Raw genomic sequence first — 71,934 nt, 5'->3', positions numbered from 1 at the left:
ACTATATTACATGGATTTATTGTGATGGTGTAGGTAGACTATATTACATGGATTTATTGTGACGGTGTAGGTAGACTATATTACATGGATTTATTGTGACGGTGTAGACTATATTACATGGATTTATTGTGATGGTGTAGACTATATTACATGGATTTATTGTGATGGTGTAGGTAGACTATATTACATGGATTTATTGTGATGGTGTAGACTATATTACATGGATTTATTGTGATGGTGTAGACTATATTACATGGATTTATTGTGATGGTGTAGGTAGACTATATTACATGGAGTTATTGTGATGGTGTAGACTATATTACATGGATTTATTGTGATGGTGTAGGTAGACTATATTACATGGATTTATTGTGATGGTGTAGACTATATTACATGGATTTATTGTGATGGTGTAGGTAGACTATATTACATGGATTTATTGTGATGGTGTAGGTAGACTATATTACATGGATTTATTGTGATGGTGTAGACTATATTACATGGATTTATTGGACTTTTCTAAAAAAACAAAGTAGATGCTCCTAAGGTCTGCATCAGTGGCTTGTAGTCTGTGTGGAAGCCAGGAGATGCTGAATGTGTTTATGGTCATTAACGGTACATTACCGTGAGACCGACCAGTTATTTGATTGATCTTCCCCTGCTGACAACATGGCCGCCACAGCCCTAGTTTAGATCACTCTATTCTCCTGCCTGAAGTTGGGGTCAGGGGTCCCAAATGGAACCCTATGTAGTGCATCACTTTTGTTGGGCCCTGGTCAAATGTAAGGGAATAGGGTGCCATTTGGGACAAAGTTCAGAGTTAGGAACTCATCCAGGATCTGATTCTATCTGTTACAGGATTCGTCGATAAAACCAAAACAAGAGACTTCCAGGTAGAGTATCTCATCTTTGAACAAACATTTTTACAGCACATTATTACATGACTTATTATTGTACCGAACAACGATGAAGGTTGGGAGTAATGCTGTGCTCCTAAAGACCTACACCATCACTCCTAAAGACTGACTAGATGTATGTGATGTGTGTTGCAGCCTGCTGTGGTGTATCAACAAGCTCCCCTTGTTCTACTAAACTGTATGAAAGGGTGAGGGTAGGATGAGCTCCTAAAGACTGACTAGATGTATGTGATGTGTGTTGCAGCCTGCTGTGGTGCATCTACAAGGACAGGAAACCACCATTCAGGTTAAGGAAGGTAAGTGTCCATTGTAGATTAAACCTTTTGCGTGGTATTATCTACGTTCAATACTGTAGGTGTACATTTACTCCTGTTCAGAGGTGCTCTGGGTGTTTACTCTGGTTGTTTTGACTGCCTTTCCCCCACGATGATTGATTGATTGATTGATGTCTTTGTCTAGACCTGTCTGAAGGTGTTTTGACTGCCTTTCCCCCACGATGATTGATTGATGTCTTTGTCTAGACCTGTCTGAAGGTGTCTTGAGGAACTGGAAGATGGTGTCGATCCACCACCGTGTCTTCAAGATGCACTCTCGCTCCGGACAACTGGAGGTTCTACTGGACGGCATCTACTTCATATATAGTCAGGTAGAAGTGAGTAGTGACTACTACAATAATACTATTGATTTACATTACTAATACTATATACTACTACAGTCTCTACCTACTTCATATATAGTCAGGTAGAAGTGAGTAGTGACTACTACAATAATACTACGACTTTACATTACTAATACTATATACTACTACAGTCTCTACCTACTTCATATATAGTCAGGTAGAAGTGAGTAGTGACTACTACAATAATACTACAACTTTACATTACTAATACTATATACTACTACAGTCTCTACCTACTTCATATATAGTCAGGTAGAAGTGAGTAGTGACTACTACAATAATACTACGACTTTACATTACTAATACTATATACTACTACAGTCTCTACCTACTTCATATATAGTCAGGTAGAAGTGAGTAGTGACTACTACATTAAAACTATTGATTTACATTACTAATACTATATACTACTACAGTCTCTACCTACTTCATATATAGTCAGGTAGAAGTGAGTAGTGACTACTACATTAATACTATTGATTTACATTACTAATACTATATACTACTACAGTCTCTACCTACTTCATATATAGTCAGGTAGAAGTGAGTAGTGACTACTACATTAATACTTAGACTTTACATTACTAATACTATATACTACTACAGTCTCAACCTACTTCATATATAGTCAGATAGAAGTGAGTAGTGACTACTACATTAATACTATGACTTTACATTACTAATACTATATACTATTACAGTCTCTACCTACTTCATATATAGTCAGATAGAAGTGAGTAGTGACTACTACAATAATATTACAATTCTACAATAATCCTACAGTAATACTACAGCTCTACTACAATAATACTACATTACTAAGTACTACTACAGTCTCTACCTATTTTATATATAGTAATACTACAAATGTACTACAGTAATGCTACAACTGTACTATAGTAATACTACAGCTCTACTACAATAATACTACATTACTAAGTACTACTACAGTCTCTACCTATTTTATATATAGTAATACTACAAATGTACTACAGTAATACTATAGTAATGCTACAACTGTACAACAATAATACCACAACTGTACTATAGTAATACTACAACCGTAATACTACAAATACTACAGTAATACCACAACTACTACAGCTGTACTAAAGTAATACCACAACAGTACTATAGTAATACTACAGTAATACTACAACTACTATAGTAATACTACAACTACTATAGTAATACTACAAATACTACAGTAATACTACAACTACTATAGTAATACTACAACTATGCTATAGTAATACTACAACAGTACTATAGTAATACTACAACTCTACTAATACTACAATTTCATTTGTCACATGATTGGTAAACAACAGGTGTAGACTAACAGTGAAATGCTTACTTATGGGTCCTTTTCCAACAATGCAGAGTTCAAGATAAATAGTGACACAAGGAATAACTAATAACGAGTAAATATAACATGGCTATATACAGGAAGTAGAAAATAATATGGCTATATACAGGAAGTAGAAAATAACATGGCTATATACAGGAAGTAGAAAATAACACGGCTATATACAGGAAGTAGAAAATAACATGGCTATATACAGGAAGTAGAAAATAACACGGCTATATACAGGAAGTAGAAAATAACACGGCTATATACAGGAAGTAAAAAATAACATGGCTATATACAGGGAGTAGAAAATAACACGGCTATATACAGGAAGTAGAAAATAACACGACTATATACAGGAAGTAAAAAATAACATGGCTATATACAGGAAGTAGAAAATAACACGGCTATATACAGGAAGTAGAAAATAACATGGCTATATACAGGAAGTAAAAAATAACACGGCTATATACAGGAAGTACAAAATAACAAGGCTATATACAGGAAGTAGAACATAACATGGCTATATACAGGAAGTAGAAAATAACATGGCTATATACAGGAAGTAGAAAATAACATGGCTATATACAGGAAGTAAATCATAACACGACTATATACAGGAAGTAGAAAATAACACAACTATATACAGGAAGTAGAAAATAACATGGCTATATACAGGAAGTAAATCATAACACGACTATATACAGGAAGTAGAAAATAACACGACTATATACAGGAAGTAGAAAATAACACGACTATATACAGGAAGTAGAAAATAACACGACTATATACAGGAAGTAAATAATAACACAACTATATACAGGAAGTAGAAAATAACACGACTATATACAGGGAGTAGGAAATAACAAGGCTATATACAGGAAGTAAATCATAACACGACTATATACAGGAAATAGAAAATAACATGGCTATATACATTTTGTTACGTTACTGTCTTATTCTAAAATGTATTAAATAGTTTTTTCCCTCATCCACTTACACACAATACTGACATCACAATACCCCATAATGACATCACAATACTCCATAATGACATCACAATACCCCATATGACAAAGCAAAAACAAATGTTTAGAAATTTTAACTTAAAAAAAAAACGCTTGGCATTCGGGACCCTTTACTCAGCACTTTGTTGAAGCACCTTCAGCAGTGATTACAGCCTCCAGTCTTGTTGGTTGTGACGCTAAAAGCTTGGCACACCTGTATTTGGGCAGTTTCTCTCATTCTTCTCTGTAGATCCTCTCAAGCTCTGTCAGGTTGGATGGGGAGTGTTGCTGCACAGCTATTTTCAGGTCTCTCCAGAGATATTCGATCGGGTTCAAGTCTGGGCTCCGGCTGGGCCACTCAAGGACATTCAGAGACTTGTCCCAAAGCCACTCCTGCATTGTCTTGGCTGTGTTCTTCGGGTCATTGTCCTGTTGGAAGGTGAACCTTCGCTCCAGTCTGAGGTCCTGAGTGCTCTGGAGACTCTCTCTGTAAATTTGCTCTGTTCATCTTTGCCTCGATCCTGACTAGTCTCGCAGTCCCTGCCGCTGAAAAACATCCCCACAGCATGATTCTGCCACCACCATGCTTCATCGTAGGGATGGTGCCAGGTTTCCTCCAGACGTGACGCTTGGCATTCAGGTCAAAGAGTTCAATCTTGGTTTCATCAGACCAGAGAGTCATGTTTCTGTTGGTCTGAGAGTCTTCAGGTGCCTTTTGGCAAATTCCAAGCGGGCTGTCATGTGCCTTTGTCTGAGGAGTGGCTTCTGTCTGGCCACTCTACCATAAAGGCCTGATTGGTGGCGTGCTGCAGAGATGGTTGTCCTTCTGGAAGGTTCTCCCATGTCCACAGAGGAACTCTGGAGCTCTGTCAGACTGACCATTGGATTCTTGGTCACCTCCCTGACCAAGGCCCTTCTCCCCTGATTGCTCAGTTTGAACGGACGTCCAGCTCTAGGAAGAGTCTTGGTGTTACCAAACTTCTTCTATTTAGGAATGGAGGCCAAACTGGGGACCTTCAATGCTGCAGAAACGTTTTGGTGCCCTTCCCCAGATCTGTTCCTCAACACAATCCTGTCTCGGAGCCATACGGACAATTCCTTTGACCTCATGGTTTGGGTTTTGCTCTGACATGCACTGTCAACTGTGGGACCTTATATAGGCAGGTGTGTTGCCTTTCCATATCATGTCCAATCAGTTGAATTGACCGCAGGTGGACTCCAATCAAGTTGTAGAAACATCTCAAGGATGATCAATGGAAACAGGATGCACCTGAGCTGAATTTCGAGTCTCATAAGGGTCTGAGTACTTATGTAAATAAGGTCATTCTGTTTTGTATTTGTAGTAAATGTTTAAAAATGTTTGTTTTTTAAATGTTTCACTTTGTCATTATGGGGTATTGTGATGTCATTATGGGGTATTGTGATGTCATTATGGGGTATTGGGATGTCATAATGGGGTATTGGGATGTCATTATGGGGTATTGGGATGTCATTATGGGGTATTGTGATGTCATTATGGGGTATTGTGATGTCATTATGGGGTATTTGTGTGTAGACTGATGAGGATTATTTTATTTTTTAATACATTTTGGAATAAGGATTTAACGTAACAAAAAGTTGTAGAAAGTCAAGGGGTCTGAATACTTTCCGAATGCACTGTACAGAGGGAGTACCGATTCAATGTGCAGTGGTACAAGGCAATAGACTGAGCTGTAGTGTGTGTGTGTGTGTGGTGCGTACACTGAGTTTACAAAATATTAAGAACACCTTCTCTTTCCATGACATAAACTGACCAGGTGAATCCAGGTGAAAGCTATGATCCCCTATTGATGTCACTTGTTAAATCCACTTCAATCAGTGTAGATGAAGGGGGAGGAGACACGTTAAAGAAGGATGTTAAAGCCTTGAGACATTTCAGACATAGATTGTGTATGTGTTCCATTCAGAGGGTGAATGAGCAAGATGAAAGTGCCTTTGAACAGGGTATGGTAGTAGGTGCCAGGTGCACCGGTTTGAGTGTCAAGAACTGCAACGCTGCTGGGTTTTTCACACTCAACAGTTTTCCATGTGTCCACCACCCCAAAGGACATCCAGCCAACTTAACACAACTGTGGGAAGCCTTGGAGTCAACATGGGCCAGCATTCCTGTATACCTTGTAGAGTCCATGCCTGATGAATTGATGCTGTTCTGTGGGCAAAAGGGAGTTAAACACAATATTACAGTGCCTTGCGAAAGTATTCGGCCCCCTTGAACTTTGCAACCTTTTGCCACATTTCAGGCTTCAAACATAAAGATATCAAACTGTATTTTTTTGTGAAGAATCAACAACAAGTGGGACACAATCATGAAGTGGAACGACATTTATTGGATATTTCAAACCTTTTTAACAAATCAAAAACTGAAAAATTGGGTGTGCAAAATTATTCAGCCCCTTTACTTTCAGTGCAGCAAACTCTCTCCAGAAGTTCAGTGAGGATCTCTGAATGATCCAATGTTGACCTAAATGACTAATGATGATAAATACAATCCACCTGTGTGTAATCAAGTCTCCGTATAAATGCACCTGCACTGTGATAGTCTCAGAGGTCCGTTAAAAGCGCAGAGAGCATCATGAAGAACAAGGAACACACCAGGCAGGTCCGAGATACTGTTGTGAAGAAGTTTAAAGCCGGATTTGGATACAAAAAGATTTCCCAAGCTTTAAACATCCCAAGGAGCACTGTGCAAGCGATAATATTGAAATGGAAGGAGTATCAGACCACTGCAAATCTACCAAGACCTGGCCGTCCCTCTAAACTTTCAGCTCATACAAGGAGAAGACTGATCAGAGATGCAGCCAAGAGGCCCATGATCACTCTGGATGAACTGCAGAGATCTACAGCTGAGGTGGGAGACTCTGTCCATAGGACAACAATCAGTCGTATATTGCACAAATCTGGCCTTTATGGAAGAGTGGCAAGAAGAAAGCCATTTCTTAAAGATATCCATAAAAAGTGTCGTTTAAAGTTTGCCACAAGCCACCTGGGAGACACACCAAACATGTGGAAGAAGGTGCTCTGGTCAGATGAAACCAAAATTGAACTTTTTGGCAACAATGCAAGACGTTATGTTTGGCGTAAAAGCAACACAGCTGAACACACCATCCCCACTGTCAAACATGGTGGTGGCAGCATCATGGTTTGGGCCTGCTTTTCTTCAGCAGGGACAGGGAAGATGGTTAAAATTGATGGGAAGATGGATGGAGCCAAATACAGGACCATTCTGGAAGAAAACCTGATGGAGTCTGCAAAAGACCTGAGACTGGGACGGAGATTTGTCTTCCAACAAGACAATGATCCAAAACATAAAGCAAAATCTACAATGGAATGGTTCAAAAATAAACATATCCAGGTGTTAGAATGGCCAAGTCAAACTCCAGACCTGAATCCAATCGAGAATCTGTGGAAAGAACTGAAAACTGCTGTTCACAAATGCTCTCCATCCAACCTCACTGAGCTTGAGCTGTTTTGCAAGGAGGAATGGGAAAAAATGTCAGTCTCTCGATGTGCAAAACTGATAGAGACATACCCCAAGCGACTTACAGCTGTAATCGCAGCAAAAGGTGGCGCTACAAAGTATTAACTTAAGGGGGCTGAATAATTTTGCACTCCCAATTTTTCAGTTTTTGATTTGTTAAAAAAGTTTGAAATATCCAATAAATGTCGTTCCACTTCATGATTGTGTCCCACTTGTTGTTGATTCTTCACAAAAAAATACAGTTTTATATCTTTATGTTTGAAGCCTGAAATGTGGCAAAAGGTCGCAAAGTTCAAGGGGGCCGAATACTTTCGCAAGGCACTGTAATATTAGGAAGGTTTTGTGTATGTAGTGTGTGATGATGATACCTCCCCCCAGGTGTACTATCCACTTACTCTGACCCTCTTCCTCCTCTACCTGACCCTCTCTCCTCTTCCTCCTCTACCTGACCCTCTCTCGTCTTCCTCCTCTACCTGACCCTCTCTCCTCATCCTCCTCTACCTGACCCTCTCTCCTCATCCTCCTCTACCTGACCCTCTCTCCTCATCCTCCTCTACCTGACCCTCTCTCCTCTTCCTCCTCTACCTGACCCTCTCTCGTCTTCCTCCTCTACCTGACCCTCTCTCGTCTTCCTCCTCTACCTGACCCTCTCTCGTCTTCCTCCTCTACCTGACCCTCTCTCGTCTTCCTCCTCTACCTGACCCTCTCTCCTCTTCCTCCTCTACCTGACCCTCTCTCCTCTTCCTCCTCTACCTGACCCTCTCTCCTCTTCCTCCTCTACCTGACCCTCTCTCCTCTTCCTCCTCTACCTGACCCTCTCTCCTCTTCCTCCTCTACCTGACCCTCTCTCCTCTTCCTCCTCTACCTGACCCTCTCTCCTCTTCCTCCTCTACCCCTACCTCTGCCAGGTATATTCATCTTCTCTCTCTCCTTCTCCTCCATCTGTTCACCAGGTGTACTATCTCAACTTCACGGACATTGCCAGCTACGAGGTGATGGTAGACTCCACCCCCTTCCTGCGTTGTACCTGCAGCATGGAGACAGGACAGAGGAAGTTCAACACGTGCTACACGGCGGGGGTCAGCCTGCTGAGGGCGGGACAAAGGATCTCCATCAGGATGGTCTATGATGACACGCTGATCAGCATGACCAATCATACTACGTTCCTGGGGAGCGTCAGGCTGGGGGATTCCCCCTGACCATGACCAATACGGCACAACTTCCTGGGGCTCCCTGACCAATCACACCTCCTTCCTGGGACTTCCTGACCAATCATACTACGTTTCTGGGGAGCGTCAGGCTGGGGGGATTCCCCCTGACCATGACCAATACGGCACAACTTCCTGGGGCTCCCTGACCAATCACACCTCCTTCCTGGGACTTCCTGACCAATCATACTACGTTTCTGGGGAGCGTCAGGCTGGGGGATTCCCCCTGACCATGACCAATACGGCACAACTTCCTGGGGCTCCCTGACCAATCACACCTCCTTCCTGGGAATTCCTGACCAATCATACTACGTTCCTGGGGAGCGTCAGGCTGGGGGATTCCCCCTGACCATGACCAATACGGCACAACTTCCTGGGGCTCCCTGACCAATCACACCTCCTTCCTGGGACTTCCTGATCACTACGTTCCTGGGACGTGTCTGTAACGACTGTCTTCGGGTGAAAGAGAGGAGGACCAAGATGCAGGGCGATAATCCATATTTAACAGGATACTTAAACACCGAACAAAACAACAAACCGACAAAAAAGGAATGAAGACGAAACAGTCCCGTAACGTGAACACTAAACACTGTACACAGGAACAGGAACCCACAAAATACCCACAGAATAAATATGGTTCCCAATCAGAGACAACGATAAACAGCTGCCTCTAATTGAGAAACAATGTAGGCTACAATAGACGTACAAAAACACCTAGTTAGGAAAACACCCCCCATAAACATACAAAACCCCTAGACAAGACAAAAACACATACATCACCCATGTCACACCCTGACCTAACCAAAATAACAAAGAATATTAAGGTCAGGGTGTGACAGTGTCAGGCTGGGGGATTTCCCCCTGGCCAATACGGCACCACTTCCTGGTGCTCCATGACCAATCACACTACGTTCCTGGGACTTCCTGACCAATCACACTACGTTCCTGGGACTTCCTGACCAATCACACTACGTTCCTGGGACTTCCTGACCAATCACACTACGTTCCTGGGACTTCTTGACCAATCACACTACGTTCCTGGGACTTCCTGACCAATCACACCTCCTTCCTGGGACTTCCTGACCAATCACACTACGTTCCTTTTGGAGCGTCCGGCTGGGGGGATCAGCACATCACATCAGCACATCACTAAGTAGTACAATCAATCAATTATGTGAGATAATGTGAGACATTATCTCACATTTCTTTAAGACTAAAATTTAGTTTTCAACAGCGGACATTTGTATAAAACTTGTCTCTCTGACATTTGCAACATTGTTTCAATATTCAAATTGGATCTCCATCTGTCCCCTAGTAATGAATGTGTCGGGAGTCGGGATGAGACAGACAGTCAGGCAGCATTTCTCAACCAGTGGAAATCATGAGTTGGCATCATTTTTATGGATGTATATGAAGAAATGTCAATTGAAAAAAAGATCAAGTGAAATGAAGTGCAGCTAGTTTTCAGTCTTTCCAGCTTCAGTTTGTAGTGATTGTGTTGGCTGTGTTGTTGGCTGTGTTGTTGGCTGTGTTGTTGGCTGTGTTGTTGGCTGTGTTGTTGGCTGTGTTGTTGGCTAGCTCCTCTGAACAACCGTGTCCAAACGCCTCACTATCTCATTGTTATGGATGTATACAAATAAAATGCCACTAGAAATCAGCTTATGCAAATGCAGCTACTTTGTTGTTATTCTGTCTGTTTGACGTGGCTGTAAATTAGCCGTAGTTGGCTAGCTAGCAGGCAAGGGATAAGAACGCTGCCAGTCAGTATGGCAATGGAACATCTAGAACAAACGACTGTCCATTGACACAGAACAACAAGACTGAACGACTGGGCCGCGTCCATAGATACAGAACAACAAGACTGAACGACTGGGTCTCGTCCATAGATACAGAACAACAAGACTGAACGACTGGGTCTCGTCCATAGATACAGAACCACAAGACTGAACGACTGGGTCTCGTCCATAGATACAGAACAACAAGACTGAACGACTGGGTCGAGTCCATAGATACAGAACAAAAAGACTGAACGACTGGGTCGGGTCCATAGATACAGAACAACAAGACTGAACGACTGGGTCTCGTCCATAGATACAGAACCACAAGACTGAACGACTGGGTCTCGTCCATAGATACAGAACCACAAGACTGAACGACTGGGTCTCGTCCATAGATACAGAACAACAAGACTGAACGACTGGGTCTCGTCCATAGATACAGAACCACAAGACTGAACGACTGGGTCTCGTCCATAGATACAGAACAACAAGACTGAACGACTGGGTCTCGTCCATAGATACAGAACCACAAGACTGAACGACTGGGTCTCGTCCATAGATACAAAACAACAAGACTGAACGACTGGGTCTCGTCCATAGATACAGAACAACAAGACTGAACGACTGGGTCGGGTCCATAGATACAGAACAACAAGACTGAACGACTGGGTCGGGTCCATAGATACAGAACATAAAGACTGAACGGCTGGGTCGGGTCCATAGATACAGAACAACAAGACTGAACGACTGGGTCGGGTCCATAGATACAGAACAACAAGACTGAACGACTGGGTCGGGTCCATAGATACAGAACAACAAGACTGAACGACTGGGTCTCGTCCATAGATACAGAACAACAAGACTGAACGACTGGGTCGGGTCCATAGATACAGAACAACAAGACTGAACGACTGGGTCGGGTCCATAGATACAGAACAACAAGACTGAACGACTGGGTCGAGTCCATAGATACAGAACAAAAAGACTGAACGACTGGGTCGGGTCCATAGATACAGAACAACAAGACTGAACGACTGGGTCGAGTCCATAGATACAGAACAACAAGACTGAACGACTGGGTCGAGTCCATAGATACAGAACAAAAAGACTGAACGACTGGGTCTCGTCTCTGGCAACCGAACCGATAAAACGAACGACCAGCCGGCTCGGGTAGCAACCCTAGATTTGTGTCGGGACTATATCTTATGGAAGGATGAAATAGTATGAATAAATTAATCTAACCACACCGTGTCTGTATATCCTTAAACACCGGCTTCTCAGGCCTAACAACACCGTGTCAGTATATCCTTAAACACCGGCTTCTCAGGCCTAACCACACCGTGTCAGTATATCCTTAAACACCGGCTTCTCAGGCCTAACAACACCGTGTCAGTATATCCTTAAACACCGGCTTCTCAGGCCTAACAACACCGTGTCAGTATATCCTTAAACACCGGCTTCTCAGGCCTAACCACACCGTGTCAGTATATCCTTAAACACCGGCTTCTCAGGCCTAACCACACCGTGTCAGTATATCCTTAAACACCGGCTTCTCAGGCCTAACAACACCGTGTCAGTATATCCTTAAACACCGGCTTCTCAGGCCTAACCACACCGTGTCAGTATATCCTTAAACACCGGCTTCTCAGGCCTAACAACACCGTGTCAGTATATCCTTAAACACCGGCTTCTCAGGCCTAACCACACCGTGTCAGTATATCCTTAAACACCGGCTTCTCAGGCCTAACAACACCGTGTCAGTATATCCTTAAACACCGGCTTCTCAGGCCTAACCACACCGTGTCAGTATATCCTTAAACACCGGCTTCTCATGCCTAACAACACCGTGTCAGTATATCCTTAAACACCGGCTTCTCAGGCCTAACAACACCGTGTCAGTATATCCTTAAACACCGGCTTCTCAGGCCTAACCACACCGTGTCAGTATATCCTTAAACACCGGCTTCTCAGGCCTAACAACACCGTGTCAGTATATCCTTAAACACCGGCTTCTCAGGCCTAACAACACCGTGTCAGTATATCCTTAAACACCGGCTTCTCAGGCCTAACCACACCGTGTCAGTATATCCTTAAACACCGGCTTCTCATGGCCTAACAACACCGTGTCAGTATATCCTTAAACACCGGCTTCTCAGGCCTAACAACACCATGTCAGTATATCCTTAAACACCGGCTTCTCAGGCCTAACAACACCGTGTCAGTATATCCTTAAACACCGGCTTCTCAGGCCTAACAACACCGTGTCAGTATATCCTTAAACACCGGCTTCTCAGGCCTAACAACACTGTGTCAGTATATCCTTAAACACCGGCTTCTCAGGCCTAACAACACCGTGTCAGTATATCCTTAAACACCGGCTTCTCAGGCCTAACAACACTGTGTCAGTATATCCTTAAACACCGGCTTCTCAGGCCTAACCACACCGTGTCAGTATATCCTTAAACACCGGCTTCTCATGGCCTAACAACACCGTGTCAGTATATCCTTAAACACCGGCTTCTCAGGCCTAACAACACCGTGTCAGTATATCCTTAAACACCGGCTTCTCAGGCCTAACAACACCGTGTCAGTATATCCTTAAACACCGGCTTCTCAGGCCTAACAACACCGTGTCAGTATATCCTTAAACACCGGCTTCTCAGGCCTAACCACACCGTGTCAGTATATCCTTAAACACCGGCTTCTCAGGCCTAACAACACCGTGTCAGTATATCCTTAAACACCGGCTTCTCAGGCCTAACAACACTGTGTCAGTATATCCTTAAACACCGGCTTCTCAGGCCTAACAACACCGTGTCAGTATATCCTTAAACACCGGCTTCTCAGGCCTAACCACACCGTGTCAGTATATCCTTAAACACCGGCTTCTCAGGCCTAACCACACCGTGTCAGTATATCCTTAAACACCGGCTTCTCAGGCCTAACAACACCGTGTCAGTATATCCTTAAACACCGGCTTCTCAGGCCTAACAACACCGTGTCAGTATATCCTTAAACACCGGCTTCTCAGGCCTAACAACACCGTGTCAGTATATCCTTAAACACCGGCTTCTCAGGCCTAACAACACCGTGTCAGTATATCCTTAAACACCGGCTTCTCAGGCCTAACAACACCGTGTCAGTATATCCTTAAACACCGGCTTCTCAGGCCTAACAACACCGTGTCAGTATATCCTTAAACACCGGCTTCTCAGGCCTAACAACACCGTGTCAGTATATCCTTAAACACCGGCTTCTCAGGCCTAACAACACCGTGTCAGTATATCCTTAAACACCGGCTTCTCAGGCCTAACAACACCGTGTCAGTATATCCTTAAACACCGGCTTCTCATGGCCTAACAACACCGTGTCAGTATATCCTTAAACACCGGCTTCTCAGGCCTAACAACACCGTGTCAGTATATCCTTAAACACCGGCTTCTCAGGCCTAACAACACCGTGTCAGTATATCCTTAAACACCGGCTTCTCAGGCCTAACAACACCGTGTCAGTATATCCTTAAACACCGGCTTCTCAGGCCTAACAACACCGTGTCAGTATATCCTTAAACACCGGCTTCTCAGGCCTAACCACACCGTGTCAGTATATCCTTAAACACCGGCTTCTCAGGCCTAACAACACCGTGTCAGTATATCCTTAAACACCGGCTTCTCAGGCCTAACAACACCGTGTCAGTATATCCTTAAACACCGGCTTCTCAGGCCTAACAACACCGTGTCAGTATATCCTTAAACACCGGCTTCTCAGGCCTAACCACACCGTGTCAGTATATCCTTAAACACCGGCTTCTCAGGCCTAACAACACCGTGTCAGTATATCCTTAAACACCGGCTTCTCAGGCCTAACAACACCGTGTCAGTATATCCTTAAACACCGGCTTCTCAGGCCTAACAACACCGTGTCAGTATATCCTTAAACACCGGCTTCTCAGGCCTAACAACACCGTGTCAGTATATCCTTAAACACCGGCTTCTCAGGCCTAACAACACCGTGTCAGTATATCCTTAAACACCGGCTTCTCAGGCCTAACAACACCGTGTCAGTATATCCTTAAACACCGGCTTCTCAGGCCTAACAACACCGTGTCAGTATATCCTTAAACACCGGCTTCTCAGGCCTAACAACACCGTGTCAGTATATCCTTAAACACCGGCTTCTCAGCATTATCACTTAACTATGCATCTTCGTCTCTGTTTCGGCACCAACTGGTAGGTTTAGTTTGGAGAGGCTTTACGCACAAAATATTGTTGATTTTAATAAAAACATACAGTGGTTTGATTCATCCTGAAAGTTGTCATGTTTAAGTTCAATCTAAAAAACAAATTGAACAGTAGTCCTATGAATCTACCCTGATCCTCACTAATCATGGAACTGTAATAGGGGTTAAACAGTAGTCCTGATCCTCACTAATCATGGCACTGTAATAGTCCTATAAATCTACCCTGATCCTCACTAATCATGACACTATAATAGGGGTTAAACAGTAGTCCTATAACTCTACCCTGATCCTCACTAATCATGGAACTGTAATAGGGGTTAAACAGTAGTCCTATAAATCTACCCTGATCCTCACTAATCATGGAACTGTAATAGTCCTATAAATCTACCCTGATCCTCACTAATCATGACACTATAATAGGGGTTAAACAGTAGTCCTATGAATCTACCCTGATCCTCACTAATCATGGAACTGTAATAGGGGTTGACCAGTAGTCCTATAAATCTACCCTGATCCTCACTAATCATGGAACTGTAATAGGGGTTAAACAGTAGTCCTATAAATCTACCCTGATCCTCACTAATCATGGAACTGTAATAGGGGTTAAACAGTAGTCCTATAAATCTACCCTGATCCTCACTAATCATGGAACAGTAATAGTCCTATGAATCTACCCTGATCCTCACTAATCATGGCACTATAATAGGGGTTGACCAGTAGTCCTATAAATCTACCCTGATCCTCACTAATCATGGAACTGTAACAGGGGTTACACAGTAGTCCTATAAATCTACCCTGATCCTCACTAATCATGGAACTGTAATAGGGGTTGACCAGTAGTCCTATAAATCTACCCTGATCCTCACTAATCATGGAACTGTAATAGGGGTTAAACAGTAGTCCTGTAAATCTACCCTGATCCTCACTAATCATGGAACTGTAATAGGGGTTGACCAGTAGTCCTATAAATCTACCCTGATCCTCACTAATCATGGAACTGTAATAGTCCTATAAATCTACCCTGATCCTCACTAATCATGGAACTGTAATAGGGGTTGACCAGTAGTCCTATAAATCTACCCTGATCCTCACTAATCATGGAACTGTAATAGGGGTTGACCAGTAGTCCTATAAATCTACCCTGATCCTCACTAATCATGGAACTGTAATAGGGGTTAAACAGTAGTCCTATAAATCTACCCTGATCCTCACTAATCATGGAACTGTAATAGTCCTATAAATCTACCCTGATCCTCACTAATCATGGAACTGTAATAGGGGTTAAACAGTAGTCCTATGAATCTACCCTGATCCTCACTAATCATGGCACTATAATAGTCCTATAAATCTACCCTGATCCTCACTAATCATGGAACTATAATAGGGGTTAAACAGTAGTCCTATAAATCTACCCTGATCCTCACTAATCATGGCACTATAATAGTCCTATAAATCTACCCTGATCCTCACTAATCATGGCACTATAATAGTCCTATAAATCTACCCTGATCTACCTCCACCACAACTCCATTAATACAGGGTATCTGTAGACACACCTCCATTACATTACCACAGATCGTTGTCCCCGCTCTGCTGTGAAACACCTGCTTCAATTCATACTACTACAGTACTACTACAGTACTACTACAGTACTACTACAGTACTACTACAGTACTACAGCAGATCGTTGTCCCCGCTCTGCCGTGAAACACCTGCTTCAATTCATACTACTACAGTACTACTACAGTACTACTACAGTACTACCACAGATCGTTGTCCCCGCTCTGCCGTGAAACACCTGCTTCAGATCGTCATAGTACTGAAGACCTGTTGATTACTTTCACTTTTCCCAAAATAATGCTTTCCTGAGCCCCCTGATGAAGACAGGAGGCCATTTTAGTTGAATAATGCTTTCCTGAGCCCCCTGATGAAGACAGGAGGCCATTTTAGTTGAATAATGCTTTCCTGAGCCCCCTGATGAAGACAGGAGGCCATTTTAGTTGAATAATGCTTTCCTGAGCCCCCTGATGAAGACAGGAGGCCATTTTAGTTGAATAATGCTTTCCTGAGCCCCCTGATGAAGACAGGAGGCCATTTTAGTTGAATAATGCTTTCCTGAGCCCCCTGATGAAGACAGGAGGCCATTTTAGTTGAATAATGCTTTCCTGAGCCCCCTGATGAAGACAGGAGGCCATTTTAGTTGAATAATGCTTTCCTGAGCCCCCTGATGAAGACAGGAGGCCATTTTAGTTGAATAATGCTTTCCTGAGCCCCCTGATGAAGACAGGAGGCCATTTTAGTTGAATAATGCTTTCCTGAGCCCCCTGATGAGGACAGGATGCCATTTTAGTTGAATAATGCTTTCCTGAGCCCCCTGATGAAGACAGGAGGCCATTTTAGTTGAATAATGCTTTCCTGAGCCCCCTGATGAAGACAGGAGGCCATTTTAGTTTAATAATGCTTTCCTGAGCCCCCTGATGAAGACAGGAGGCCATTTTAGTTGAATAATGCTTTCCTGAGCCCCCTGATGAAGACAGGAGGCCATTTTAGTTGAATAATGCTTTCCTGAGCCCCCTGATGAGGACAGGATGCCATTTTAGTTGAATAATGCTTTCCTGAGCCCCCTGATGAAGACAGGAGGCCATTTTAGTTGAATAATGCTTTCCTGAGCCCCCTGATGAAGACAGGAGGCCATTTTAGTTGAATAATGCTTTCCTGAGCCCCCTGATGAAGACAGGAGGCCATTTTAGTTTAATAATGCTTTCCTGAGCCCCCTGATGAAGACAGGAGGCCATTTTAGTTGAATAATGCTTTCCTGAGCCCCCTGATGAAGACAGGAGGCCATTTTAGTTGAAGGATACTGCGCTGACACATACTGTGTGTATTAACAATGTAGTTATACAGACTGTGTGTATTAACAATGGAGTTATACAGACTGTGTGTATTAACAATGTAGTTATACAGACTGTGTGTATTAACAATGTAGTTATACAGACTGTGTGTATTAACAATGGAGTTATACAGACTGTGTGTATTAACAATGTAGTTATACAGACTGTGTGTATTAACAATGGAGTTATACAGACTGTGTGTATTAACAATGTAGTTATACAGACTGTGTGTATTAACAATGGAGTTATACAGACTGTGTTTGAACAATGTAGTTATACAGACTGTGTTTGAACACAGCTGCACCATGTCTCACCTGCAGCAGAGTAACAGGCATGTCGTTCTGTTGTCATGCTGATGTAGTTCCCAGTTAACGTATGAATGGGTACACATTTGAAGTAATTCAGCTCCTATGTCTCTGTTCATACAAGTATGTATATACCGTGGGATGTGATGGATGACGTTGAAACATTTGTATTGTGTCTGAATTCTCCCGGTCTGTGGTATTGATTGATAGCGGTTAGGAACTGATGTCATATGCCACTCCGTTGGAGGGAACTCTGACGAGAACAAATGTTGTTCGAAGGAAGTCTCTATTCAGATGTGTCCTTTGCTGAATGTCAACAGTTGTGTGACGACAAACTCACTCTGCTATCTGAACTTCCTCTCGACAGGTTGTACAGGCTGTCTGCCTAATGGAACCATTTCCCTCTAAACAGGTTGTACAGGCTGTCTGCCTAATGGAACCATTTCCCTCTAAACAGGTTGTACAGGCTGTCTGCCTAATGGAACCATTTCCCTCTAAACAGGTTGTACAGGCTGTCTGCCAAATGGAACCATTTCCCTCTAAACAGGATGTACAGGCTGACTACCTAATGGAACCATTTCCCTCTAAACAGGATGTACAGGCTGTCTGCCTAATGGAACCATTTCCCTCTAAACGGGATGTACAGGCTGTCTGCCTAATGGAACCATTTCCCTCTAAACGGGATGTACAGGCTGTCTGCCTAATGGAACCATTTCCCTCTAAACGGGATGTACAGGCTGTCTGTCTAATGGAACAATTTCCCTCCAAACAGGATGTACAGGCTGTCTGCCTAATGGAACCATTTCCCTCTAAACAGGATGTACAGGCTGTCTGCCTAATGGAACCATTTCCCTCTAAACAGGTTGTACAGGCTGTCTGCCTAATGGAACCATTTCCCTCTAAACAGGTTGTACAGGCTGTCTGCCAAATGGAACCATTTCCATCTAAACAGGATGTACAGGCTGTCTGCCTAATGGAACCATTTCCCTCTAAACAGGTTGTACAGGCTGTCTGCCTAATGGAACCATTTCCCTCTAAACAGGATGTACAGGCTGTCTGCCTAATGGAACCATTTCCCTCTAAACAGGTTGTACAGGCTGTCTGCCTAATGGAACCATTTCCCTCTAAACAGGATGTACAGGCTGACTGCCTAATGGAACCATTTCCCTCTAAACAGGATGTACAGGCTGTCTGCCTAATGGAACCATTTCCCTCTAAACGGGATGTACAGGCTGTCTGCCTAATGGAACCATTTCCCTCTAAACGGGATGTACAGGCTGTCTGCCTAATGGAACCATTTCCCTCTAAACGGGATGTACAGGCTGTCTGTCTAATGGAACAATTTCCCTCCAAACAGGATGTACAGGCTGTCTGCCTAATGGAACCATTTCCCTCTAAACAGGATGTACAGGCTGTCTGCCTAATGGAACCATTTCCCTCTAAACAGGTTGTACAGGCTGTCTGCCTAATGGAACCATTTCCCTCTAAACAGGTTGTACAGGCTGTCTGCCTAATGGAACCATTTCCCTCTAAACAGGATGTACAGGCTGACTGCCTAATGGAACCATTTCCCTCTAAACAGGATGTACAGGCTGTCTGCCTAATGGAACCATTTCCCTCTAAACAGAATGTACAGGCTGTCTGCCTAATGGAACCATTTCCCTCTAAACAGGATGTACAGGCTGTCTGCCTAATGGAACCATTTCCCTCTAAACAGGTTGTACAGGCTGTCTGCCTAATGGAACCATTTCCCTCTAAACAGGATGTACAGGCTGACTGCCTAATGGAACCATTTCCCTCTAAACAGGATGTACAGGCTGTCTGCCTAATGGAACCATTTCCCTCTAAACGGGATGTACAGGCTGTCTGCCTAATGGAACCATTTCCCTCTAAACGGGATGTACAGGCTGTCTGCCTAATGGAACCATTTCCCTCTAAACAGGATGTACAGGCTGTCTGCCTAATGAAACCATTTCCCTCTAAACAGGATGTACAGGCTGTCTGCCTAATGGAACCATTTCCCTCTAAACAGGATGTACAGGCTGTCTGCCTAATGGAACCATTTCCCCCTAAACAGGTTGTACAGGCTGTCTGTCTAATGGAACCATTTCCCTCTAAACAGGACGTACAGGCTGTCTGCCTAATGGAACCATTTCCCTCCAAACAGGATGTACTGGCTGTCTGCCTAATGGAACCCTTTCCCTCTAAACAGGATGTACAGGCTGTCTGCCTAATGGAACCCTTTCCCTCTAAACGGGATGTACAGGCTGTCTGCCTAATGGAACCATTTCCCTCTAAACGGGATGTACTGGCTGTCTGCCTAATGGAACCCTTTCCCTCTAAACAGGATGTACAGGCTGTCTGCCTAATGGAACCCTTTCCCTCTAAACAGGATGTACAGGCTGTCTGCCTAATGGAACCATTTCTCTCAAAATAATATGAGAGAGAATAGTCCTAATGATAAGTCCTCCTGTGTTTCCTCCTGAAACATCAAGACTAGGAGATGTCTAGATCTCCAAGACAACGGGATCAAAACACTCCATCAGAACCCCTTTGGTGTCTTTCAACCTGGCCAGTAATGCACAGTAGATACAATCGTGGACAGTTGCGCTCTAGTATGGAGCGCCGTTTGGGTCTTTGCGTGTCAACAAAGATACACGTCAAATAACACTATGTGACCAATCGGGACCTGCATATGGCTGCAAGTCTCATAATAATTTAACGCGTTCATACATTTTTTTTTTACAAAGTTATTTAACATAGTGTAATCAATCACTCGTATTTCATATGTCACAACGATTCATCGATATGTATGTTATGATGCTGGTAATGTTGTCTCACGCACCCACACTGCTGGTCATAAAAACAGCTAGCTAGCTCATGGATGCAATCAATGTTCTTCCCCAAAAACATAGCAAAACGACATAATCTGTTTCAGTAGCTATAGTTAGCTAACTAACTATATAGTTAGGTGTCATCATGTATAAGACAATGTATAAGACAGATCTTATTTGAATAATGGTGGTCGGACCCATCTATGTGAAGCTAGCCACAATAAGGATTAGCCACGATCGTGGACTTTGCGGTTAGCCTTCAAAATAAAGGTTTGTCATTGACAACGATGCAAATGAATACCAATAGTATAATTATGCCATAATGGAATATATCAGGCTAAACGAGGTTGGAATGTTATATAAAATCAACAAAACACAATAATTTGTTAATTTACCAAAAAATCTGTTCAAATTACACTGGATGTATTAGACTTTTTAGAATTGCATTGGGGGCATCCTTATTTCAATGTACAGCCTTACCTATGGATAGTGGATCAATGACACGGGGCATCAGTCTACTCAGTGACCCCCTAGAGAACATTAGCATCTTAGCTCTTATTGTGGGACTCTGAAACAACTGTGAATCGAGCCTCATTTATTGTCTGTGTGTATTGAACACTGTTCCAGAGGAAAAACAATACTGTGTGGATGTTTTGGAGTCTGATAACTCTGAGGACGTTGGGAAAAAATACATTGGGTATTGGGTAGACTGATACCCCATTTATCCCCAATCCTGTACAGTGCAATATGAATTTCAATACACACAGTAGGCTGACTGGGGAGGTGATGTCACAGTCCCACAATACAACGCTAATATTTGGGTGAACTCTCCCCAGTTGTGTTCTGTGGGTGCCACTGAGTAGACTGATAACCCATTTCATTGCTTCACATTCCAACCTTGTTTAACATTATCTAGTGTAAATATGACATGATTCCAACAATGTATTGTTCACCACACATAACCCGGTCCCGGTCCGGTCAAGCCTCATGAAGCTGGCTGCTTATAACGTTAGCTTTAGACAACAGGGTTATGTAGCTGGATAGCTATTTATTTTCATGAACTGAAGTTCAATTAATTTATTTATTTTACCTTTATTCAACTTGGCAAGTCATTTAAGAACAAATTCTTATTTTCAATGACGGCCTAGTCACAACCTTCAGGGGCAGAACGACAGATTTGTACCTTGTCAGCTCGGGGGTTTGAACTTGCAACCTTCCGGTTACTAGTCCAACGCTCTAACCACTAGGCTACCCTGCCGCCACAAATGTCAATGTCAATAGGCGAACAAAACAAGTGTCTACCTAGCTAATACTTACAAGGATTCCTAAATCATTGTTTTAAGGATAATGAAAATGACCGCAGTTTCTACAGGTCGTTGTTTTCAGGCTGGTTGTATCGGTGCTAACTAGGTACCAAGCTAAAGCTGGCTACCCCAGTAGTTGCGGTCCAACACAAACTGGTATTTGACGTGTTGTTTTTGACCCGCAAATACCCAAACTGCGTATCATTCTCTAGAAGGGTTGCAGCGTAGTCTCCAGTCTCTGAATATCAAGGGTAATAACACGACGTCCTCTTGCCTTCTCTGAAAGCATCGAGACGACTCGACATATCGAACCTCAACGGAGACGTCCTCCTGAGAATCATCAGCTGTTCTCCTTTGACCGAGTTTGACGTGCGAGATAAAGGTCTAACGTCTTTGAATGAATCTTTGGTTGAACGTTTGTCTCTATATCTGCTGTGACACCAAATATCTCAAAGCCCTAAACAGAGAGAAAGTGAAGATTCCAGGACCTTCACCATGCTGTGTGGCTCAAAGCCCTAAACAGAGAAAAAGTGAAGATTCCAGGACCTTCACCATGCTGTGTGGCTCAAAGCCCTAAACAGAGAGAAAGTGAAGATTCCAGGACCTTCACCATGCTGTGTGGCTCAGTGTCAATGGTACTATGTTGGCTGGCTTTCTGCGTAACCATTCACTGTGCTGTTCATTAGAACGTAGCCTAAAGATACTAACACTGGACCTTGGGAAAATAATAATCAATTTGTGTCGACAGTATTGATGACATTAGTTGTATTTGTGAAGGTTTGTTGCAACACAACACAGGGTTATTCATTGTGTAATGACTTTGCATGTAAAACCCAGGTGTGGGTCAGCAGCTGTTTTGTTGTTGGAGGCTACCTGCAGCTATTAGACTTACTGTCAGGCTTACTGTCAGACTTACTATTAGACTTACTATTAGACTTACTGTCAGGCTTACTGTCAGGCTTACTGTCAGGCTTACTGTCAGGCTTACTATCAGGCTTACTGTAGGACTTACTATCAGGCTTACTATTAGACTTACTGTCAGGCTTACTGTCAGGCTTACTGTCAGACTTACTATTAGACTTACTATTAGACTTACTGTCAGGCTTACTGTCAGGCTTACTGTCAGGCTTACTATTAGACTTACTATTAGACTTACTGTCAGGCTTACTGTCAGGCTTACTATCAGGCTTACTGTCAGGCTTACTGTCAGGCTTACTGTTAGACTTACTATTAGACTTACTATTAGACTTACTGTCAGGCTTACTGTTAGACTTACTATTAGACTTACTATTAGACTTACTATTAGACTTACTGTCAGGCTTACTGTCAGGCTTACTATCAGGCTTACTGTCAGGCTTACTATCAGGCTTACTGTAGGACTTACTATCAGGCTTACTATTAGACTTACTGTCAGGCTTACTATCAGGCTTACTATTAGACTTACTATTAGACTTACTGTCAGACTTACTGTCAGACTTACTGTCAGACTTACTGTCAGACTTACTATCAGGCTTACTATTAGACTTACTGTCAGGCTTACTGTAGGACTTACTGTCAGCCTTACTATCAGGCTTACTATTAGACTTACTGTCAGACTTACTGTAGGACTTACTATCAGGCTTACTCCATGTTATTACATCAATATATTAAACTAATGCCCACATTCCAGAGGTTGTTGTGTCTAAATATGCTACACCAACATGTGTCCACTGATAGCAAAGGCCTACATTCTGATCCATAGTCACCATACTTCCTGAATGTCAGGGGAAAGTCTCTGGTTCGACTAAGGTGAACAATCTGTCTGTGCCCTGAGCAAGGCCCTGGTTCCTCCTGGAAGTCTCTGGATAAGAGCGTCTTCAGCCCATGGGCCTCGAGGTGAGAGAGACATCTTGTAGACCAGGTCACTAACAGTCTTCAGCCCATGGGGCTCCATGTCAGTGAGACATCTGGTAGACCAGGTCACTAACAGTCTTCAGCCCATGGGGCTCCATGTCAGAGAGACATCTGGTAGACCAGGTCACTAACAGTCTTCAGCCCATGGGCCTCGAGGTGAGAGAGACATCTGGTAGACCAGGTCACTAACAGTCTTCAGACCATGGGCCTCGAGGTGAGATAGACATCTGGTAGACCAGGTCACTAACAGTCTTCAGCCCATGGGCCTCCATGTCAGAGAGACATCTGGTAGACCAGGTCACTAACAGTCTTCAGCCCATGGGCCTCCATGTCAGAGAGACATCTGGTAGACCAGGTCACTAACATTCTTCAGCCCATGGGCCTCCATGTCAGAGAGACATCTGGTAGACCAGGTCACTAACAGTCTTCAGACCATGGGCCTCCATGTCAGAGAGACATCTGGTAGACCAGGTCACTAACAGTCTTCAGCCCATGGGCCTCCATGTCAGAGAGACATCTGGTAGACCAGGTCACTAACAGTCTTCAGCCCATGGGCCTCCATGTCAGAGAGACATCTGGTAGACCAGGTCACTAACAGTCTTCAGCCCATGGGCCTCCATGTCAGAGAGACATCTGGTAGACCAGGTCACTAACAGTCTTCAGCCCATGGGCCTCCATGTCAGAGAGACATCTGGTAGACCAGGTCACTAACAGTCTTCAGCCCATGGGGCTCCATGATGTTCCATTCTTCACAAAATGTGGATACATCCATGAACTCGGTTAGTTGTTTATCTCTCTCCACGTGAATAAAATGAGCGCTTCATGAAAATGTTTTTGTTTTTGTGTGAGTTATTGATTATATTAATATAGTTATTGATTATATTAATATAGTTATTGATTATATTATTATGTTGATACAATCTAATATTTCCCCGTCGGCTGAACCTGCTGCCGGAAAGACTAGAGTAGAGAGCTTCCTGTTTCCTGGGATAAGTCGGCATCTGGCAACAGGAGTTTTCCTTTCAGCGTTTAATTACGCACTTGTCTTGTATATGTGTGGAGTTTATTGCTGAGTGAGCAGTTGTCTTGTATATGTGTGGTGTTTATTGCTGAGTGAGCACTTGTCTTGTATAAATGTGGAGTTTATTGCTGAGTGAGCACTTGTCTTGTATAAATGTGGAGTTTATTGCTGAGTGAGCACTTGTCTTGTATAAATGTGGAGTTTATTGCCGAGTGAGCACTTGTCTTGTATAAATGTGGAGTTTATTGCCGAGTGAGCACTTGTCTTGTATAAATGTGGAGTTTATTGCTGAGTGAGCACTTGTCTTGTATATGTGTGGAGTTTATTGCTGAGTGAGCACTTGTCTTGTATATGTGTGGAGTTTATTGCTGAGTGAGCACTTGTCTTGTATAAATGTGGAGTTTATTGCTGAGTGAGCACTTGTCTTGTATAAATGTGGAGTTTATTGCTGAGTGAGCACTTGTCTTGTATAAATGTGGAGTTTATTGCTGAGTGAGCACTTGTCTTGTATAAATGTGGAGTTTATTGCTGAGTGAGCACTTGTCTTGTATATGTGTGGAGTCTATTGCTGAGTGAGCACTTGTCTTGTATAAATGTGGAGTTTATTGCTGAGTGAGCACTTGTCTTGTATAAATGTGGAGTTTATTGCTGAGTGAGCACTTGTCTTGTATAAATGTGGAGTTTATTGCTGAGTGAGCACTTGTCTTGTATAAATGTGGAGTTTATTGCTGAGTGAGCACTTGTCTTGTATAAATGTGGAGTTTATTGCTGAGTGAGCACTTGTCTTGTATAAATGTGGAGTTTATTGCTGAGTGAGCACTTGTCTTGTATATGTGTGGAGTTTATTGCTGAGTGAGCACTTGTCTTGTATAAATGTGGAGTTTATTGCTGAGTGAGCACTTGTCTTGTATAAATGTGGAGTTTATTGCTGAGTGAGCACTTGTCTTGTATAAATGTGGAGTTTATTGCTGAGTGAGCACTTGTCTTGTATATGTGTGGAGTTTATTGCTGAGTGAGCACTTGTCTTGTATAAATGTGGAGTTTATTGCTGAGTGAGCACTTGTCTTGTATAAATGTGGAGTTTATTGCTGAGTGAGCACTTGTCTTGTATAAATGTGGAGTTTATTGCTGAGTGAGCACTTGTCTTGTATAAATGTGGAGTTTATTGCTGAGTGAGCACTTGTCTTGTATAAATGTGGAGTTTATTGCCGAGTGAGCACTTGTCTTGTATAAATGTGGAGTTTATTGCTGAGTGAGCACTTGTCTTGTATAAATGTGGAGTTTATTGCTGAGTGAGCACTTGTCTTTTATAAATGTGGAGTTTATTGCTGAGTGAGCAGTGCAGAAAGTGGAAGATGAGAAGCTGAAGTTCCACATGCTGGGAAGACCTTTTCGATGTGCCTTTCTCCTCTCCTGTCTGTTGGTTTTTAGTGATGAGACCCCAAAATGTCACAAAAAATCATCCATTGATTTGCTCAAGGACTGGTGGATTCTGAAAAAGGTGGACGTTTTCGAGCAGGAGCTGCTGGTGACAAAATCAAATCAAATCAAATGTATTTATATAGCCCTTCGTACATCAGCTGATATCTCAAAGTGCTGTACAGAAACCCAGCCTAAAACCCCAAACAGTAAGCAATGCAGGTGTAGAAGCACGGTGGCTAGGAAAAACTCCCTAGAAAGGCCAAAACCTAGGAAGAAACCTAGAGAGGAACCAGGCTATGTGGGGTGGCCAGTCCTCTTCTGGCTGTGCCGGGTGGAGATTATAACAGAACATGGTCAAGATGTTCAAATGTTCATAAATGACCAGCATGGTCGAATAATAATAAGGCAGAACAGTTGAAACTGGAGCAGCAGCACAGTCAGGTGGACTGGGGACAGCAAGGAGTCATCATGTCAGGTATTCCTGGGGCATGGTCCTAGGGCTCAGGTCGGCTGAACAGTTGAAACTGGAGCAGCAGCACAGCCAGGTGGACTGGGGACAGCAAGGAGTCATCATGTCAGGTAGTCCTGGGGCATGGTCCTAGGGCTCAGGTCCTCCGAGAGAGAGAAAGAGAGAAGGAGAGAATTAGAGAACGCACACTTAGATTCACACAGGACACAGGACACTGACCCTAGCCCCCGACACATAAACTACTGCAGCATAAATACTGGAGGCTGAGACAGGAGGGGTCAGGAGACAAAAGCAGCCCATCATAAAATGTCACATCGAAGCTGAAGAAGGAGCAAAACGGCATTTTGAAAAATAGTGACTGCACCACTAAATACACCATTTTTTATTATTTTATTTTGCAAAAAGCATTCTCTGAATTTGAGGCACACCACCATTCCAGAAAAATAAGAAAATCAAGTCAAAATGTGCACATTGGTGTTTTTTCACCAAACGGATTTGTTGCTGATTCAAATTAATGGGGGATGACGCAACATGTACTTTTTTTCGCTTAAGTTTTCATGCACCGAATAATTTCTAATGTATTAAATGTTCAATGTGTTTCCATCGCCTTTTTCAATTCTAACAATAGTTTTGTCACAAAAAGTGTTTCGTTAAAGCAAATGTGCCTAAACTGGCCTTGGCGTGTGTCTCGTCAACTGCTCCCAGATACAGGGTGAACTACAGATCACATAAATGATGATGAGCTTCCCAGGGTGGTGAACGGGCACCGTGATCTTGATGCTCCTTTCCAATAAATAGGGAGGGTCTTATTCTGGGGACACGATGATCGATGCTTGACTGCTGTTTGACAATTCAAAAATAATCTCACTCTTTTTGTCATACTAATCTCATGGTGTAGTAGGCTATACCTGCAGTGTATCTGCAAGCTGTAGGTCAGAGCGCAGCTGCCAATACCAGACTGGGCACATTTGCTATGTAACATAATTTTTGTTGTTGTGACAAAACCATCAGTTGAGTTGAAAATGCGATGGAAACCAAATCTATTTGTTTTTATCTGATACATGGGAATTTCATCGCAAAAGTTATTTTTCTGCATTACGTAATCACGCACAACCTTTTAACCGCAACAAGTCAATCTGATGGAAACACGCATATTGTTTTTTGTTGTTGCAGATTTTAGAATATTAGCATTAAAATCTGTTCGCCAATTGGATAGAAACCTAGTGAATTGTCTTACTGAAAGATCCACATACGGCCAGTCTAGCAGAGGCAACCAGGTGTTTGGCTAAAATGCCCTGGTAGAGTTGATGATTTCATTGACCCTAACAAGGGCCCCAGGACCAATGAAAGCAAAACAACTCCATAACATATTCACCTGCCATATTTTACAGGTATGAGCTTCAAGCAACTGTAGGTCATTCATGCTGTGGGTTACAAATAACCATTCAGGTCTTTTATTTAATTTGAAAGATAATGTCATGATCAAAACATTACAAAGCATTATGGGAAATCAGCAGGTCTGCTGTTCACATCATTAGAAACAGGAATGATGAATAGTGCTGTTTTGGAATGTCTCTCAGGGTAATAAGAGACGGACTGATGTCTCTGATAGACTAGAACATCATCAAATGTCTCCATCAATTTGTACAAGAATATATACTGAACCAAAATAGAAACGCCTACATATAACACATTTATTGATTTTACTGAGTTATAGTTCATATGGAGGAAATCAGTCAATTGAAATAAATTCATTAGGTCCTAATCTATAGATTGGTGCACCTGTGTAATGATCATGCTGTTTAATCAGCTTCTTGATTTGCCACACGTGTCAGTGGATGGATTATCTTGGCAAAGGAGAAACGCTCACTAACAGAAATGTAAACACATTTGTGAACACACTTTACATGTCAATATTTTTTTATTTAACCAGGCAAATTCTTATTTACAATAACGGCCTACCCCGACCAAACCCGGACGACGCTGGGCCAATTGTGCACCTCCCAATAGGACTCCCAATCACGGCCTTATGAGGGACTGCAGTGGCTGCATTCTCTGGTTTTAGTGCATGCTGTCACGTCAGTCCCAAGCCGCTGCAGATGTCAGGAGTCGCCTGTGTTATAATTTGTTGTCTATCAATTCAGTTAATTCAATACATGATCATCCTAGATCACACTGTTTCTTTCCTCACATCGTAGTCATTTATTTATGTTATGAACTGGTGGGTCTGACTGTCCGTTATAGTAACACCCCATCCACCTGGGAGCGCTGTGGTCTGTTGATGGGCTCGCCAGCCCTTAACGCGTCAAACAGAAGAAGGAAGCTACGGAGTGAAACTGAGTTTAGTTTCCCGTGTGTTCGTTCAGGTCAGTGCTTGTTTGTTTTTCTTTACGAGATTTATCTCGGATTTGCTTATTTAGCTAGTAAGCTAGAGTCTATCACGTGTAGTTAACCAGGCCAGCTAACTAGCTAGTTGTGCTGATCATACGTGGAACGGTGTTTGTGCACGTGTGAACAAATGTTTTTAAACGTGTGCGCATGGGCTGCAGAATTGGTTCTGAAAATGCAAGAAACTACATTTAAAATACGTAAAAATATATGTTTATCATAACCATTACAGTCCTAATTGCTAATATATATTATTCCGTCAAAAGCTACCATTTAATATTGATCTATTGGAACCTTATTATCGACCTGATAAAGGCAGTAACCTCAGCCATGTGGAGCTTGTTTGTAGAAGTTTATGTGCAATGATAAAGCCCTGGTTTGTTCATTTAGCAGACACGCTCTTATTTCCAGAGCCCATCTCTCAGTCAAGACACCTATTCTGTAGTAAAACCCATGATGTAATATAACAGACACCTATTCTATAGTAAAACCCATGATGTAATATAACAGACACCTATTCTATAGTAAAACCCATGATGTAATATAACAGACACCTATTCTATAGTAAAACCCATGATGTAATATAACAGACACCTATTCTATAGTAAAACCCATGATGTAATATAACGGACACCTATTCTATAGTAAAACCCATGATGTAATATAACAGACACCTATTCTACAGTAAAACCCATGATGTAATATAACAGACACCTATTCTACAGTAAAACCCATGATGTAATATAACGGACATCTATTCTATAGTAAAACCCATGATGTAATATAACAGACACCTATTCTATAGTAAAACCCATGATGTAATATAACAGACACCTATTCTATAGTAAAACCCATGATGTAATATAACGGACACCTATTCTATAGTAAAACCCATGATGTAATATAACAGACACCTATTCTATAGTAAAACCCATGATGTAATATAACAGAATAAAATATAAAGAAGATGCCATTGCGAAGTGATCCGCATCTTGTGTGTGAAAGTTATTCTCAGTGATAATTTGAAACGGGGCTCAATGAGTTGAAAGACAATTTTTTTTTTTCAGTGTTGCAATCAAAAATCTGTCTTTACAATATACAGATGTTTGATTTAGTTTATTCTACCTGTTATTTAGACTTTTGTAAAAGGACCATTCCTCATTGAACACACATGGTGATGAATTACGGACACGACATCTGTTTGGTGAGTAGGACTTGGCTTAATGATTCTGATTCAAATATGCTCGTTGTCTTTATCGAAACTGCATATTTTCAGAACCTGTCTATGTTTAGGCAGGTTATAGCCAAGCCCTGGGCAAACCACAAGCACAAAAATAGAGGAGATGCAATCATTCCCAAACTGCAGCTCGTTGTTGGAACACACCAGTCCATTTTTATTTATGTTGAAAACCGTTGTCATTTGGCAATAATGTAGCTTGTGTATCCCATCAGTTAGATACAGTGCCTTCGGAAAGTATTCAGACCCCTTGACTTTTCCCACATTTTGTTACATTACAGCCTTATTCTAAAATGGATGAAAAAAATCCCTCAATCTCCACACAATACCCCATAATGACAAAGCAAAAAAAAATGTTTTGCAACTATATTAAACATTTTAAAAATATCACATTTACATAATTTTTCAGACTCTTTACTCAGTATTTTGTTGAAGCACCTTTGGCAGCGATTACAGCCACGAGTCTTCTTGGGTATGACGCTACAAGCTTGGCACATCTGTATTTGGGGAGTTTCTCCCATTCTTCTCTGCAGATCCTCTCAAGCTCTGTCAGGTTGGATGGGGAGCATCGCTGCACAGCTATTTTCAGGTCTCTCCAGAGATTGGGTTCAACTCGGTTCAAGTCTGAGCTCTGGCTGGGCCACTCAAGGACATTCAGAGACTTGTCCCAAAGCCCCTCCTGCGATGACTTGGCTGTGTGCTTAGTGTCGTTGTCCTGTTGGAAGGTGAACCTTCACCCCAGTCTGAGGTCCTGAGTGCTCTGGAGCAGGTTTTCATCAAGGATATCTCTGTATTTTACTCCGTTCATCTTTCCTTCGATCCTGACTAGTCTCCCAGTCTCTGCCGCTGAAAAACATCCCCGCAGCATGATTTTGTGGGAATAGGGAGCTTGCTGGTAGTTTGCTAGCTACTTAGCTCCCACGCCAATTTCAAGTCTTTATAAACTAATACCTGAAGAACTAAGAAATATGAAGTTATTTCAGAATGAATGTTACCTGGTTAGCATATCATGCTATGTGACATTATGTTAGCTAGCTATCCCCAGTTAGATAATGCTTTGTGACATTATGTTAGCTAGCTATCCCCAGTTAGATAATGCTTTGTGACATTATGTTAGCTAGCTATCCCCAGTTAGATAATGCTTTGTGACATTATGTTAGTTAGATAATGCTTTGTGACATTATGTTAGCTAGCTATCCCCTGTTAGATAATGCTTTGTGACATTATGTTAGCTAGCTATCCCCAGTTAGATAATGTGTTTTACACTTATTGCATCCATGCTTGTTGTGTTCTCCCGGGTTTACACTAGTTACCACAGCCGCAAAGTTAAAATATATATATTTCTTTCTTTAAGGTTATGCTAAGGTATAGGCTTAGCAGTGTGGTTAAGGGTTATGGTTAGGTTTAAAATCACATTTCAAGAAGAGAAATTGTAAAAAATAGACGGTCTTTATGACTTTGTAGCTGTGATAACTAGTATGATCGGCTGCTTGTTCTAAATAGTATATTCCAAGATGTTCAAAACGGTGGTGGGTGGGAGGGTAGAACACCTGTCCGGTGGGCAGAACCATTCATCTTGAGGGGGGGGGGGGGGGGGGTGCAAAATGCAATCTGTTAATTATTATATCGTATATAAAACGGACAGTATCTATTTTAATACAGACTAGCTCAAAACATTACTAATTATTTGAAAATGACAAATTACCTAATGGATTGTGATAATTTCTCCTCAAAGTGGGAGTACAAAAACATACCTATGCAACTGTTCCATTGCTCAGGCTCGTGTGTGTGTGTGTGTGTGTGTGTGTGTGTGTGTGTTTTGAAATACAATGCTGTGTGTAATCACAGGCTATTCTTTGGGTGCTGAAATCAATCGTTTTTGGTTACTTCATTTTATTTGACATCGAAGCCCCAGTCTGCCTGCGCTAGTCGCCGATCAACTCCATGGGAAGTCGTAGAGTTCAGTTTAACCGGCTTAGTTTAATATTGTCTTTGTGTTTTATAGATGGAGCAAATCAGTTAAACAGCTGCCACCATGCCGGGGACGACAACACCCACAGAACTGGGCGACTGAGATTCCCTGTTTCCAGAACTGGGCGACTGAGATTCCCTGTTTCCAGAACTGGGCGACTGAGATTCCCTGTTTCCAGAACTGGGCGACTGAGAATCCCTGTTTCCAGAACTGGGCGACTGAGAATCCCTGTTTCCAGAACTGGGCGACTGAGATTCCCTGTTTCCAGAACTGGGCGACTGAGATTCCCTGTTTCCAGAACTGGGCGACTGAGATTCCCTGTTTCCAGAACTGGGCGACTGAGATTCCCTGTTTCCAGAACTGGGCGACTGAGAATCCCTGTTTCCAGAACTGGGCGACTGAGAATCCCTGTTTCCAGAACTGGGCGACTGAGATTCCCTGTTTCCAGAACTGGGCGACTGAGATTGCCTGTTTCCAACATCCCATATTTTTACTTGAAAGCCGTTCCTGAAACATTCTCGTTTGTGGTACCTGACACGGTCGAGGGATGTGAAACGTGAACCCGAACGTGAAGGGCAAACGGTGACAGAGCTGGACATGGTGGAGAAAGAGAGGAAGAAAGGTAAGAAGCAAATGGAGGTACCAGATCCTGAGGAACGAACTGAAGAGAGAACTAAGAGAAAGTCAAACACTCTTCACACACAACGTGTGGGAGACGATGGAGGGACTGTTGCCGCGGGGGGGATGAGTAGCTGGAAGAAAAAGCAAACCCGTAATGACAGAGAGACAGAAGAGGGGATGGACAGTGGCCTCTCAGCGTCTGCAGTAGATGTCTCAGATGTAAGGGTGCCCGTAGAGGCCATAAAGAGTAAGAAGAAGCTCAAGAACAGGCAAACGAAGCTTGAAGAGGGAGCGGAAAGCCGTGAGACAGTTTTAAGATTAGCAGATGATCCTGAAATCATAGAACTGTACACTGAAGCGGTTGAGGGAGGGGAAAATGTGGTAACGGAGGTACAGAAGAACGAAAAAGAGAACAGGAAACGAAAGAAGGAAAAAGTTGGAGAGATTCAACTGAGCGTTTGTCCAGATGAAACCGAGCTCCCAGGTATTCTAGAACAAACTGGGAGAAAATGGAAAACGACAACGAGGCTGAAAACACAACCGGATGGAGGGGCTGAAGAGGGCAGCAGGAGAAACAAGAGACAATGCTGCAGAGAGTCCGACACGGGAATGGACAGTGTCCCCTCTAAGTCAGATAACAGGACTCCTGATGCTGGACCAGAATCTGAGACAGGGCAAGATGGCCTCCATACAACCATGGTGGAGACAAGCACCCAACACCGCAGACGCATGCAAAACGATAAAGCTCTAAGGTCAGTAGAAAGGAACCTCATACACTTGTTTTAAGAGTGAATCTAGCATATACTGAAGAGTGATTTCCCCTATTGGCGGTAGTGAACATAACCATTGACAGGTGGTTTTGCTGGTGAAAACCAGACCTTTGTGAATCATTGTGCTGTGTACCAGAGTTTCATCTGAAACATCTTTCTGTGCAGAGAGGAGGCATTTCTGTCCTGCCCTGTCAACTCGGAGGTTTCAAAAACAGATGTTTTAGATGTTATTTAGGTATTTCTCCCCTCTCTATGTTACAGCGAAAACGAATGGAGGGCTATGATTGAGCTCAAAGAGTTTGTTCCCAATATTGCGTCGCGGCCTGTTAATAAGATCAGAGCGATGATCAAGTATGATCTTGATCGATTCAAGGAATTCCGAAGACAAGGTAGGTTTATTCTCTAAACCCTCGTGGTGTTTATCGTAGGATGATGTAGCTAACATGTCCACATGTAAGCAATGTTATGTAACATGCTACTGTGTTGAGAGATGTATGAGAGATGTATTGACTTCTGCTCCCTTAACACATGGATCCATATTCAGTGTTTGACCCACTGACTAAAGGTATTGTCATTTAGACCCAGTAGGTTAAACCAGGGCTCCAGACTGACATCATTTAGACCCTGTAGGTTAAACCAGGGCTCCGGACTGACATCATTTAGACCCCGTAGGTTAAACCAGGGCTCCAGACTGACATCATTTAGTCACGTTTTGACACCCTAAAGCCGTCTGCATACCGTAAGATTTAGACTTGGATGTGACAGTTACATTTATTTAATTTGTCTCGTTGGTGTGAGCTGCACAATCTGACTCAAAATGTCCTATTTTTGTAGGAGGCTGAAACCAGTGTTTGTTAACAGTAATGTAATGAGAGTCTCTGTGCCTGTTCCGCTGGGGCCTGCTGCTGAACAAAAAGCAGTGAGTATTATTTTAAAGACATTGTGTTTTGAGTTTCGTCTTGCTCAGGTGGTGGACTAGACACACATAAATTAGCCTATGATATTAGGTCACTCATGCATTTTTTTTTGGGTGCGACCAAAACATGGGCTGGTGCCACCAACTGAAAATGTACCAGTTTGGAGTCTGGCACCCTAGGTTACCATGTTAGTCTGGCGCCCTAGGTTACCGTGTTAGTCTGGAGCCCTAGGTTACCGCATTAGTCTGGAGCCCTAGGTTACCGTGCTAATCTGGAGCCCTTGGTTACCGTGCTAGTCTGGAGCCCTAGGTTACCGTGCTAGTCTGGAGCCCTAGGTTACCGTGCTAGTCTGGAGCCCTAGGTTACCGTGCTAGTCTGGAGCCCTAGGTTACCGTGCTAGTCTGGAGCCCTAGGTTACCGTGCTAGTCTGGAGCCCTAGGTTACCGTGCTAGTCTGGAGCCCTAGGTTACCGTGCTAGTCTGGAGCCCTAGGTTACCGTGCTAGTCTGGAGCCCTAGGTTACCGTGCTAGTCTGGAGCCCTAGGTTACCGCGCTAGTCTGGAGCCCTAGGTTACCGCGCTAGTCTGGAGCCCTAGGTTACCGCGCTAGTCTGGAGCCCTAGGTTACCGTGCTAGTCTGGAGCCCTAGGTTACCGTGCTGGTCTGGAGCCCTAGGTTACCGTGCTGGTCTGGAGCCCTAGGTTACCGTGCTAGTCTGGAGCCCTAGGTTACCGTGCTAGTCTGGAGCCCTAGGTTACCGTGCTAGTCTGGAGCCCTAGGTTAACGTGCTAGTCTGGAGCCCTAGGTTAAGACTCTGTGGAATCTTCTGTCTTTTCCAGGCATTTCCCTGCGAACTGGACGATACAGCGCACAGGAGAACAGACAACTCATGAGTAACATAAACGACTTCCTGGCTCTCACAGGGATTGAGAATGCCGCTAAACTCTTCCATACAAAGCGCTTCAGAGACGAACTGTCTTTCATCCAGAGGCTGAAGAGTCATCACAGATTCCCTGAGAGAATAGGTGCGTTGACTTCTAGCCAGCTTCATAATGATAACTAGTCAGAAGAAGCTTCATCCCCACATTTATATCCCGGTCTTTACCATTGTCTACAGTGCTAAATAGTATGCTAAGGGATTTCCCTGAAAACTGATCTCCCCTCTCCCTAACCTGTTCCAGGTGAAGGAATCCCGAGGCCTTGGCATAAGATCTATACTCGTGGTGGGAGGAAAATGTTTGATGGCAGCAGTTACAAGGGCCGGTAAGACTGGGCTAGTTACTTTAAGGAACTGACAACGGTAATAATGGGCTTTGTCTGTGTACAAAAGTATAGTGATGTTGAATTGGAACTAACAACTGTGCTGTTTTTCCTGACACGAAGCTCGTTACACTGGGCTGTTACAGACTTATTACTTGAATGTTTCTATGAATTTTTAGACGAAGGTTCAGCGAAGATGAACTTTACTCTTTGAAAAAACTGCAGACGTTGCACGGCAACAATTGGGTGAAGATCTCACAGTTGACTGGCCGGAGTGAAACGCCCCTTAGGAAACGGTTTTCTCAGATTTGTAAGTCATCGGGAACTTGAATTAAATATAATGACTCTTGCTCCTTGCCTGACATCCTGCTTCATTACTTTCTGGGCCATGTTGTTACCAGCGTTTGTCTGAACAACGGTCCCGCTTTGTTTGGTGTGTGTTTTTCAGTCGCAAACTTAGGTTCTTGGGGCGAGGAAGAACTGAAGAGACTAATGGAAGCTGTGCGAGACCACCTGCTGGGACAGGTGGAGCCTGGCAGAGGGCATGCCACCGTCAGGAAAGACCAGCTGTACAACAACATCCCCTGGACAGTTGTATGCCGGAGGGTTAAGACACGCCACCGGGACCAGTGTCGAATGAAATGGTGTGTAGTACAGAGTTTCATGGGTAACTGTTGCAAAAAAACAAACAAAAAATGGGCGACGTTTTCACAGTGAAAAATAATTATGCAAAGTGCAGAAATTACCATAAAATACATTATGATCTTCCGGGGTGATTTAATTTGGAACTTTTCTTCAACAATGTGTTTTATGATGAAGTTGGTATTCATGTATCGCTCACTAATCTTTCATGGACAGACTGTAAACATACATTGTACCGTAGAATCTGTCGAGAGACTATTGGATGTGTCAGATAGACTGACAGTGAATTGCTGACTGACGGGTCCTTTTTCCAACCATGCAGAGTTAAAGATAAAATAGACATAGTGACACAAGGAGTAAATACTCAGTGAATAACTACAGGTAGTAGAAAATAACATGGCTATATACAGGGAGTAGACAATAACATGGCTATATACAGGAAGTAGAAAATAACATGGCTATATACAGGAAGTAGAAAATAACATGGCTATATACAGGGAGTAGAAAATAACATGGCTATATACAGGAAGTAGAAAATAACATGGCTATATACAGGGAGTAGAAAATAACATGGCTATATACAGGAAGTAGAAAATAACACGTCTATGTACAGACAGTAGAAAATAACACGTCTATGTACAGACAGTAGAAAATAACACGGCTATATACAGGAAGTAGAAAATGTGAAATACCCTATGTCGTGTCTTTGGCAATGCCGGATTAAGTGATATGACATGCTATTCTATAAAATAATTTCTCCGTAATTAATATTACCTGATTGAGCTAATCATGTAAATGTAATTAACTAGAGAGTCGGGGCACCACAAAATAATATTTATAGAGCTGTTATCTTCCGAATAAACTCTTAAAGACCTAGTAATATTTTCATCAATAGCAGTCAATATTAATCGTCATCTTATTTCAGTCTCATCTGAAAGTTGTAAATTCTTGGTTATCTTCACGAACCCTGGCTAACAAGTTGAATCAGCAATACAACATTTGGTTTAATTATTTATTTACTAAATGCCTAAATAATAACACAGCATTGCATATACACAGAATGAATCATACATTGATTACAACTTATGTCATAAAGGAAATTGTCCCTAGCGGACAGAACAGATATGACAGCTGTTTCCACAAAGGAAAGGGAGTGGCGTTTCAGTGAAAGAGCGGGAAGACTGAGGAACAGAGGGAGAAGCCATGCTATCGTAAATACAGAATCGTATGCATTCTAAATTACCGCCCATTTGAAAAAATGAGAATGCAATAAATATTTACTCTGAGCTGCGCTTCAGTAGATTGTTCGTATATGGGAGACCGGGTGGTCCAGCATGGATCTCTGGTCCACTGAAGAATGTCTCTGGTGGTAAACTGGATACGTTGTTGTGTGTTAGACTGGATACGTCGTCCGTCCTTTCCGAGCCCACGTTTACAGTTGCTGCGCTAATGCAACGGCTAGGAGGTATCACTTCTTTAGTGAATAAGGGTTCAAAGTTCATACCAAGTTGCCATGCTATATGCTCATGCTATATTCTGGCTGGTATAGTCGAAATTCATCCTTCCGGCGTGTAGGTCATCACCTTCACATTGAAATTCAATGCTAATTTCGTTAGATTCTTGCTGAGGGTGGCTTAGTACTGTAGGTGGTCTTTGTCTTTTCAAAGTGGGGACCTCAAGTCCACACGTCCTTGGAACAGGAAGTTACATTTTTGTCGACGGGTTTATATAGTGGTGAAAGAAGGGCGTGTTTCATAGTTTATACAACCCATGTCTGTTCACTTGGGCGGGGCCTCTGAGTGAGCAGAGTTTCTCGATGATAACCCGTTTTCTCATTTAGGAGCTAAAATTACATTTCATCTTTTCACAAATAGTTTCATATTTAAACATTTAAATTGCACAACAAGATACACCTTCCAAGATATGTCGTCCTGTCATCAGTAATAAGATCTGACGCCAACTGGTCTGAGATCATATTCATTAAGTCCCAACGCATATTTTCAACTGGTTTGATTACCGAAATATGGTTCCGTTTCCCATCTTTTGATGTCACCAGACTCTCCATGTTAACAAAGGCTTTACTCGAGTCACATCGGTAGAGTAGAGAGAAGTGAAAGGTATTTATGGGGGTCATAAACCTCCCCATCAGTCCAACGTCCTGCAGTGAGACTCGAAGAGCCAATCACAACAGCTAGCACATTCTCTTGCAGCCTGCCAGAAATCATCTTTGATATGTCAATATCATATTTGATTGTCATATTTATTTTTTGTTGAATTCGGGGCGCATGTGAGAAATACAGTTTGATTATAAATGATTTGGAAATCTATATAAGGTCCCACAGTTGACAGTGCATGTCAGAGCAAAAATTAAGCCATGAGGTCAAAGGAATTGTCCGTAGAGCTTCGAGACAGGGTTGTTTCGAGGCACAAATCTGGGGAAGGGTACCAAAAAATGTGTGCAGCATTGCAAGTCCCCAAGAACACAATGGCCTCCATCATTCTTAAATGGAAAAAATTTGGAACCACCAAGAGACTTCCTAGAGCTGGCTGCCCGGCCAAACTGGGGAATCGGGGGAGAAGGGCCTTGGTCAAGGAGGTGACCAAGAACCTGATGGTCACTGTGACAGAGCTCTAGAGTTCCTCTGTGGAAATGGTAGAACCTTCCAGAATGACAACCATCTCTGCAGCACTCCACCAATCAGGCCTTTATAGTAGAGACCAGATGGAAGCCACTCCTCAGTAGAAGGCACATGACAGCCCGCTTGGAATTTACCATAAGGCACCTAAAGGACTCTCAGACCATGAGAAACAAGATTCTCTGGTCTGATGAAACCAAGATTGAACTCTTTTTGACCTAAATGCCAAGTGTCACGTCTGGAGGAAACCTGGCACCATCCCTACTGTGAAGCATGGTGGTGGCAGCATCATACTCAGGACCTCGGAGTGGGGCAAAAGTTCGCCTTCCAACAGGACAACGACCTTAAGCACACAGCCAAGACAACCCAGGAGTGGATTCGGGACAAGTCTGAATGTCCTTGAGTGGCCCAGCCAGAGCCTGGACTTGATCCCAGTCTAACATCTCTGGAGAAACCTGAAAATAGCTGTGCAGAGATGCTTCCCATCCAACCTGACAAAGCTTGAGAGGATCTTCAGAAAAGAATGGGATACATTTCTAAAAAAAGCTGTTTTTGCTTTGTCATTATGGGGTCATTATGGGGTATTATGATGTCATTATGAGGTATTATGATGCCATTATGGGGTATTATGATGCCATTATGGGGTATTATAATGTAATGTCATTATGGGGTATTATGATGCCATTATGGGGTATTATGTGTAGACTGACAGGGGGAAAAGATTTAAAGTAATTTTAGAATAAGGCTGTAACAAAATGTGGAAAAGGTCAAGGGGTCTGAATACTTTTCGAATGCACTGTACGTCAAACTTCTGCCATAGCCAGTTGGCAAGCATGACAATATTTCTCTTTTGCCAGTCAACCTTATGGAATAGGCACTGTTAAGATTCTATGTTACTTATGTTAAACAGGGACATTATCAGAAATGATTATATCGTACACAGTGTTAGTTGTCAGATGAATTGCTCGCTAAACTCTAGTTAAATAGTCGTCTCCTTTATAACTCAAATTGTTATTTTTTGCACGTTGCACAATTCTTCCACTTTGACAATGTCGCCCTGGTTTTGTTTCCACAAGCGTTCGGATTCAGAAGATTGTCTTTTGAGGCAGAGGCTGTATCTTCTCTGTTCCCAGGTTGGGTGTTATGGCATACAAAATGGCACATGGACAACCAGCATTCAGTGGAGGTGTGAAAACCTTAAAGGCTAAAGTGGATTTGATCAAAGCGTGAGTTTTTGTGAAGATTTTTTTAATTCAATATATGCTATTGTAGAATTGTTTCGTTTTATTTTCTTTGGAAGATTTATTAACCCAGTCTAGTGACTTATTAATGTGGTGTAATATGATTTATTAACCCAGTCTAGTGACTTATTAATGTGGTGTAATATGATTTATTAACCCAGTGACTTATTAATGTGGTGTAATATGATTTATTAACCCAGTAACTTATTAATGTGGTGTAATATGATTTATTTACCCAGTGACTTATTAATGTGGTGTAATATGATTTATTAACCCAGTGACTTATTAATGTGGTGTAATATGATTTATTAACCCAGTCTGGTGACTTATTAATGTGGTGTAATATGATTTATTTACCCAGTGACTTATTAATGTGGTGTAATATGATTTATTAACCCAGTCTAGTGACTTATTAATGTGGTGTAAAATGATTTATTAACCCAGTGACTTATTCATGTGGTGTAAAATGATTTATTAACCCAGTCTGGTGACTTATTAATGTGGTGTAATATGATTTATTTACCCAGTGACTTATTAATGTGGTGTAATATGATTTATTAACCCAGTCTAGTGACTTATTAATGTGGTGTAATATGATTTATTTACCCAGTGACTTATTAATGTGGTATAATATGATTTATTAACCCAGTCTGGTGACTTATTAATGTGGTGTAATATGATTTATTAACCCAGTCTAGTGACTTATTAATGTGGTGTAATATGATTTATTAACCCAGTCTGGTGACTTATTAATGTGGTGTAATATGATTTATTAACCCAGTGACTTATTAATGTGGTATAATATGATTTATTAACCCAGTCTGGTGACTTATTAATGTGGTGTAATATGATTTATTAACCCAGTGACTTATTAATGTGGTATATGATTTATTAACCCAGTCTAGTGACTTATTAATGTGGTGTAATATGATTTATTAACCCAGTGACTTATTAATGTGGTATATGATTTATTAACCCAGTCTAGTGACTTATTAATGTGGTGTAATATGATTTATTAACCCAGTCTAGTGACTTATTAATGTGGTATAATATGATTTATTAACCCAGTCTGGTGACTTATTAATGTGGTGTAATATGATTTATTAACCCAGTGACTTATTAATGTGGTATATGATTTATTAACCCAGTCTAGTGACTTATTAATGTGGTATAATATGATTTATTAACCCAGTCTGGTGACTTATTAATGTGGTGTAATATGATTTATTAACCCAGTCTAGTGACTTATTAATGTGGTGTAATATGATTTATTAACCCAGTCTGGTGACTTATTAATGTGGTGTAATATGATTTATTAACCCAGTGACTTATTAATGTGGTATAATATGATTTATTAACCCAGTCTGGTGACTTATTAATGTGGTGTAATATGATTTATTAACCCAGTGACTTATTAATGTGGTATATGATTTATTAACCCAGTCTAGTGACTTATTAATGTGGTGTAATATGATTTATTAACCCAGTGACTTATTAATGTGGTATATGATTTATTAACCCAGTCTAGTGACTTATTAATGTGGTGTAATATGATTTATTAACCCAGTCTAGTGACTTATTAATGTGGTATAATATGATTTATTAACCCAGTCTGGTGACTTATTAATGTGGTGTAATATGATTTATTAACCCAGTGACTTATTAATGTGGTATAATATGATTTATTAACCCAGTCTAGTGACTTATTAATGTGGTGTAATATGATTTATTAACCCAGTCTAGTGACTTATTAATGTGGTATAATATGATTTATTAACCCAGTCTAGTGACTTATTAATGTGGTGTAATATGATTTATTAACCCAGTCTGGTGACTTATTAATGTGGTGTAATATGATTTATTAACCCAGTGACTTATTAATGTGGTATAATATGATTTATTAACCCAGTCTGGTGACTTATTAATGTGGTGTAATATGATTTATTAACCCAGTGACTTATTAATGTGGTATATGATTTATTAACCCAGTCTAGTGACTTATTAATGTGGTGTAATATGATTTATTAACCCAGTCTAGTGACTTATTAATGTGGTGTAATATGATTTATTTACCCAGTGACTTATTAATGTGGTGTAAAATGATTTATTAACCCAGTCTGGTGACTTATTAATGTGGTGTAATATGATTTATTTACCCAGTGACTTATTAATGTGGTGTAATATGATTTATTAACCCAGTCTAGTGACTTATTAATGTGGTGTAATATGATTTATTTACCCAGTGACTTATTAATGTGGTATAATATGATTTATTAACCCAGTCTAGTGACTTATTAATGTGGTGTAATATGATTTATTAACCCAGTCTAGTGACTTATAATCATAGTATATACCTTCTGCGTTACCGTTCTGCGTAGTCCTGATTTACAGGGCCAATGGAAGTCTTTTGTTCTTGGTATAATGGCATATGAAACTGGCATGGTCAACCATTTTTATTTTGCCAATGTTGATTCAATGTCATTTTGACCTTTCAGGTTGAACGCAATGCAGGTGGAAGATGCCTCAGATGTTGACTGGGAAGAAATTGCTCACACAATTGGGTAAGAGGTTGTTAATTATACACAGATTATACTTTGTTTTAGACAATGTTGCATTTTTATTATTAATGACATTTTCTCTGACAGAGGTCTGTTTTATGTTAGTATTTACGTTTCGATTCTCAAATCTCTTAAACACAACACAGATGTTTTAATTGTCTACAAACTCGGTCGTTAATCGTCAAAGAAAGGGGTATCTGTACAGTAGAGGCACAGCCCTGGCCAAATGTTTCCTACCTTCTAGGAGTGAGGAGTACAACAGCACATGGCAGGGTCGTTGTGGTTTATGTGTGTGGGAATGCTATGCTATCTGCTAACCTTTCTTTCCTGTTTTAAAGGGGAGTTACTCCTTGCTACGTACAGATGCACTACCACAAGCTAAAAGTAGCCAAAGTGCCGTTGCGTCAGAGCATGTCTTTCTGTGGTAGGTGTAAGCTGCTGTCATACACACATTTGTTTTTTTTGCAATCCCTATGTTGTTTTTTTAGGTTGGAGGTATGCGTTTAGAATAGTTGAGTGCAAGTCACTATGACCAGTGTTCCGGTGACATCACTTCCAAGGGACAGGAAGTATAAGCTAGCTCCGTCTTGACTGCATGTTTTTAACCTCCTATTCATCTCCAGCAGTATACAAGTCTACATATGTGTAAATTATGTTTCTACATTCGTAAAGAGATGAAAACCTAAGAAAATGTCATGTGTGATCACATGTAAAACCACTGATTGGCCCCCCACCCCCCCCCCCTTCAAATATAATGATGCTTCGAGGAAGAATCTTGTTGTTTGCTGGACACATTTACTAATTTAATGTATCTGTGTTTTACTTTCAGAGACCATTGATTTCCTGTACAGTAGTGTTCTGCCCAAGTTTGAAGAGCTCCTCCGACACAGTCAGACTGAGTCAGGGGAGACCGAGTCCAGAGAAGATCCACAAGAGCACTTCCTGCTCTCAGAGATCTTTGAAGATGAGGACGACTGAGATTATTACAGCGAGGTTCAGAACAGTTGATTATCAATCTTTTTTTTTTTATCTCTGCGAGCTTTATATTTTGGATGTATTTTAAAGGCAGCTTTTGAAAAGAGTAGTTTGGATGTAGATGGTGAAAATCTATTGGACGATAATGAAAATGCTGGTCAGGAGTTTTCCTTTTTCGGACATTCACCGATAAAGATGGATGCTTTGTTAACATTAGACATGATAACATCCCCAGGGGCTGATCATTTGGAGCCTGGTCTGCTGTAGTGTGCAGCCACCCCTTATTGCTGGATCAGTAGCCCACATTCTTTATGTAACATTGTTATCAGGAAGTTTTCCAAAAGCATGGGAATCTGTAGTATTAGTAGTACATCTATCACTCCATTAGGGTGGGGATACAAATGATCTGGCCATCTATCACTCCATTTGGGTGGGGATACAAATGATCTGGACATCTATCACTCCATTAGGGTGGGGATACAAATGATCTGGACATCTATCACTCGATGAGGGTGGGGATACAAATGATCTGGACATCTGTCACTCCATTAGGGTGGGGATACAAATGATGTATACATCTGCCACCATTATTGTTTCAGGCCATCTTGATAGATGGGGTTAAATCTGAATTATCACAGCGACAGAACTCAGGCCATCTTGATAGACGGGGTTTAATCAGAATTTCCTGAGATTCAAAAAGGTGTTCCTCAGGGTTCTACTTTGGGTCCATTATTGTTTCACTTTGTATATTAAAGACATAGGAAACACTGTTCATACTTGTAACATTCATCTCTATGCAGATGACACAGTGTTGTATTCCTGTGCCACCTCAGTGCAGCAGGCCATTCATCTCTATGCAGATGACACCGTGTTGTATTCCTGTGCCACCTCGGTCCAGCAGGCCATTCATCTCTATGCAGATGACACCGTGTTGTGTTCCTGTGCTACCTCAGTGCAGCAGGCCGTTCGTGAACTTCAGCATGACTTTGATCCAGTTCTGAAATCACTTACAGATCTTAAATTAGTGTTAAATACAAGTAAAAACCAAGTTCATGCTGTTCTCTAGGTCACGAAATGTTGACCCAAAGGACCTGCATATTTGCGCTATAAATGGAGCCTAAATTAAGCTAGTTTCTCAATATAAGTACCTGGGTGTCTGGATTGATGACGAGTTGTCCTTCCTAACGGATATAGAAAATTTGACTTGGAATCTAAGATCCAAGATAGTTTTTTTTTTTATATCTCAATAAATCACGCCTTAGTATTAAAAACAGGAGAAAGATTGTTCAAACCAACGCTTCTCCCTGTATTGGATTTTGGTTATATTTTTTTTACAGGCAACGTCTGTTTTAAAATCCTAGGATGCTGTCTACCATTCAGCAACACGTTTTTATCACAGGGGACCATTTTAGGACTCATCATTGTAGTCTGTATAAAATGTGGGATGGACCTCTGTCTGTAAGAAGAGAGAGAGTATTCTCATTTATTTACAAAGCAATCTGACAAACTCCATATGTAACTTCATTAAGTTAAGCGTCACAAGTTGTCACAGATTTGGATAACACTGGAGATCCCTTCAGTTTCCACAGATTTGGATAACACTGGAGATCCCTTCAGTTTCCACAGGAATGGATAACACTGGAGATCCCTTCAGTTTCCACAGATTTGGATAACACTGGAGATCCCTTCAGTTTCCACAGGAATGGATAACACTGGAGATCCCTTCAGTTTCCACAGATTTGGATAACACTGGAGATCCCTTCAGTTTCCACAGATTTGGATAACACTGGAGATCCCTTCAGTTTCCACAGATTTGGATAACACTGGAGATCCCTTCAGTTTCCACAGATTTGGATAACACTGGAGATCCCTTCAGTTTCCACAGGAATGGATAACACTGGAGATCCCTTCAGTTTCCACAGGAATGGATAACACTGGAGATCCCTTCAGTTTCCACAGGAATGGATAACACTGGAGATCCCTTCAGTTTCCACAGATTTGGATAACACTGGAGATCCCTTCAGTTTCCACAGATTTGGATAACACTGGAGATCCCTTCAGTTTCCACAGATTTGGATAACACTGGAGATCCCTTCAGTTTCCACAGGAATGGATAACACTGGAGATCCCTTCAGTTTCCACAGATTTGGATAACACTGGAGATCCCTTCAGTTTTCACAGATTTGGATAACACTGGAGATCCCTTCAGTTTCCACAGATTTGGATAACACTGGAGATCCCTTCAGTTTCCACAGATTTGGATAACACTGGAGATCCCTTCAGTTTCCACAGATTTGGATAACACTGGAGATCCCTTCAGTTTCCACAGATTTGGAAAACACTGGAGATCCCTTCAGTTTCCACAGATTTGGAAAACACTGGAGATCCCTTCAGTTTCCACAGATTTGGATAACACTGGAGATCCCTTCAGTTTCCACAGATTTGGATAACACTGGAGATCCCTTCAGTTTCCACAGATTTGGATAACACTGGAGATCCCTTCAGTTTCCACAGATTTGGATAACACTGGAGATCCCTTCAGTTTCCACAGATTTGGATAACACTGGAGATCCCTTCAGTTTCCACAGATTTGGAAAACACTGGAGATCCCTTCAGTTTCCACAGATTTGGATAACACTGGAGATCCCTTCAGTTTCCACAGATTTGGATAACACTGGAGATCCCTTCAGTTTCCACAGATTTGGATAACACTGGAGATCCCTTCAGTTTCCACAGATTTGGATAACACTGGAGATCCCTTCAGTTTCCACAGATTTGGATAACACTGGAGATCCCTTCAGTTTCCACAGATTTGGAAAACACTGGAGATCCCTTCAGTTTCCACAGATTTGGATAACACTGGAGATCCCTTCAGTTTCCACAGATTTGGATAACACTGGAGATCCCTTCAGTTTCCACAGATTTGGATAACACTGGAGATCCCTTCAGTTTCCACAGGAATGGATAACACTGGAGATCCCTTCAGTTTCCACAGATTTGGATAACACTGGAGATCCCTTCAGTTTCCACAGATTTGGATAACACTGGAGATCCCTTCAGTTTCCACAGATTTGGATAACACTGGAGATCCCTTCAGTTTCCACAGGAATGGATAACACTGGAGATCCCTTCAGTTTCCACAGATTTGGAAAACACTGGAGATCCCTTCAGTTTCCACAGGAATGGATAACACTGGAGATCCCTTCAGTTTCCACAGATTTGGATAACACTGGAGATCCCTTCAGTTTCCACAGGAATGGATAACACTGGAGATCCCTTCAGTTTCCACAGGAATGGATAACACTGGAGATCCCTTCAGTTTCCACAGGAATGGATAACACTGGAGATCCCTTCAGTTTCCACAGGAATGGATAACACTGGAGATCCCTTCAGTTTCCACAGGAATGGATAACACTGGAGATCCCTTCAGTTTCCACAGATTTGGGGAAAAAACGTCTTTGTTTTATTTGCCCCTAATTTGTGTAACGTTTTGCAGAGTTCACTGCAGTTAGATGTGTTGGTGCCACTCAGGCAGTTTACATCATTGATTTAGGACCTCTATGTAGTTGAATGCTTTTATTTTTTGTTTATTGTATGTTGAATTATATTTTATACATGTATGTTTTAGTATTCTGTTTTTATTGTAATGTGTACAGGGCTCTCTTGTAAATATATTTTTTATTTTTATCTTTTTTTTATTTCAATCTGTTCTGAAGGTTAAATAAAAATACTGTGGAATTATTTTTAGAGGTCCTGTGTTAATCTGTTGGTTGGACGATTTCATAGAGTGACACAGATGTGCTCCTATTTTTTTTTTTTTGTAAAATGTTTTTTAAATTTTTTTATACCTTTATTTAACTAGGCAGGTCAGTTAAGAACAAATTCTTATTTTCAATGACGGCCTAGGAACAGAGGCAGAACGACAGATTTGTACCTTGTCAGCTCAGGGGTTTGAACTTGCAACCTTCCGGTTACTAGTCCAACGCTCTAACCACTAGGCTACCCTGCCGCTATAATTTGGATAAGAGTTGTGTAATGATTAGATTAAATAATACATGTATTGTTTTTATGCCTTTACATTTGTTTTGTTTTGGCTAACAAAGTGCCGTTAATTAGACGATGGCGGTTATTGAGATCTGTCATAGATGATACCTACATATTTAGTATCTTCTGCTCTTGTGATAGTATCTGGTAGGCTATGCTTTATTCACACAGCATTATGCTTGGCTTCTAAAGGTGTCTTGCGCATGCTTCCCATCCAAAACAGTTCGTAAAAGTGTTTTGCTTTTAATACGAAATGTTGACTTTTTGGTTCACTTTGGTCTTCAGCAAGGGGTTTTTCAGTTGTTCGTGCACACCAACAATTTTCTTGAAGCAAGTCGAAGTTCGATAGTGGAAGTCTATGCCCCTATGTCTGTGGTTGGTCAACTGCAGGGGTGATGTAAGTTTCTTCTCGATTCAGCCCAAAACTGTGTGCATTCAACATGACGGACGACAACTTGGAGAATGGCTTGGACGAGTAGAATGGACGACGAGGAGAATGGCTTGGACGAGTAGAATGGATGACGACGAGGGGAATGGCTTGGACGAGGAGAATGGACGACGAGGAGAGTGGCGTGGACGAGGAGAATGGCTTGGACGAGGAGAATGGACGACGAGGAGAATGGCTTGGACGAGGAGAATGGCTTGGACTAGGAGAATGGCTTGGACGAGGAGAATGGCTTGGACGACGAGGAGAATGGCTTGGACGACGAGGAGAATGGCTTGGACGAGGAGAATGGCTTGGACGAGGAGAATGGCTTGGACAAGGAGAATGGACGACGAGGAGAATGGCTTGGACGATGCCGTCTTCACCAGAGGATGATGTATGTTCTATTGTAGTCGAGGAAAAGACTAGCCATGTTTGCTAACAATAGCAAGCCAACCAACTAAAGATCTTTACAACTTTTGATCAAACATCATTTTGTCATTGAAATAAAATCATAGCTTCCCACATTGGTAACACCTACAGCACCTTGCAGAAGTATTCATCCCCCTTGGCGTTTTTCCTATTTTGTTGCTTTACAACCTGTAATTTAAACTGATTTTTATTTGGATTTCATGCAATTGACATACGCCAAATTGGTGAAGTGAAATTAAAAAAATTACTTGTTTCAAAAAATTTGAAGAAAAAAATAAATGGAAAAGTGGTGTGTGCATCTGTATTCATCCCCTTTGCTATGAAGCCCCTAAATAAGATCTGGTGCAACCAATTACCTTCAGAAGTCACATAATTAGTTAGGTTGCACACAGGTGGACTTTATTTAAGTGTCACATGATCTCAGTGTATATATATATATATTACACTATTTCAAAGTAGTGTACCCTATGGTTCCTAGTCCAAAGTAGTGTACCCTATGGGGAATAGGGTACCATTTGGGCCAGACTGTGAAAATACACCCAGGGTTATTATTCTTCGACGTAGAAACAAATTAAACATGACTTCTTCATTCAAACATTTGTTTTACTTTGTCAAATGTTAAATAACATAATTTCCCCTCAATATAGCATCATTACTACAACACAACACACTCAATAACTACATGTCGAATATATCCTCTTATTCTCCAGAGTCTGAAATGCACAAACATTTCCAATATAATAGTTGTTGTATTTAATGTACGTGATCCTTCTTTCCCACGTAGAGACCAGAACCAGAAGGTTTTCTAAAAGGGATTTGAGACGGCGAGGTTCGTCATATAATATGAAACCCAATGGTCCCTTCACAGATCGTGTTTCACAACCGTAGCGCTCAAAGTTTATTAGTGTGTCCTACAAGTCTCATTCCCCCCCAGTGAGTCAAAGCTCTGCCATCCACCAGGCCACCGAGGGGGGGAGGGGGGGGGGGGAGGATGGCCTCAGGTCTGTTGGACACACCTGTGTCCCAAATGGCACCCTATTCCCTATATAGTGATCTACTTTGGAACGGAGCTCTGGACTGTCACAGGCCTCGGTCAAAAGTAGTGCACTCTATAGCGAATAGGGTGTCATTTGGGGCAGAACCCTAAGAATGCCTTTCAAGCAACATAAGACCCTCGGAAGAAACCTAAGACATCGTCATAGCAACCTAACCCCCCTCTCAGATCTTCAGATCGTCTATTCTGGTCTTGTTGTTGCCGTGTTTAGCAGCGGTGCGTCCAGCCCGGGCTAGAGATGGGGAACCTGGCTCCGACCCCCCCCACATTTCTCCTCCGCCCTTCTTCCCTTTCAAGTCCCCCTCTTCTTCCGGCTGCCTGCTGCCACTCCTCTCCACCGCCAGGTTGTCCTTGTTCTGCTTGTAGGCTGCCTTGTTGTGGTAGGGCTGGTAGGTGGAGTCAGTCTCCTCAGATAGCGGGGACATGTTATAGCTGGGGACAGGAGGGTATTCTGGCTGGACCTGCTGGTCTGGTTGGAGTTGAGGGTAGGCTGGCTGGCCTCCGTGGTAGTGGTCGTAGCTAGGAGCGTAGGGTACAGCCTCGTCCACCTCGCTGGGCTCCTTGGAGACAGAGTCTGAGCTCAGATCCTCCCGGTGGTACTTGATCCCCTGGCGACACTTAGTGGATCCCAGGTGGTACATCTCTATCAGGTTGAGGAACAGAGACAAACCTGCCACTACTAGCATGAAGATGATGAAGATGGTTTTCTCTGTGGGTCGGGAGATGTAGCAGTTGACTGTGTTGGGGCAGGGCGAGCGGTCACAGGTGTACATGGGCTGCAGCTGGAAGCCATAGAGCAGGTACTGCATGACGATGAAGCCCACCTCGAACAGCGTCTTGAAGATGACGTTGAACACGTAGGTCCTCAGTAGTTCCCCCTTCAGTCGAACCCTACCACTGTTGTCCCTCACCGGGGCTTTACAGGCTTTGGTCTCCAGCAAGGGTGGTTTGTCCCCGGCACGATCTGCGTCCTTCTTTCTCTGCTTCTGTTTCTCCTCCATCCTCACCAGGTGTAATATATGACCCAGGTAAATGAGGGTGGGCGTGGAGACGAATATGATCTGTAGGACCCAGAAGCGGACGTGAGAGATGGGGAAGGTGATGTCATAACAGACGTTCTCACATCCAGGTTGCTTGGTGTCGCAGGTGAACCCTGACTGCTCGTCCCCCCACACCTACCGGGAACACAACGGAAATAACAAGTTGCATTTAAAAAAATGTAAAAAACTAAGTGTTTGTGTGTTGTTGTACTCCAATGGCTGACGCTCTAAACATATTTTTAAAGGTGTCAAATAATTCTTATTGACCTTCTCTGCTGCGGCGCTCAGGACCAGGATCCTAAAGATGAAGAGGACCGTGAGCCAGACCTTTCCCACTACGGTGCTATGTTCCTGGGCTTTCTCCAACAACTTCCCCAACAGGTTCCAGTCCCCCATGGTAGTAGCAGACTACTGTGGCTGTGGGGAGGGAGAGCGAGGGGAGAGAGGGACTAGTTAAAACAGACAGCAGGTTCCAGTCCCCCATGGTAGTAGCAGACTACTGTGGCTGTGGGGAGGGAGAGCGAGGGGAGAGAGGGACTAGTTAAAACAGACAGCAGGTTCCAGTCCCCCATGGTAGTAGCAGACTATTGTGGCTGTGGGGAGGGAGAGCGAGGGGAGAGAGGGACTAGTTAAAACAGACAGCAGGTTCCAGTCCCCCATGGTAGTAGCAGACTACTGTGGCTGTGGGGAGGGAGAGCGAGGGGAGAGAGGGACTAGTTAAAACAGACAGCAGGTTCCAGTCCCCCATGGTAGTAGCAGACTACTGTGGCTGTGGGGAGGGAGAGCGAGGGGAGAGAGGGACTAGTTAAAACAGACAGCAGGTTCCAGTCCCCCATGGTAGTAGCAGACTACTGTGGCTGTGGGGAGGGAGAGCGAGGGGAGAGAGGGACTAGTTAAAACAGACAGCAGGTTCCAGTCCCCCATGGTAGTAGCAGACTACTGTGGCTGTGGGGAGGGAGAGCGAGGGGAGAGAGGGACTAGTTAAAACAGACAGCAGGTTCCAGTCCCCCATGGTAGTAGCAGACTACTGTGGCTGTGGGGAGGGAGAGCGAGGGGAGAGAGGGACTAGTTAAAACAGACAGCAGGTTCCAGTCCCCCATGGTAGTAGCAGACTACTGTGGCTGTGGGGAGGGAGAGCGAGGGGAGAGAGGGACTAGTTAAAACAGACAGCAGGTTCCAGTCCCCCATGGTAGTAGCAGACTACTGTGGCTGTGGGGAGGGAGAGCGAGGGGAGAGAGGGACTAGTTAAAACAGACAGCAGGTTCCAGTCCCCCATGGTAGTAGCAGACTACTGTGGCTGTGGGGAGGGAGAGCGAGGGGAGAGAGGGACTAGTTAAAACAGACAGCAGGTTCCAGTCCCCCATGGTAGTAGCAGACTACTGTGGCTGTGGGGAGGGAGAGCGAGGGGAGAGAGGGACTAGTTAAAACAGACAGCAGGTTCCAGTCCCCCATGGTAGTAGCAGACTACTGTGGCTGTGGGGAGGGAGAGCGAGGGGAGAGAGGGACTAGTTAAAACAGACAGCAGGTTCCAGTCCCCCATGGTAGTAGCAGACTACTGTGGCTGTGGGGAGGGAGAGCGAGGGGAGAGAGGGACTAGTTAAAACAGACAGCAGGTTCCAGTCCCCCATGGTAGTAGCAGACTACTGTGGCTGTGGGGAGGGAGAGCGAGGGGAGAGAGGGACTAGTTAAAACAGACAGCAGGTTCCAGTCCCCCATGGTAGTAGCAGACTACTGTGGCTGTGGGGAGGGAGAGCGAGGGGAGAGAGGGACTAGTTAAAACAGACAGCAGGTTCCAGTCCCCCATGGTAGTAGCAGACTACTGTGGCTGTGGGGAGGGAGAGCGAGGGGAGAGAGGGACTAGTTAAAACAGACAGCAGGTTCCAGTCCCCCATGGTAGTAGCAGACTACTGTGGCTGTAGGGAGGGAGAGCGAGGGGAGAGAGGGACTAGTTAAAACAGACAGCAGGTTCCAGTCCCCCATGGTAGTAGCAGACTACTGTGGCTGTGGGGAGGGAGAGCGAGGGGAGAGAGGGACTAGTTAAAACAGACAGCAGGTTCCAGTCCCCCATGGTAGTAGCAGACTACTGTGGCTGTAGGGAGGGAGAGCGAGGGGAGAGAGGGTTCATGTCCCACATTGTAGCAAGATCAGGGGACAGAAATACTAGTTCATGTGTCTGGAGTAGAGAGAGAGACTAGTTAATGTGTCTGGAGTAGAGAGAGAGACTAGTTAATGTGTCTGGAGGAGAGAGAGAGACTAGTTAATGTGTCTGGAGTAGAGAGAGAGAGACTAGTTAATGTGTCTGGAGGGGAGAGACTAGACTAGTTAATGTGTCTGGAGGGGAGAGACTAGTTAATGTGTCTGGAGGAGAGATGAGTTAATGTGTCTGGAGGAGAGACTAGTTAATGTGTCTGAAGGGGAGAGACTAGTTAATGTCTGGAGGAGAGAGACTAGACTAGTTAATGTGCCTGGAGTGGAGAAACGAGACTAGTTAATGTGTCTGGATGAGAGAGAGAGACTAGTTAATGATTCTGGAGGAGAGAGACTAGACTAGTTAATGTGTCTGGAGGAGAGAGACTAGACTAGTTAATGATTCTGGAGGAGAGAGACTAGACTAGTTAATGTGTCTGGAGGAGAGAGAGAGAGAGACTAGTTAATGTGTCTGGAGGAGAGAGACTAGACTAGTTAATGTGTCTGGAGGGGAGAGAGAGACTAGACTAGTTAATGTGTCTGAAGGGGAGAGAGAGAGAGACTAGACTAGTTAATGTGTCTGAAGGGGAGAGACTAGACTAGTTAATGTGTCTGGAGGAGAGAGAGAGAGAGACTAGACTAGTTAATGTGTCTGGAGGGGAGAAACTAGACTAGTTAATGTCTGGAGGAGAGAGAGCGACTAGACTAGTTAATGTGTCTGGAGGAGAGAGAGACTAGACTAGTTAATGTGTCTGGAGGGGAGAAACTAGACTAGTTAATGTGTCTGAAGGGGAGAGACTAGACTAGTTAATGTGTCTGGAGGAGAGAGAGAGAGAGACTAGACTAGTTAATGTGTCTGAAGGGGAGAGACTAGACTAGTTAATGTGTCTGGAGGAGAGAGAGAGAGAGACTAGACTAGTTAATGTGTCTGGAGGGGAGAAACTAGACTAGTTAATGTGTCTGGAGGAGAGAGAGCGACTAGACTAGTTAATGTGTCTGGAGGAGAGAGAGCGACTAGACTAGTTAATGTGTCTGGATGGGAGAGAGAGAGAGACTAGACTAGTTAATGTGTCTGGAGGAGAGAGAGACTAGACTAGTTAATGTGTCTGGAGGGGAGAGACTAGACTAGTTAATGTGTCTGGAGGAGAGAGAGAGAGAGACTAGACTAGTTAATGTGTCTGAAGGGGAGAGACTAGACTAGTTAATGTGTCTGGAGGAGAGAGAGAGAGAGACTAGACTAGTTAATGTGTCTGAAGGGGAGAGACTAGTTAATGTGTCTGGAGGGGAGAGAGAGAGAGACTAGACTAGTTAATGTGTCTGGAGGGGAGAGACTAGACTAGTTAATGTGTCTGGAGGGGAGAGAGAGACGACTAGTTAATGTGTCTGGAGGAGAGAGAGAGAGAGACTAGACTAGTTAATGTGTCTGGAGGGGAGAGACTAGACTAGTTAATGTGTCTGGAGGGGAGAGAGAGACTAGACTAGTTAATGTGTCTGGAGGAGAGAGAGAGACTAGTTAATGTGTCTGGAGGAGAGAGAGAGAGAGACTAGACTAGTTAATGTGTCTGGAGGGGAGAGACTAGACTGGTTAATGTGTCTGGAGGAGAGAGAGAGAGAGACTAGACTAGTTAATGTGTCTGGAGGGGAGAGACTAGACTAGTTAATGTGTCTGGAGGAGAGAGAGAGACTAGTTAATGTGTCTGGAGGAGAGAGAGACTAGACTAGTTAATGTGTCTGGAGGAGAGAGAGACGAGACTAGTTAATGTGTCTGGAGGAGAGAGAGACTAGACTAGTTAATGTGTCTGGAGGAGAGAGAGAGACTAGTTAATGTGTCTGGAGGAGAGAGAGAGAGAGACTAGTTAATGTGTCTGGAGGGGAGAGACTAGACTAGTTAATGTGTCTGGAGGAGAGAGAGAGACTAGTTAATGTGTCTGGAGGAGAGAGAGAGAGAGACTAGACTAGTTAATGTGTCTGGAGGGGAGAGACTAGACTAGTTAATGTGTCTGGAGGGGAGAGAGAGACTAGACTAGTTAATGTGTCTGGAGGAGAGAGAGAGACTAGTTAATGTGTCTGGAGGAGAGAGAGAGAGAGACTAGACTAGTTAATGTGTCTGGAGGGGAGAGACTAGACTGGTTAATGTGTCTGGAGGAGAGAGAGAGAGAGACTAGACTAGTTAATGTGTCTGGAGGGGAGAGACTAGACTAGTTAATGTGTCTGGAGGAGAGAGAGAGACTAGTTAATGTGTCTGGAGGAGAGAGAGACTAGACTAGTTAATGTGTCTGGAGGAGAGAGAGACGAGACTAGTTAATGTGTCTGGAGGAGAGAGAGACTAGACTAGTTAATGTGTCTGGAGGAGAGAGAGAGACTAGTTAATGTGTCTGGAGGAGAGAGAGAGAGAGACTAGTTAATGTGTCTGGAGGGGAGAGACTAGACTAGTTAATGTGTCTGGAGGAGAGAGAGAGACTAGTTAATGTGTCTGGAGGAGAGAGAGACTAGACTAGTTAATGTGTCTGGAGGAGAGAGACTAGACTAGTTAATGTGTCTGGAGGGGAGAGAGAGACTAGACTAGTTAATGTGTCTGGAGGAGAGAGAGAGACTAGTTAATGTGTCTGGAGGAGAGAGAGAGACTAGTTAATGTGTCTGGAGGAGAGAGAGAGAGAGACTAGACTAGTTAATGTGTCTGGAGGAGAGAGAGACTAGACTAGTTAATGTGTCTGGAGGAGAGAGAGAGACTAGTTAATGTGTCTGGAGGAGAGAGAGAGACTAGTTAATGTGTGAAAATAAAACATTCAAGGAGAGCCTCACACTCTAGGAGCTCAGATGCAATGATTCATCAGGGTATAATGACAAACACTGCAGGGTCACTAGTTTATATCGTGTCAAAGGACACACACAGGTGTCTGTAATCATGGTGTGGCCTGATATCATTGGTTCATTCTCAGATATTAAAATAACATACAAAAAACATGAATGGATAGCATCACCCGCTTCCCTTGAAAAACAGTTTGCCCTACAGCCAATTCTGTTGAATCAAAAGAATGTGCAAAAAACCATCAGATTTTGACAGAATTATGGCTGAGACGCAAGGAGAGGGGGGTACAAATACGGTCAGATCAATCCTGCTATTCTGAAAATTCAAAACAAAATATGACCTTTTTTCAAGGTCAGTCTTACAAATAGAAGAGCTCTAACTGCTATTCAAAGAGCTCTGAACAAACGAAGGGAATCACAAACATTGGCACATTCTATGGTCTGATCTCGGGAATGTGTTTTCAGACCTTCCCTTGGTCGTATTCTTGCGGGGTAGAAATCCCAGAGATCAATTGGTAAACTCTGGTTTACCATCCCAAAATATCCCTGCACAACGTCTATTTGCGCCTCTACTGGATGGAAACTACCACTGTAAAGGCTGTGCTCAATGCAATGGCACTTATAAATGTAGATCCTTCAAACACCCCCAAACAGGGAAACAGACCCCAATTAAAGGTGTTATTACGTGATCCACTAAAACTCGACGTACCCAGTTGCGGCCCACTTTTTGGAATTGAACCACTCGATTTCGTCCCTACGTTACATCAGCATCGAACACATCACCCTCCCTAGGAGAGGGGAGGACCTCGACAATCTTTGGTAAAATGAGAGGCTGTCTGGATCTTTAATTAAAGACTCTTGCTCCCTTCCGTCTCAACGTAGACTTTGATCTGAAGCCATTCTTGTGATTTTGCTATAGTAAATGTTTGTAGGCTTATGTAGCTAAATTCTATCTAAGATCGTACGCTATCCATTCATGTTTATGGTATGTTATTTTTATATCTGAGAATTAACCAATGATATCAGGCCACACACGGACATGATTACAGACACCTGTGTGTATCCTTTGACACGATATGAACTAGTGACCCTGCAGTGTTTGTTATTATACCCAGATGAAGACAGCTTGTCTGTCCAAACGTTGGGTTTTAAATCACCTGAGTGTTCGTCTCTCCTTTTAATTTTCCAAGTATTCTACTCTGCTAGCCAGCACCTCTCCTAAATAGGTATTCTACTCTGCTAGCCAGCACCTCTCCTAAACAGGTGTTCTACTCCGCTAGCCAGCACCTCTCCTAAACAGGTGTTCTACTCCGCTAGCCAGCACCTCTCCTAAATAGGTGTTCTACTCTGCTAGCCAGCACCTCTCCTAAACAGGTGTTCTACTCTGCTAGCCAGCACCTCTCCTAAACAGGTGTTCTACTCCGCTAGCCAGCACCTCTCCTAAATAGGTGTTCTACTCTGCTAGCCAGCACCTCTCCTAAATAGGTGTTCTACTCTGCTAGCCAGCACCTCTCCTAAATAGGTGTTCTACTCTGCTAGCCAGCACCTCTCCTAAACAGGTGTTCTACTCCGCTAGCCAGCACCTCTCCTAAATAGGTATTCTACTCTGCTAGCCAGCACCTCTCCTAAATAGGTATTCTACTCTGCTAGCCAGCACCTCTCCTAAATAGGTGTTCTACTCCGCTAGCCAGCACCTTTCCTAAACAGGTGTTCTACTCCGCTAGCCAGCACCTCTCCTAAACAGGTGTTCTACTCCGCTAGCCAGCACCTCTCCTAAACAGGTGTTCTACTCTGCTAGCCAGCACCTCTCCTAAACAGGTGTTCTACTCTGCTAGCCAGCACCTCTCCTAAACAGGTGTTCTTCTCCGCTATCTAGCACCTCTCCTAAATAGGTGTTCTACTCCGCTAGCCAGCACCTCTCCTAAACAGGTGTTCTACTCCGCTAGCCAGCACCTCTCCTAAATAGGTGTTCCACTCCGCTAGCCAGCACCTCTCCTAAATAGGTGTTCCACTCCGCTAGCCAGCACCTCTCCTAAATAGGTGAGCGTTTCATTTGCCTCTAGATGAATGTGTTAAAATGACCCTCCTTTAGTCAAGTGATTCCTTTATTTCTGTCAGTTACCTGTTTCTGTCAGGTCTGTACCTGTCAGGTCTGTATCTGTCAGGTCTGTATCTGTATCTCTCAGGTCTGTATCTGTCAGGTCTGTATCTGTCAGGTCTGTATCTGTATCTGTCAGGTCTGTATATGTATCTGTCAGGTCTGTATCTGTCAGGTCTGTATCTGTATCTGTCAGGTCTGTATCTGTATCTGTCAGGTCTGTATCTGTCAGGTCTGTATCTGTATCTGTCAGGTCTGTATCTGTATCTCTCAGGTCTGTATCTGTCAGGTCTGTATCTGTCAGGTCTGTATCTGTATCTGTCAGGTCTGTATCTCTCAGGTCTGTATCTGTCAGGTTTGTATCTGTATCTGTCAGGTCTGTATCTGTATCTCTCAGGTCTGTATCTGTATCTGTCAGGTCTGTGTCTGTCAGGTCTGTATCTGTATCTGTCAGGTCTGTATCTGTATCTGTCAGGTCTGTATCTGTATCTGTCAGGTCTGTATCTGTCAGTTCTGTATCTGTCAGGTCTGTATCTGTATCTCTCAGGTCTGTATATGTATCTGTCAGGTCTATATCTGTCAGGTCTGTATCTGTATCTGTCAGGTCTGTATCTGTATCTCTCAGGTCTGTATCTGTATCTGTCAGGTCTGTATCTGTATCTGTCAGGTCTGTATCTGTATCTGTCAGGTCTGTATCTGTATCTCTCAGGTCTGTATCTGTATCTGTCAGGTATGTATCTGTCAGGTCTGTATCTGTATCTGTCAGGTCTGTATCTGTATCTCTCAGGTCTGTATATGTATCTGTCAGGTCTGTATCTGTATCTGTCTGCTCTGTAGCTGTATCTGTCAGGTCTGTATCTGTATCTCTCAGGTCTGTATCTGTCAGGTCTGTATCTGTATCTCTCAGGTCTGTATCTGTCAGGTCTGTATCTGTCAGGTCTGTATCTGTCAGGTCTGTATATGTATCTGTCAGGTCTGTATCTGTATCTGTATCTGTCAGGTCTGTATCGGTATCTGTCAGGTCTGTATCTATATCTGTCAGGTCTGTATCTGTATCTGTCAGGTCTGTATCTGTATCTGTCAGGTCTGTATCTGTATCTGTCAAGTCTGTATCTGTATCTGTTGGGTCTGTATCTGCCAGGTCTGTATCTGTATCTGTCAGGTCTGTATCTGTCAGGTCTGTATCTCTCAGGTCTGTATCTGTCAGGTCTGTATCTCTCAGGTCTGTATCTCTCAGGTCTGTATCTGTCAGGTCTGTATCTGAATCTCAGGTCTGTATCTGTCAGGTCTGTATCTGTCAGGTCTGTATCTGTATCTCTCAGGTCTGTATCTGTCAGGTCTGTATCTGTCAGGTCTGTATCTGTATCTGTCAGGTCTGTATCTCTCAGGTCTGTATCTGTCAGGTTTGTATCTGTATCTGTCAGGTCTGTATCTGTATCTCTCAGGTCTGTATCTGTCAGGTCTGTATCTGTATCTCTCAGGTCTGTATCTGTCAGGTCTGTATCTGTCAAGTCTGTATCTGTCAGGTCTGTATCTGTATCTGTCAGGTCTGTATCTGTATCTGTCAGGTCTGTATCTGTCAGGTCTGTATCTGTATGTGTCAGGTCTGTATCTCTCAGGTCTGTATCTGTATCTGTCAGGTCTGTATCTGTATCTGACCGTTCTGTTTCTGTCAGGTCTGTATCTGTATCTGTCAGGTCTGTATCTGTCAGTTCTGTATCTGTCAGGTCTGTATATGTATCTGTCAGGTCTGTATCTGAATCTGTCAGGTCCATATCATATAAACTGTTACATAAATATAATCGCTGCCTTGTGTGAAAAGAGCGCAGGAGACAACTGTAATCAATGTGCTGAGTGTCCTGTCCCTGTCTTCCAATAGACTGACTCACAACAGGAGACAACTGTCCTCAACGTGCTGAGTGTCCTGTCCCTATCTTTCAATAGACTGACTCACAACAGGAGGGCCAAGATCAGAGGAGTGTGTGTGTGTGTGTGTGTGTGTGTGTGTGTGTGTGTGTGTGTGTGTGTGTGTGTGTGTGTGTGTGTGTGTGTGTGTGTGTGCGTGCGTGCGTGCGTGCGTGCGTGCGTGCGTGCGTGCGTGCGTGCGTGCGTGCGTGCGTGCGTGCGTGCGTGCGTGCGTGCGTGCGTGCGTGCGTGCGTGCGTGCGTGCGTGCGTGCGTGCGTGCGTGCGTGCGTGCGTGCGTGCGTGCGTGCGTGCGTGCGTGCGTGCGTGCGTGCGTGCGTGCGTGCGTGCGTGCGTGCGTGCGTGCGTGCGTGCGTGCGTGCGTGCGTGCGTGCGTGCGTGCGTGCGTGCGTGCGTGCGTGCGTGCGTGCGTGCGTGCGTGCGTGCGTGCGTGCGTGCGTGCGTGCGTGCGTGCGTGCGTGCGTGCGTGCGTGCGTGCGTGCGTGCGTGCGTGCGTGCGTGCGTGCGTGCGTGCGTGCGTGCGTGCGTGCGTGCGTGCGTGCGTGCGTGCGTGCGTGCGTGCGTGCGTGCGTGCGTGCGTGCGTGCGTGCGTGCGTGCGTGCGTGCGTGCGTGCGTGCGTGCGTGCGTGCGTGTTTCTTCACACCTCTGTCTACAGGGCAGGTAGTGACACAGACAGGTTTATATTACATTTAGGATGAGGGTATATTTGGACCGGGGGACAGCAGGTTGTAGCCAGGGATAGTATAGAGAGAGGCCTGTGTGTGTCTAGAGACTGTCATTACAGACTGTAGGAATTAGACAGTATTTAGTTATAACTAGAGACTTACGCCAGTCTGAATGTCATTACAGACTGTAGGAATTAGACAGTATTTAGTTATAACTAGAGACTAAAGCCAGTCTGACTGTCATTACAGACTGTAGGAATTAGACAGTATTTAGTTGTAATTAGAGGCTAAACTGTCATTACAGACTGTAGGAATTAGACAGTATTTAGTTATAACTAGAGACTAACGCCAGTCTGACTGTCATTACAGACTGTAGGAATTAGACAGTATTTAGTTATAACTAGAGACTAACGCCAGTCTGACTGTCATTACAGACTGTAGGAATTAGACAGTATTTAGTTACAATTAGAGGCTAAACTGTCATTACAGACTGTAGGAATTAGACAGTATTTAGTTATAACTAGAGACTAACGCCAGTCTGACTGTCATTACAGACTGTAGGAATTAGACAGTATTTAGTTATAACTAGAGACTAACGCCAGTCTGACTGTCATTACAGACTGTAGGATTTAGACAGTATTTAGTTATAACTAGAGACTAACGCCAGTCTGACTGTCATTACAGACTGTAGGAATTAGACAGTATTTAGTTACAATTAGAGGCTAAACTGTCATTACAGACTGTAGGAATTAGACAGTATTTAGTTATAACTAGAGACTAACGCCAGTCTGACTGTCATTACAGACTGTAGGAATTAGACAGTATTTAGTTATAACTAGAGACTAACGCCAGTCTGACTGTCATTACAGACTGTAGGATTTAGACAGTATTTAGTTATAACTAGAGACTAACGCCAGTCTGACTGTCATTACAGACTGTAGGATTTAGACAGTATTTAGTTATAACTAGAGACTAACGCCAGTCTGACTGTCATTACAGACTGTAGGAATTAGACAGTATTTAGTTATAAATAGAGACTAAAGCCAGTCTGACTGTCATTACAGACTGTAGGAATTAGACAGTATTTAGTTATAACTAGAGACTAAAGCCAGTCTGACTGTCACTACAGACAGCTAGTAGATATGATCCATGACTGAGTTTGGTCTGTAATCAACAGGTCTAACAGTGGAATCAGTTGTTGAGATTGGGCTGCTACTGTTTGGGAAAGAGCAACGGTTAATGCCCATATCCTCCTCTGGAACACAATAACAACCAAACCAGATCTGCCTTTTCAGTACTGGGGTTCATTCAGAGATCTCAACCTCTTACGACACTGTATTCATTTACATCTGATTAGAAACTCATTTGTAGTAACAATTCCCCTCTCAAATAATGAGAATTATCTGAGAATAAAATATATGTTTCAGAATGATTCACAATATATTTCAACCTGATTTTCATACTTGGTATAAGGGAGGAAGGACTCTTACCATGATGTCTGTTGTGTTTCTGTGTTACTGGGCCAAGTCCCCACCTTACTGGGTTACTGGGCCAAGTCCCCACCTTACTGGGTTACTGGGTCAAGTCCCCACCTTACTGGGTTACTGGGTTACTGGGCCAAGTCCCCACCTTACTGGGTTACTGGGTCAAGTCCCCACCTTACTGGGTTACTGGGTCAAGTCCCCACCTTACTGGGTTACTGGGACAAGTCCCCACCTTACTGGGTTACTGGGCCAAGTCCCCACCTTACTGGGTTACTGGGTTACTGGGCCAAGTCCCCACCTTACTGGGTTACTGGGTCAAGTCCCCACCTTACTGTGTTACTGGGTCAAGTCCCCACCTTATGTGTTACTGGGTCAAGTCCCTACCTTACTGTGTTACTGGGTCAAGTTCCCACCTTACTGTGTTACAGGGTCAAGTCCCCACCTTACTTGGTTACTGGGTCAAGTCCCCACCTTACTGGGCTACTGGGTCAAGTCCCCACCTTACTTGGTTACTGGGTCAAGTCCCCACCTTACTGTGTTACTGGGTCAAGTCCCCACCTTACTGTGTTACTGGGCCAAGTCCCCACCTTACCAGGTTACTGGGTTATTGGGCCAAGTCCCCACCTTACTGTGTTACTGGGTCAAGTCCCCACCTTACTGGGTTACTGGGCCAAGTCCCCACCTTACCAGGTTACTGGGTTATTGGGCCAAGTCCCCACCTTACTGTGTTACTGGGTCAAGTCCCCACCTTACTGTGTTACTGGGTCAAGTCCCCACCTTACTGTGTTACTGGGTCAAGTCCCCACCTTACTGTGTTACTGGGTCAAGTCCCCACCTTACTGTGTTACTGGGTCAAGTCCCCACCTTACTGTGTTACTGGGTCAAGTCAACACCTTACTGTGTTACTGGGTCAAGTCCCCAGCTTACTGTGTTACTGGGTCAAGTCCCCACCTTACTGTGTTACTGGGTCAAGTCCCCACCTTACTGTGTTACTGGGCCAAGTCCCCACCTTACTGTGTTACTGGGTCAAGTCCCCACCTTACTGTGTTACTGGGTCAAGTCCCCACCTTACTGTGTTACTGGGTCAAGTCAACACCTTGACGTTGAAACTCCATCTTTTCTCTCCGTCCTAGCAGTACCACACACAGAAATCCAGAGAGGAAGACTGAAACAAAAAGTAGAATATGGAAGTGCCTACCTTGTCAGTCTACTGTCCCCAGAAGAGTAGCTCCCTGTGGGACTGAGACCATGTGGCTCCCCTCGAAGCCTCCTTCCTTCTGTGTCTCTCCCTCCTCCCCTGTCCCTCTCTCTCTCCAACCCAGTGAGGCCTATGTGGCTGGTTTCTCCTCTCCGCTGTCTCTCTCCTGTCCAGGTCTCAGCAGATGGAATGCCCTTGAATGGACAGGAAACACCAGACCAGCCCACCGCTGGCCACAACAAGACCGTTCCACACCAACACACTCCTGTCTTCCCTCTTCAGTCAGTCAAGGCTTCTCCCAGTCTTCACTCCTAGAGTTCCTCTCTGACCCTCTCTCCCTGTCTTCCCTCCTAGAGTTCCTCTCGGATCCTCTCTTCACTCCTAGTGTTCCTCTCCGACCCTCTCTCCCTGACTTCCCGATAGGGTTCCTCTCCGACCCTCTCTTCCCTCCTAGAGTTCCTCTCTGACCTTCTCTCCCTGTCTTCCCTCCTAGAGTTCCTCTCCGACCCTCTCTCCCTGACTTCCCGATAGGGTTCCTCTCCGACCCTCTCTCCTTGTCTTCCCTCCTAGAGTACCTCTCTGATCCTCTCTCCCTGTCTTCCCTCCTAGAGTTCCTCTCCGATCCTCTCTCCCTGTCTTCCCTCCTAGAGTTCCTCCCTGTCTTCCCTCCTAGAGTTCCTCTCCGACACTCTCTCCCTTCCAACCAGCTGAACGGCACTGCTACTGATACTGCTGCTAGCCAAGACCAACTCTCCCTCCCTCTATCCCCTCCCTCTGTCCCCCAGGGTTCCATTGGGCCCAGGGCTGAGGGCACTCTCTAACGTCAGCTATGGGAGCCCCTGGCCCAACTCCCCAGCCTGTTGAGGTGATTGACAGGGCAGCTGGCCAATAAGCTTGACTTTCTGGTCTGTCTGGCATCAAGTGCAGCTCAGTGCTAAATATAGGGGAAGGGTGTCTCTGTCACTGTGGTGTATGAGGGCAGGGGGCATGACTTCATGTGTGTGTGTCCCTAATGGCACCCTATTCCCTATATAGTGTACTACTTTAGACCAGAGCCCTATGTCACCCTATTCCCTATATAGTGCACTACTTTACACCAGAGCCCTATGGAACCCTATTCCCTATATAGTGCACTACTTTAGACCAGAACCCTATGGAACCCTATTCCCTATATAGTGCACAACTTTAGACCAGAGACCTATGAGCACTACATTTGGAACAGGGTGCTATTTGGGACTCAGGTTTGGAGAAGAGCAGCCGTTCAGGTCCTGAAGCCACCAATGACAGGCAGGCGAAGAATGTTAAAGCCACCAATGACGGGAGTGTAACGGAGGAAATGAGAAGACTCCAACGTAGACAACTCCAGGAAGGTTGCTATAGGGAGCGCTGGTAAACACACAGATGACATCCACATGGATTTACTGTATACCAAGACGTGAAACCAGAGGTCGGGATCTATAACAACATACAGCTACTGACACTTTGCAATGTCAGTCAATGTTATATAGTCAACACACGAGTTGGTCAAATCATTGTGGATTTTATTCCTTAATGTACAATAATATATAGATACACTGTTCCAACCTGTTTCATCTGTCAGATATACACCATGGACTGGATTAGGGTTGCAAAATTCCATTTACTTTCCCCAAAATTGCCAGAAATCCAATTTTTTTGAATTCCGGGAATCAAGACGGAATAAGCAGGAAATCTGGTATGCTCCAACTGTACCGATGTGCGCTGAGAGTCGGGAAGCTAGTTCAGGGAGTGTTTTAATAAATAGACACAACTTACTACAAGAACAAAGGACACAGAAACAATGACGCCTGGGGAAGGAACCAAAGGGAGTGACAGATATAGGACAGGTAATCAGGGAAGTGATGGAGTCCAGGTGAGTGTCATAATGCGCGTAACGATGGTGACAGGTGTGCGCCATAACGAGCAGCCTGGTGACCTAGAGACCGGAGAGGGAGCACATGTGACACCAACCAGGATTTCTGGGAAGTAACAGGAATGTTTACAGACAGTAGATGAACATTTAATACTGCAACTGAAGCAGAAATAAAGAGCTGTAGAACAGCTGAATGACAAGCACAGGTTCAATTCATTATCTTTATAATTCTTGTAATTTTACTGTACAACAAAATGTATTTAGCCTTTTGAGAACAATGCGTATGATTAAATTATAAACTGGATATTAGACATGAAAAGAAAGGAGAATAATTATATTACAGTACAATAACTTTCATTAAATATGAAAAATAAATAATATTATCCAAATAAAATGATTTAATGTCCTAAAAAAAAACTGTAGGTAAAATGTCAAATGGCAACAGCCTGTTTTCAACCAATCAAAAACCAGGATGTTATTGGCTAATCTACTTTACCTGGCAACGCCCAAACCTGAAGAAAGACAAATGAATTCTCTCTCTAATCTCTGCCTCTTCATAGGTTCCACTGCACGTCATGTGACTTCTCAACAATGACACCATTTCTGGGCAGATCCAGAATAATGACCAGGTTCAAACTCAGTTCATTGTGTTGAGATGACTGATGTTTCCTTAAATAAATAAAAATTCACAGAAATGTTCCATTTGCACAAAAAGCTGATTTCTCAAAAATGTTGTGCACACATTTGTTTACATTCCTGTTAGTGAGTATTTCTCCCTTGACCAGATAATCCACCGGACAGGTGTGGCATATCAAGAATCTGATTAAACAGCATGATCACAATGCAAGGCCACTCTAAAATGTGCCATTTGGACACACAACACAATGCCACATATGTCTCAAGTTTTGAGGGAGCGTGCAATTGGCATGCTGACTGCAGGAATGTCAGCAAGAGCTGTTGCCAGAGAATTTAATGTTCATTTCTCCACCATAAACTGCCTCCAATGTCGCTTTAGAGAATTTGGCAGTACGTCCAACCAGCCTCACAACCGCAGACCACATGTAACCACACCAGTCCAGGACCTTCACATCCGGCTTCTTCACCTGCAGGATCATCTGAGGTGGGGTGGAGGGGGTGCTGACGAGTATTTATGTCTGCAATAAAGTCCATTTGTGGGGAAAAACTAATTCTGATTGGCTTGGGCCCCTGCTCCCAAGTGGGTGGGCCTATGCCCAGTCATGTTAAATCCATAGATTCGGTGCAAATAATTTTTTTTAAAGTGAAATTGTTGCATGTTGCGTTTCTATATTTGTTCAGTATAGTAGCGGTCTGAGAAGAAAGAAACACCATGACCAACGCCGATAGGGAGGAGGTCAGAGTCCTGTCCGTGTGGTGCCAGGACCTCTCCCTCAACGTGATCAAGACAAAGGAGCTGATTGTGGACTACAGGAAAAGGAGGACCGAGCACACCCCCATTCTCAACGACGGGGCTGTAGTGGAGCAGGTCGAGAGCTTCAAGTTCCTTTGCGTCCACATGACCAATCTATCATGGTCCAAAAACACCAAGACAGTCGTGAAGAGGGCACAACAAAACCTATTCCCCCTCAGGAGACTGAAAAGATTTGGCATGGGTCCTCAGATCCTCAAAAGGTTTACAGCAGCACCATCGAGAGCATCCTGACGGGTTGCATCACTGCCTGTTATGGCAACTGCTCGGCCTCCGTCCGCAAGGCACTTCAGAGGGTAGTGTGTACAGCCCAGTGCATCACTGGGGTCAAGCTTCCTGCCATCCAGTACCTCTATACCAGGCGGTGTCAGAGAAAGACCCATAAAATTGTCAAAGACTCCAGCCACCCTAGTCATAGACTGTTCTCTCTGCTACCGCACGGCAAGCGGTACCGGAGTGCCAAGTCTAGGTCCAAGAGGCTTCTAACAGCTTCTACCCCCAAGCCATAAGACTCCTGAACACCTAATCAAATAGCTCCCCAGACTATTTCCATTGCATACCCCTCTCCCCTTCTACGCTGCTGCTACTCTCTGTTATTATCTATGCATAGTCACTTTAATAACTCTACCTACATGTACATATTACCTTGACACCGGTGCCCCTGCACATTGACTCTGTACCGTAATACCCTGTATATAGCCTCCACATTGACTCTGTACCGGTACCCCCTGTATATAGCCTCCACATTGACTCTGTACCGTAACACCCTGTATATAGCCTCCACATTGACTCTGTACCGTAATACCCTGTATATAGCCTCCACATTGACTCTGTACCGTAACACCCTGTATATAGCCTCCACATTGACTCTGTACCGTAACACCCTGTATATAGCCTCCACATTGACTCTGTACCGGTACCCCCTGTATATAGCCTCCACATTGACTCTGTACCGTAATACCCTGTATATAGCCTCCACATTGACTCTGTACCATAACACCCTGTATATAGCCTCCACATTGACTCTGTACCGTAATACCCTGTATATAGCCTCCACATTGACTCTGTACCGTAATACCCTGTATATAGCCTCCACATTGACTCTGTACCGTAATACCCTGTATATAGCCTCCACATTGACTCTGTACCGTAATACCCTGTATATAGCCTCCACATTGACTCTGTACCGTAATACCCTGTATATAGCCTCCACATTGACTCTGTACCGGTACCCCCTGTATATAGCCTCCACATTGACTCTGTACCGTAATACCCTGTATATAGCCTCCACATTGACTCTGTACCATAACACCCTGTATATAGCCTCCACATTGACTCTGTACCGTAATACCCTGTATATAGCCTCCACATTGACTCTGTACCGTACCCCCTGTATATAGCCTCCACATTGACTCTGTACCGGTACCCCCTGTATATAGCCTCCACATTGACTCTGTACCGTAATACCCTGTATATAGTCTCCACATTGACTCTGTACCGTAATACCCTGTATATAGCCTCCACATTGACTCTGTACCGTAATACCCTGTATATAGCCTCCACATTGACTCTGTACCATAACACCCTGTATATAGCCTCCACATTGACTCTGTACCGTAATACCCTGTATATAGCCTCCACATTGACTCTGTACCGTACCCCCTGTATATAGCCTCCACATTGACTCTGTACCGGTACCCCCTGTATATAGCCTCCACATTGACTCTGTACCGTAATACCCTGTATATAGTCTCCACATTGACTCTGTACCGTAATACCCTGTATATAGCCTCCACATTGACTCTGTACCGTAATACCCTGTATATAGCCTCCACATTGACTCTGTACCGTAATACCCTGTATATAGCCTCCACATTGACTCTGTACCGTAATACCCTGTATATAGCCTCACTACTGTTATTTACTGCTGCTCTTTAATTATTTGTTATTCTAATCGCTTACTTTTTTGTGTGTGTATTTTCTGAAAACTGCATTGTTGGTTAAAGGCTTGTAAGTAAGCATTTCACTGTCAGATGCTGTGAGCCGAAACCTCAACAACAGGTTTACTTTGCAGCTGAGGATGTTGTCGTGTAAACATCCTCATAATAGTCAGAGTACTGCAGTATACAACACTGTGGGATATGAACATATCATATACAACACTGTGGGATATGAACATATCATATACAACACTGTGGGATATGAACATATCATATACAACACTGTGGGATATGAACATATCATATACAACACTGTGGGATATGAACATATCATATACAACACTGTGGGATATGAACATACCATATACAACACTGTGGGATATGAACATACCATATATAACACTGTGGGATATGAACATATCATATATAACACTGTGGGATATGAACATATCATATATAACACTGTGGGATATGAACATATCATATATAACAGTATAATCTGGGATATGAACATATCATATACAACACTGTGGGATATGAACATATCATATACAACACTGTGGGATATGAACATACCATATATAACACTGTGGGATATGAACATATAACAGTATAATGTGGGATATGAACATACCATATTTTTGTATGGATTAACAACCGTTAATGGAAGTTGTCAGTAATCCATTTTAGGACAACCAGTTTTCCACGTCGCTGCTGCTGCTGCTGCTGCTACTACTGCTGCTGTAGTCTGCTGTAGTCTGCTGTAGTCTGCTGCTGCTGTAGTCTGCTGTAGTCTGCTGTAGTCTGCTGCTGCTGTAGTCTGCTGTAGTCTGCTGTAGTCTGCTGCTGCTGTAGTCTGCTGTAGTCTGCTGCTGCTGTAGTCTGCTGTAGTCTGCTTCTGCTGTAGTCTGCTGTAGTCTGCTGCTGCTGTAGTCTGCTGTAGTCTGCTGTAGTCTGCTGCTGCTGTAGTCTGCTGTAGTCTGCTGTAGTCTGCTGCTGCTGTAGTCTGCTGTAGTCTGCTGTAGTCTGCTTCTGCTGTAGTCTGCTGTAGTCTGCTGCTACTGTAGTCTGCTGTAGTCTGCTGCTGCTGCTGCTGCTGTAGTCTGCTGCTGCTGCTGTAGTCTGCTGCTGCTGCTTGCTGCTGCTAACCCTCTTGGTACTGATAGTAAAGCTCCATAGTTTGCTGTGCACCATTAAAAAGACCTTCAATGTCTTGATGAGTGATCCGTTCCTGCCGTAGGAGTAGTCTCTCCGCCGTAGGAGTAGTCTCTCCGCCGTAGGAGTAGTCTCTCTGCCGTAGGAGTAGTCTCTCTGCCGTAGGAGTAGTCTCTCTGCCGTAGGAGTAGTCTCCCTGCCGTAAGAGTAGTCTCTCTGCCGTAGGAGTAGTCTCTCTGCCGTAGGAGTAGTCTCTCTGCCGTAGCAGTAGTCTCTCTGCCGTAGGAGTAGTCTCTCTGCCGTAGGAGTAGTCTCTCTGCCGTAGGAGTAGTCTCTCTGCCGTAGGAGTAGTCTCTCTGCCGTAAGAGTAGTCTCTCTGCCGTAAGAGTAGTCTCTCTGCCGTAGGAGTAGTCTCTCTGCCGTAGGAGTAGTCTCTCTGCCGTAGGAGTAGTCTCCCTGCCGTAGGAGTAGTCTCCCTGTCGTAGGAGTAGTCTCTCTGCCGTAGGAGTAGTCTCCCTGCCGTAGGAGTAGTCTCCCTGTCGTAGGAGTAGTCTCTCTGCCGTAGGAGTAGTCTCCCTGCCGTAGGAGTAGTCTGTAGGAGTAGTCTCTCTGCCGTAGGAGTAGTCTCTCTGCCGCAGGAGTAGTCTCCCTGCCGTAGGAGTAGTCTGTAGGAGTAGTCTCTCTGCCGTAGGAGTAGTCTGTAGGAGTACTCTCCGTGCCGTAGGAGTAGTCTCCATTCTGTAGGAGTAGTCTCCGTGCCGTAGGAGTAGTCTGTAGGAGTAGTCTCCATTCTGTAGGAGTAGTCTCCCTACTGTAGGAGTAGTCTGTAGGGGTAGTCTCCCTGCTGTAGGAGTAGTCTCTCTGCTGTAGGAGTAGTCTCCGTGCCGTAGGAGTAGTCTGTAGGAGTAGTCTCCGTGCCATAGGAGTAGTCTATAGGAGTAGTCTCCGTGCCGTAGGAGTAGTCTGTAGGAGTAGTCTCCGTGCCGTAGGAGTAGTCTGTAGGAGTAGTCTCCGTGCCGTAGGAATAGTCTCCCTGCTGTAGGAGTAGTCTGTAGGAATAGTCTCCTTGCTGTAGGAGTATTCTCTCCGCTGTAGGAGTAGTCCCTCCGCTGTAGGAGTAGTCTATAGGGGTAGTCTCCCCACTGTAGGAGTAGTCTCCATTCTGTAGGAGCAGTCTCCATGCTGTAGGAGTAGTCTAAGAGTAGTCTCTGTGCTGTAGGAATAGTCTATAGGAGTAGTCTGTGCTGTAGGAGTAGTCTCCATTCTGTAGGAGCAGTCTCCATGCTGTAGGAGTAGACTAAGAGTAGTCTCTGTGCTGTAGGAGTAGTCTCCACTTTGTAGGAGCAGTCTCCATGCTGTAGGAGTAGTCTCTGTGCTGTAGGAATAGTCTATAGGAGTAGTCTGTGCTGTAGGAGTAGTCTCCCTGCTGTAGGAGTAGTCTCCATGCTGTAGGAGTAGTCTCCTTGCTGTAGGAGTAGTCTCCACGCTGTAGGAGTAATCTCCGTATTGTAGGAGTAGTCTCCCTGCTGTAGGAGACTCAGTGAGTTCCAATACAATGGGTTTGTCAAGTCATGTGCCGAAACAAATGTTCCTTTATCCACTAGTTCCTGCCCCAAGGTTGTGAGACAAAACAGTGACTGTGTCGATCACGATGAAACAAAGTTCTCTCTCCAATCCAGCATTGAGTTTGTCTGGGCTTGTTTGTTCTTCTCTACATCCTACCACCGTTAGGAATGGTGAGAACCTAGCACCAGCCACTAGAATAAATAGATGAAGAAATAAACGAGTGAATGATTGATGTTATTACTAGATGGAGCTATTGAGGATTTCTATCCAGTATGGTTACAAGCTGGTTACAGTTCATTAGTTTGAAGCAGTGAACATTTGTGGGAACTAGGACTAGACAGCGTATCAGAAAGCAGAGCCCTGCTTTCCCATCTCCATAGGCAGCAAATCAGAACACCTCTCTCCCTTCCAGGGCAGCCTATTAGAAAGCAGAGCACCTCTCTCCCTTCCAGGGCAGCCTATCAGAAAGCAGAGCACCTCTCTCCCTTCCAGGGCAGCGTATTAGAAAGCAGAGCACCTCTCTCC

The 71,934-nt window shown here is 43.6% G+C and overlaps 4 protein-coding genes across 12 annotated transcripts in view; 2 read left to right on the top strand and 2 right to left on the bottom strand.

The window, feature by feature from the left end:
- Window positions 1–10,341, top strand: part of LOC110524910 (uncharacterized) — a 29,928-nt gene extending 19,587 nt beyond the window's left edge. Inside the window, exons 5-8 of one of the 2 annotated variants that reach the window (XM_090198937.1) lie at window positions 859–893; window positions 1,162–1,213; window positions 1,439–1,563; window positions 8,425–10,341. In XM_090198937.1, coding sequence (XP_090055063.1) covers window positions 859–893; window positions 1,162–1,213; window positions 1,439–1,563; window positions 8,425–8,670 — 458 coding nt within the window. In that variant the 3' untranslated portion in view covers window positions 8,671–10,341. Of the gene's footprint in view, window positions 1–858; window positions 894–1,161; window positions 1,214–1,438; window positions 1,570–8,424 lie in introns of both variants that reach the window. The other variant, XM_090198936.1, reaches the window with a different exon arrangement.
- Window positions 10,342–29,127: 18,786 nt separating this feature from the next.
- On the top strand, window positions 29,128–44,823 carry LOC110487963 (transcription termination factor 1). 5 transcript variants are annotated; one of them, XM_036943570.2, is made up of 12 exons: window positions 29,139–29,202; window positions 30,361–30,428; window positions 32,467–33,806; window positions 34,086–34,213; window positions 35,579–35,764; window positions 35,921–36,002; window positions 36,179–36,309; window positions 36,448–36,643; window positions 40,411–40,503; window positions 43,014–43,079; window positions 43,415–43,500; window positions 43,906–44,823. In XM_036943570.2, the coding sequence occupies exons 3-12, from the start codon at window positions 33,031–33,033 to the stop codon at window positions 44,052–44,054; spliced, it is 1,893 nt and encodes a 630-aa protein (XP_036799465.2). In that variant the 5' UTR covers window positions 29,139–29,202; window positions 30,361–30,428; window positions 32,467–33,030; the 3' UTR covers window positions 44,055–44,823. The 5 variants fall into 5 exon arrangements, with proteins under 5 accessions (XP_036799463.2, XP_036799465.2, XP_090055060.1 ...); XM_036943568.2 differs by lacking the exon at window positions 30,361–30,428 and having other exon boundaries at window positions 29,128–29,202; XM_036943569.2 differs by lacking the exon at window positions 29,139–29,202 and having other exon boundaries at window positions 30,305–30,428.
- Window positions 44,824–49,324: 4,501 nt separating this feature from the next.
- LOC110487964 (gap junction Cx32.2 protein) lies at window positions 49,325–64,177 on the bottom strand. Of its 2 annotated transcripts, XM_021559889.3 has the most exons (3): window positions 63,411–64,177; window positions 51,313–51,462; window positions 49,325–51,180 (listed from the first exon to the last, which is right to left on the bottom strand). In XM_021559889.3, exons 2-3 carry the CDS (start codon window positions 51,439–51,441, stop codon window positions 50,170–50,172), a joined length of 1,140 nt encoding a protein of 379 aa, XP_021415564.3. In that variant the 5' UTR covers window positions 51,442–51,462; window positions 63,411–64,177; the 3' UTR covers window positions 49,325–50,169. The 2 variants fall into 2 exon arrangements, with proteins under 2 accessions (XP_021415564.3, XP_090055059.1); XM_090198933.1 differs by lacking the exon at window positions 51,313–51,462 and having other exon boundaries at window positions 63,411–64,135.
- Window positions 64,178–68,887: 4,710 nt separating this feature from the next.
- The window catches only part of LOC110487965 (gap junction beta-1 protein-like), a 5,509-nt gene continuing 2,462 nt past the window's right edge, over window positions 68,888–71,934 (bottom strand). Inside the window, exon 2 of one of the 3 annotated variants that reach the window (XM_090198931.1) lies at window positions 68,888–71,934. This exon is cut by the window's right edge and continues 1,058 nt beyond it. In XM_090198931.1, the coding sequence (XP_090055057.1) occupies window positions 69,421–70,764 (1,344 nt within the window). In that variant the 5' untranslated portion in view covers window positions 70,765–71,934 and the 3' untranslated portion in view covers window positions 68,888–69,420. The other 2 variants (XM_021559891.3, XM_021559890.3) reach the window with 2 other exon arrangements.

Source organism: Oncorhynchus mykiss, chromosome 14 (assembly GCF_057628025.1).
Source record: "Oncorhynchus mykiss isolate SJ-2025 chromosome 14, ASM5762802v1, whole genome shotgun sequence".
In the NCBI taxonomy this organism is placed as follows: domain Eukaryota; kingdom Metazoa; phylum Chordata; class Actinopteri; order Salmoniformes; family Salmonidae; genus Oncorhynchus; species Oncorhynchus mykiss.
The sequence above is the reverse complement of the archived record's forward strand: the minus strand, read 5'-3'. Positions and strand labels throughout refer to the sequence as shown.

Coding starts and splice junctions, on each gene's coding strand:
- LOC110487964 (XM_021559889.3), bottom strand. CDS start 51,441: ATGGGGGACTGGAACCTGTTGGGGAAGTTGTTGGAGAAAGCCCAGGAA. Junction 51,181..51,312: donor TGAGCGCCGCAGCAGAGAAG/GTCAATAAGAAT, acceptor TGTTCCCGGTAG/GTGTGGGGGGACGAGCAGTC.
- LOC110487963 (XM_036943568.2), top strand. CDS start 33,031: ATGGTGGAGAAAGAGAGGAAGAAAGGTAAGAAGCAAATGGAGGTACCA. Junction 35,765..35,920: donor CAGATTCCCTGAGAGAATAG/GTGCGTTGACTT, acceptor AACCTGTTCCAG/GTGAAGGAATCCCGAGGCCT. Junction 43,080..43,414: donor GAAATTGCTCACACAATTGG/GTAAGAGGTTGT, acceptor CCTGTTTTAAAG/GGGAGTTACTCCTTGCTACG.